General features: G+C 52.8%; 5 protein-coding genes across 5 annotated transcripts; all 5 read left to right on the top strand.

Moving 5' to 3' along the window:
• The first annotated feature begins 12,868 nt into the window (after positions 1-12,868).
• On the top strand, positions 12,869-13,853 carry LOC142819467 (olfactory receptor 52M1-like). Its single transcript, XM_075906943.1, has one exon. It carries the CDS (start codon positions 12,906-12,908, stop codon positions 13,851-13,853), a length of 948 nt encoding a protein of 315 aa, XP_075763058.1. The 5' UTR covers positions 12,869-12,905.
• A 15,748-nt stretch (positions 13,854-29,601) lies between these two features.
• LOC142827815 (olfactory receptor 52R1-like) lies at positions 29,602-30,715 on the top strand. The gene has a single exon (XM_075923781.1). It carries the CDS (start codon positions 29,602-29,604, stop codon positions 30,547-30,549), a length of 948 nt encoding a protein of 315 aa, XP_075779896.1. The 3' UTR covers positions 30,550-30,715.
• Positions 30,716-38,921: 8,206 nt separating this feature from the next.
• On the top strand, positions 38,922-39,869 carry LOC142819449 (olfactory receptor 52E4-like). Its single transcript, XM_075906844.1, has one exon. The coding sequence runs from the start codon at positions 38,922-38,924 to the stop codon at positions 39,867-39,869; it is 948 nt and encodes a 315-aa protein (XP_075762959.1).
• Positions 39,870-58,141: 18,272 nt separating this feature from the next.
• On the top strand, positions 58,142-59,089 carry LOC102463230 (olfactory receptor 52R1-like). The gene has a single exon (XM_025182505.2). The coding sequence runs from the start codon at positions 58,142-58,144 to the stop codon at positions 59,087-59,089; it is 948 nt and encodes a 315-aa protein (XP_025038290.2).
• A 9,579-nt stretch (positions 59,090-68,668) lies between these two features.
• LOC102462986 (olfactory receptor 52R1-like) lies at positions 68,669-69,619 on the top strand. Its single transcript, XM_075906726.1, has one exon. It carries the CDS (start codon positions 68,669-68,671, stop codon positions 69,617-69,619), a length of 951 nt encoding a protein of 316 aa, XP_075762841.1.
• The last annotated feature ends 681 nt before the right edge of the window (positions 69,620-70,300 follow it).

Here is a 70,300-nt window from a genome sequence, read left to right as displayed (position 1 = left end):
CTCAGGGCCATCTTCAAACTCCCCACAAAGGACGCCCGGCTCAAGACATTTGGAACCTGCAGCTCCCACCTGTGCTCCGTCCTCACCTTTTACATCTCTAATCTTTTCATCATGCTCATAGCCCGGCTTGGCCAGATTTTGCCCCTGCACTTTCACATTCTTTTTGCCAACTTGTGCATTTTGATGTCTCCCACGCTCAACCCCATCATCTACGGGGTGAGGACCAAACGGATCCGGGCCAGGCTGTTCTCCCTCTTTACTCAAAAAGGGGTCTAATGTTTTTCCCGGTGCTCTGGTTTGGAGACTCAGCTCAGTGAAGGGCTGGTTGGTGACACAGGGCTGGGGCCTCATCCCCTAGTTACTGACTGCACAGAGAAATCACCAGTAAACTCATTCCTGGCCTCATTGGACTGTGTCAGCAGAAGAAACTGAAGTCTCAGTCTGTGTAGAACTCATATACCCCCAGTAGCTTGGGAGAGAGGCAAAGCCCTGTCCCTAGGACTCCTCCTGGAGTAAGAAGACGGGTTTAAAGAATAGCCAGAGGCCTGGTGTGAGGCTCATGATATAGGGAATAATGCTCAAGACTTTGTTAAAACTGGGAGGAAGAGGCAGGCCTTGATCACAGCACGTTGCTAGAACAGGGCTGGTTTTCAGAAATGCTTGTGCCCCAGAGGCACTAGGCAGAGGCTGTGAGCACACTGCAGAGGGCTGGTACCAGAGCAGCTCGATAGGGGACTGTCCGGTAGCTTCACACTCCCCACAGGTAATAGGGACAGGCCATCCGACGGCCAGGGTAAGGTCTGACATGACAACGTGTGTGAGAGCGATGATTTGAATGAACCCCCAAACCACCAGATGGGCATGTCTACACTACGGTGCTATTTCGATTTAACTGAATTCAAAATAGTTAATTTGAATTAAGCTAATTCGAAGTAACGCATCTACACACAAAAACTATTTTGAAATAATGTTTTGCTATTTCTAAATAGCGCGTCCACACTGATTGGATGCTGGATCACATTTTAGGGCAGCTGAAACTGGTTCCAGCAGGGCATCAGGTCAGCAGTTGCATTGTGTGGCTGCTGTCTGAGGCTATCTGAGGCTCGTGTTTAAAGGGACCCCCCTAGACAGCTGGTTCTCAGCTTTCCCGCTTGCTTGCCTACTTCACTGAGGGACAGCAAAGAATTTTCCTCTGTCTCGGTCGCTCTCGTTTGGGACACCGCAGCAGTCGGCACCATGGAGCCAGAACCGCCCCTGGGCACACTGGTGCTCATGTTGAACGTCTTGCTGCAAGCCTGGCAGCAATTGCTGAAGGCTGCCTGGCACCTTCTGCTGCAGGCCAGCCCCCTGGCCCTCACCCTACCCCCCCTCGGGGCTGTGGAGGAGCGACGCCCGAATGCCAGCATGCCCCGTGTCACATTACCGAATTGGAGGGAAGCAGCCAGATCGCTGCTGCACCCCTAGGTGGGGGTGTTGGCCCCAGAAATTGGTATAAAAGGGAGCCATGTGGGGTATTGAATGGGAGCTTGTTGTTTTCTGATCCTGTGTACACTGTTTATGTGAGTGTATAATGTCTGTGTGTGTAGGTAGGAATCTGTAATCTGTGTGGAAGCTGAATAGTTCTCTGAATGTGGGTAAGCATGGCTATGGACAGGCTGAGTAGTGAAGCCCGGTAGAACAATGGCACTTGATGGCCCAAAGACACACCTAAAGCAGGAGGGCGGAGACCCAAGAGAGGCCAGCAGAGAGAGGCCTCTGACCAGGTGACCTGCTGCATACCAGAAGAGGCCAGGAAGGGGGTATAAAGAGGCCATGTGGTCGATGCCATTTTGTTCTCAGCTCAGCACTTCATCCCAGAGGCAGCACTGCAGGGATTGAAGAGCCCGGAAGACCTGTGAACCCATCCTGATCGTAGGATGTGCAATAAGAACTTTTAAACCAGCAGCTGCAACATCTCTGCTAGAACCTGCATCGAGAACTGGGAGATTCGGTGCATGTAACGTACTGTACTTTAATAACCTGACTCTCAGGCTTTTCTTTCTTGTAATAATAAACCTTTAGTTTTAGATTCTAAAGGATTGGCCCAGCGTGATTTGTGGGTAAGGTCCAGAGGGTAAATTGACCAGGGATCTGTGGCTGGTTTCTTGGAACCGGACAGAACTTGTTCAGGGTAGGTGGGATTGGGTGCCAGGACCCCCCACCTGTGTATAGGCCCGGGGCCATCTGGGGCACGGATATTGCTGGGGTGTGGGAGGGGTTTTGCTCGTGAGGCTTCAGGCAGGCTGCTGAAGCGCTCTGTGAGACTGGTTTGTGGCCTGTGTGGAGAGGTCACCAGTCTAGATCCCTTTCTGCCGTACATATGAATGGCTCTACAGGGGTCTGACGAAAGACCCATCTAGTCCACACAGACTGGTTCCCAGAGGAGAGGAACAGGGAAAACATCATCCACTGAGCCACCACAACAGAGCAGGGGATCAGCAAGTGACCAGAGAGGGTTTGTGTTTCCCTTTTCTATTCTTTTCTAGATCTCTCAGTGTATCTTTATTAATGACTGGCTGAGGGGATGGGTTGCACCCTTGGCAAGTTCGCAGATGACACTTAGCTGGGGGGAGAGGTAGATACGCTGGAGGGCAGGGATAGGGTCAAGAGTGACCTGGACAGATTAGAGGATTGGGCCAAAAGAAAGCAGATGAGGTTCATAGTCCTGCCCTTGGAAGGGAAGAATCCCAACCATTGTTCCAGGCTGGGGACCGACTGGCTGAGTAGCAGTTCTGCAGAAAAGGACCTGGGGATTCCAGTGGATGAGAAGCTGGAGATGAACTTGTGTCTTTTGATGTCACCTACGCTCAACCCCATCATCTACGGGGTGAGGACCAAACGGATCCGGGCCAGGCTGCTCTCCCTCTTTACTCAAAAAGGGATCTAAGGATTTCCCCGGTGTTCTGGCTCAGAGAGTCAGCTCAGTGAAGGTCTGGTTGGTGACACAGTGCCGAGTTCTCCTCCCGGAGTCACTGACTGGACAAAGAAATCACCAGTAACCTCCTTCCTGGCCTCCCTGGGCTGTGTCAGCAGAAGAAACTGAAGAATCAGTCTGTGTACAACTCATTTACCCAAAGAGCTTCCATCTTTCTAATTACTGGTAACTGGACCCATGAGGCCCTTTCCCCTGCCCCATATATTCCTGCAAGGTGCAACTCCCTTCATCACCTCTTCCACCAAAGTTTGTGCCGTTTTTCTACCTCTAGCCCCTGAGCCCAATCCTCTCCTCAGAATCAGAGTCTCACAGAATCGGAAGGGATCTCAGGAGGACACTGAGTTTGCTGAAGTTTAGCTTCAGGAAATCTGTTGTCTACGTTTTGCTGTTTTCCCTGGTTTCATTCCTTAGAATCAGGAATATTATCGCTTCGTCATCATTTTAACCAAGCTGCCCTGCATTCTGACTCTCTCAAGCAGTTTCTCCCTCTTTGTGCAAATTCAACCTAGTACAGCTCCACCCCCGCAGCTTTGGGGGGCAGGCAAAGCCTTTGTCCCTAGGGCCAGTCCCTGAAACATCAGCCACAGCCTGGTGGGAGGCTAGAGCAATAGGCAAGAATGTTCAAGATGCTGTTGAAGCTGGGAGGAAGAGGCAGGCCCTGCTCACAGCACTTGGCCGGGACGGGGCTGGTGTTGCAGAAACGCTTGTACCCCAGAGGCACTAGGCACAGGTCGTGAGCACTTTGCAGAGGGCTGGTAACACCTCCTTAGACAGCTCAGTATCAACACACTCCCCACAGGTAACAGGGCCCGAATGACCCAGGCCCAGGGCAGGGTCTGACATGACAACACGAGGGACAGTGACGAGGTGACTGAACCACCATCTAGCTAGACTAGATCGGGGGTGACAACCGGATACATCGGGAGTGAGGTGTCACGTCTTTGTATCTGGATGTAACAATGTACCCTGAGGGGGCTGCCCTTGTCTGGCCTCGCAATCAGCGAAAAATCCCCAAGTTGGGGGAGCCGGATCATTGCAATGGGCACACGTGTGCCAGTGGTCTGGTAGAGTCAGTGCAGCACACGGGGGAGTGCGCAGACCCAGCCAACGGTTATCATCATTGGACATAGCAAGGCACACACCTCACTGGTGGCTTCTGAGCGCGACTCCTGGCTGCCTCCATCCCCAGGCATGTTGCTTGGTTCTCCTTGGACTGAGTCTTTTCCCCCAAAGTGTCCCACGAGACTGGGCTGCCGTGGCGAGTTCTGAGTGGGAGCGGAAGTGGAGTCCTGGAGCTCACTCCTCACAGCAGTGGGCAGCTCCCAAACCCTCAGATTCACCAGGAGAGGATGGGGAAGGCTCCGGCTCCCTCGTCCAGCCTTCCCTCTGCCTCCACCCAACACGCAGCCCTTGCCGCAGCGGGAGTCTGTTTCCCTCTTGGCAGGGTGGAGAGACCCTGGTTAGAGCAGGGAATCAGGGCTCCTGGGTTCTACTCGACACTCTGCCTGTGTGTGACCTTGGCCAATCCATGCCGTCCCTTGCCTCAGTTTGCCTCCATGTATAATGGGGTTCTGCTCACAGAGACTCTCCATTGCTGGGGGGTGTGAGGCTCTTTCAGGGGAAGGTGGTGCACAGGGTGCAATTACTGATGAGATTCCCTGACTCCCGCATGAGAGCCTAGGGGCCCATCAGGGGCATGCAGGGCAAGTCACACACATGGGCCCAGGGCCCCAGCAGGCCCTGATCCGGATGTGAGAGTGCGGTAAGCAGGAGCCAGCAGGCTGGGGTTCTTGGCAACAGCTGCTCTGAGCTGGGCTCTTGGGGCACACCTGGCATTGCTTTGCTAAGTGGCAGGCAGGTGAAAGAGGCCGGCTTGGGGTCATGCCTCCCCCCCAGGGCAACTCCAGCCCCTAAACCTTCTTGCGCCCTTTACGCAGGGTGGGGAGGCTGCAGCTGCATGTGTCCTCAACTCTGCTGCTCGTCCTGTTCCCCTGAGTAGCAGTGAACCGGTAAGTGTGGCTGCAGCCTCCTCCCCTCCTCCCAAAATAGTGCCTGTGCCCCTCACACTGCTCAGCACCCTGCCCTGCCCCTCTCCCATCCCACTGCTCTGATTCCTGCACCTGCCCTGAACCTCCAGCTCTGCCATCATTCCTGCACCTCCATGTCCCTGCCCTGAGCCTTCCCAGCTGTCACGTTATTGGATTTTAAGGGGAGCAGCGAGATCACTGCTGCACCCACAGGGGGGAGGGGAGGGTGTTTGCCCCAAAGTCTGTACAAAGGAGCCACGTGAGGTGTCAAATGGAAGCTTCTGTTCTACTGATTCTATGTGTGCTGCTCGTGTGCTGGTGTGACGTCTGCATGTGGAGTTATGACTATGGGCTCTGTGGTGATACTGTGAACGTTCTCTGCCTGAGACAGAGCAAGGGCCTAGACTGCCTGGCGTAAAGAACAATTGCTCGGTCAATGACTATGCTCCTTAGCACGGCTCCAAGGACAATGGCTCTCAGAGAGGCCAATGCACACCTGAGGAATGCGTCTGGGAACCTGCAAACCAGCCAGGGCAAAATGGCTGCTGGCAGGCGGAACAGAGACAGGTCACTTGACCATGTGACCTGCTCCACTGGGGAGACACCAGGAATGGATCTAAAATGCCATGAGGTGTCTCCATCTGGTCTTCAATTCTGCTACTGATCCCAGATGCAGCCTTGCGAGGGACAGGGAGCCGGGAAGGGTTGTTGGTCTGTCCTGACGTAGGATGTGCACCAGAGACTTCTAAGCTGGCCATTTGTAACATCTCTGCTGGAAGCCTGCATCGTGAACTGGGAGACTGGTGCGTGTGACGTGTTCTCCTTAACCTCACTCGCCGCCTTTTCTTTCTTCTCTTAATAAACCTTTAGATTTTAGATGCTAAAGGATTGGCCCAGAGTGATCTTGTGGATAAGATCCAAAGTGTAAACTGACCGGGGATCTGGGGCTGGTTCTCTGGGACCGGGAGAACCCATTTAGGGTAGGTGAGATCAGGTTCTATAACCCCTCACCTGTGTGCAGGCCCGGGGCTGATTGGGGCACAGGAGAGCTGGGGTGTCGGAGGGGTTTTGCTCATGAGGTTCCTGCTGGCCGGATTGGCAGCTGAAGTGCTCGGTGTGACTGGTGTGTGGCCTGTTTGGGAAAGGTCTCTGGTCTGGAGCTGTAAAGAGTCCTGGTTTTGAGCAATTCGCCCTGAGCAGATGCCCTCAGCAGTGCCCAGACCTGGCCCGGTCCGTCACACCAGCCCCAAACCCCTGTCCTTATTCCTGAACCCCAAAACCCTCCTGCCCTAACCTTCCATGCTCTAAACCTCTGCCCACCCTCCACCTCACCCTTACATTTGTTACAGGTACTAACGCAGTGCACCCCCCAAGCGCACAGCCCTGAGCGCCCACTGGGATAAGATACAGCAGTACCCACAAGAAATGTAAGTGACTTTCATCCCTGCTCAAAGCAAGAGGCGATTGCTCTCAGATTTACATTACAGGACATTAGATTTTATTCATGCCGTGGGAAGTGCTGGTTTGTGACTTGCATAATGTCTCTGTGTTTGTTGTTCTTTAAATGAAATACTAGGAGCAATTCAAGCCACACCAATGTATTGAATCCCTCGCTAATACACTGCAGTGATGGGTTACAATCATTAACATTGGCCTAGCGGTAACTCTGAAGAGGTGAGCAGTGAGAGGAGAGGGCCCAGAAACACACATCACATATGTCCCACCCATCCCGAACAGCTAGTTGTGCCCCTGGGAGACTCCATATATCCACAGAACATAAGCTCATTCGATGGGCCATACGGCGCACCACCCACGGTCCATCTAGCCCGGTGTCCCCTCTCCACACAGAGCCAGTGCCCAGAGGAGAGGAACACGGAACGTAGCATCCAGTGAGCAAACTCAACAGAGCCAGGAATGATCAAGTGACTGGAAAGGGTTTGCATTTCCCTTGTCTCCTCTTCCTGTAGCTCTCTCTGGCCCTTGCCCATCCCTCCTGGGCATGTCCAGACTATCAGCCCCTATCGACCTAGGCATCGTCCCCAATTACTTTACTGCAATATAGACACAAATACACAGAGCGGCCAATTCCTTCCTGACTCACCCAGAGCCCAGGAGTTCTCCTCTCCCTGTGGGAAAGGTCCTTAACTGCTGTTTAGTCCTCAGCATGGATGAAGAATTCAGTCTCCTAGACAGGCTTGTCCCAGTCTGGTTATACTGAGAGGGTCACTTACTCCCTAGTGGCTGAGTGAAGCCTCTGGAGATTACTCTGAGCTGTGTTATAGATGGGGCAGAGCCCTGTGCCGGCTCTCGGCGTGGGACGCTGCTGCAGGCGCTGGGCTGAGAGAGGCGGGGACGCGGCTGCCTGAGGGGGCTTCCAGGGAAGACACGTCCCTCTCAGCACTCACAGGTACCAGCTCTGGTGTGCGTGATGGGATAGTGAATAGGTCTGGGGCCCTCTCTGCCCTACCCAGCCATTCCACAGCCCTGGGCCCTTGTCACAGAGGATGAGTTCACCAGATGCAGACCAGTTTCAATCCCACTTTTAGGCTTCTGAACATTGTGTTTGTTTTGGCCAGTGCAGTGAATCAGCAGGTGTCTCCATTGACCTGCAATCAATGCCACCCCGGGGTTGTCCCTCAGGGCGTCCTACAGGGGTTTGTCACTGGGCACAAGTCTTTGGTTTTCCCACTCCCCGATTCTGAGCAAAGGACCAGGTGCTCCACACCAGAGAAATACCCCTGAAAAGCTACACGAGCAGGCAGAGAGTTAAGGAATCCGAGGGGCCTGTAGCTGGGGCTGTCCTGGACAGTCTGACTCAGCCTAGGACATTACATTTTAATTCCATTCAGGAGACATCGTCAGGAAATGAACCAAACGGGAGAGAACCAATCCCAATGCCAATGTAACCTTGGGTGGGTGAGACGTCTCTTCACTGCCCTTCTCCAAAGCCTGAAAAAATCCAACTCCCAAAGAAAAGTCCCCAGAGTCGGACCCAACAACAGACATGAGGGCAGGGGACTGGACTCAATGACTCTCGAGGTCCCTTCCAGTCCCCGTGTTCTATGATTCTATGAGAACACTTGGAGCAGACCCCAAACTACCCCCCACCAGTTCCTGACGCTTCTGGGTGTGAAGTGCTCAATCTTCACATCAGCAAAGAAATGGAAGAAATATCTTTCATCGCAGACATTGATAAAATATCGCAGTGAACACAGCGCCGATGTTTCACAACGTAACAGGGCTGTTTTAGAGCCAAGTCTCAGTGACTGTGATCTCCCAGTCTGCACAACGTGCTGCGTCTGACCCCTCTTCCCTCCGCTCACTGGTAAGACTCCTCAGCAGGGACCCAGGCAGGCGCTGCCTCGGCTGCAGATCCGGGCTGCCAGCTCCCTGGGGAGCCCCGCAGCTAAGGCCCAGATGCGCAGACATCCCCAAACCTGCCCTCTCGATGCTACGCAGACAGAGCGTGAGAGAACAGCCCCCCTTGCTGTGGGTCCAGAGCGGCTCTGGACTCGCACCGGGAGGGAAAGCCGCTGGAACTGTTGGGTAAACCCCGATCCGCACGGCAAGCCCAGAGCTGAGCTGGAGGAGGGGAGTTTCCCTCCCACCCCCCGGTGACAATGGGGACCAGCTGTAGCACTGACTGGCTGCAGGGCGAGGGCCAGCTCCCAGCTCTCTGCTCCCGGCCCCGCGGCTCCCAGCTCACTCAGGGCACCAGGCCCTTAGCAAAGCAGCTGCCTGGCTGGTTGGCTCCTGAGGTCTGACCCAGCCACAGAGACACACCCGGCTGGAGCAGCCCCAAACTACCCCTTAGCTCCAGAAAGTTCTGGGTGTGGAGGCTAAATCTGCCCAGGCACAGCTCACTCCTATCTCCCCTGCTCCATGGGGCTCTTAAAGAGACAGCTCCCTGTGGGGCACATGGGCTACCCAACCACTGATCCAGCCGGCAGCCTGCCTGTAGGGCCCCCTCCAGTTCCAGGGCAGTGTGCGGGGAGGGCAAAGCCGCTGTCCCCAGGACAGGTCCCTGGAGTAGGGAGAGAGGCTAAATGAGCAGCCACAGGCTGGGTGTGAGGCCTGAGGCCTAGAAAAGATGGGTCAAGACTTTGCTCATTCAAAGCAGAGAGAAGCTGCGAGGAGGAGGCAGGCCCTGCTCACACCAGTTGGCAGGGACAGGGCAGATGTTGCAGAAACACTCGTACCCCAGAGCCACCAGGCCCCGGCCGTGAGCACATTGCAGAGGGCTGGTACCATCTTGTTAGCAGTCAGCTCAGTCCACACAGGGAACAGGGCAGAGTGGCCCAGGGTGAGGGCAGGTCTGACGGGACAACATGAGGGACAGCGACGATTGGATCGAACCCCCAGGTGTCCAGGCGATGTCCGAGGGCGGCAGCCTGACACGTCAGGAGTGAAGTGTGACGTGTACCTGTGTGTAACAAGGTGCCTAAGGAGGCTGCCCTGGTCTGGCCGAGGGGGCTGAGGAGAAGCCCGTTGTTGAGAGTGCCGACCCTGGCAACAGGCACACGTGTGCGCAAGGGGTCTGGTAGATCAGCTGGGCACTAGCGCTAGGCTTTGTTGCACTAAAGCTGGCAGGTGCCTTCGCTGCTTATCTGGTCCTGCGGGTGCTGGGGGTTCTCTTGGCATCTGCTGGGATTTTCAGTGCCTGTAATTGTTAAACACACACAAATGCACAGAACGGCCCATTCCCTTCCCACTCGCTCCTAGAGCCCAGGAGATCTCCCTGCCCTGTGGGAAGGGCCCTTAATTGCTGTTTGCTCCTCCATGTGGATACAGAATTCAGCAGCCCACACAGGCTAGTCTCCAGCCACTTTATATTGAAATAGTCACTTATACACAAGAGGCCCAGCTAACCCCACTGGGGTTGCTCTGAGCTACATTATACACCATGCACACCCTGTGCCGGCTCTCAGCGCGGGACGCTGCTGCAGACACTGGGCTGAGAGAGGTGGGGACGCGGCTGCCGGAGGGGGATTCCAGGGAAGACACGTCCCTCTCAGCACTCACAGGTACCAGCTCTGGCTGAGGGCTCCCCTGCCCCACAGCCCCAGGGCAGTGGAGGGCATGCTGGGATGGTGGAACCAGTCTGGGGTTCTTTCTGCTCTGCCCAGCCATTAAACATGCCAGGGCCCTTGCTACAGGGATGAGTTTGTTTCATAACCATGACCCAAAAGGTCTGTCTTTTCTGTGCACCCTCACCCGCCCCAAGGGCCTCTAGGCCAGAGCTGGCTGCATTCCAGCGGCGCGGGGATCTTTAGGACATAAGGTGTTAGTGGCACTTCACAAGGCCTAGTTCTGAGGCTGTGGCCTGTACTCCGGCGTCACTTAGCAGACTCCCCTTGCAGTAAGAGCCGAGTGAAGAGCTCAGGAGCCAGCGGTGTGTGACTGCCCAGACACTGCCCCTCCTCCTGCATCGCAGGGGTCCGGCTGTTCACAGAGGGGCCGTTACCTGACGTGACTGTGGCAGACAGCATGAGGATGCTCTCAGGAACAATGGTCAGTATTCTTCAGCACGAGAAAGGCATCTTCTCTCCTAGCTTTGCGTGAGAAGCCATCTGAGCCGTTGCGCCCAAGACTTTCTAAATAATGGTGGCCGGCAGCAGACTCCCAGAGTGGGAAATGTCCCTCCGCGTGGTTACCTACAGTTTGGCAAATTGATAAGCAACTGGAAATGGTGCTGTCTAGTTGAAGGTGCCAGACCCCCTGAATAAAGGGGAGGCCGGCAGCACCAGCGACAGTGCCCAATTCATCTGTGGGTCCGAGTCCGCCGGCCCCTCTGCTCCAGAGATCTTTTACCCCGGTGGGGATTCCAGCAGTTGTGTTTCCCCGAGGCCTGTCCCACAAAAGCACTGTACTGCACAGAACCATAGAGCCACAGAGGGAGGAGGGATGGCAGGGACCAGCTAGTCTCGCCGCTGCCACAGCGCAGGACCCGTCTCTGCATCCCTACGGTCTGTTTCTTTTTCTTTCATTTCACGCTCTTCAGAAGTGAGCTGCAACTCACGCAAGCACCTGCCGTACTAACTTGGCCGTTTTTAGGGGGCCAGCTCACTGGTTTTGCTTGAACAGCCTAACACGGCTACCTCTCTGAAAACAATCTCACTTGTGTTATTCCTAGCTCGGCCACGCATGGGTGTTCCCTGATGTCTTTAAATTCCCATGTCAATTTCCATAACTCCCTTTCTATTGCTTGCTCTCGGTTTTCCCTTTCCCCGTCTGTCATGTATTCCTCCCCCAGCCTCGCTGCTGCCTTCACTTTGCAATCAAGTGGCTTTTTTGTCCAGTTTTCTACCCTGTCACTGGGGAATAGCGGCCTTTTTAGCTATCCACTCACCTCTTCTTACAGAACTCCCCGGAGGCACTGCCATTCTTCTGCCTCATTTTCCTGCCTAGTTGTGCTGATCACTTTCCTCAGCTCTGGGCAATCAGCCATGTCCTTCAGAGACCCTGGGTGACCAAACTGAGCATATGCCGGGCAGTTCAATCTCAGCCCATTCCTTCGGCATCTGAGCACTGAGTTTGTTTTGGCCACTCCAGTGAAGCAGCAGGTGTAAGCAATGATGGCAAGGGCCTTCCCTGAGGGGGATCCTATCTGGGGTGTTTTAACTAGGCACAAGTGTCATAACCATGAGGGATGGGCAGCAGCCTGGGGACTAAGGGGTTAACTATGTCCCTGTACCTAGCCTGGTATCTGCTCAGCCAATCGAAATGCAGATAGGGATTTCAAACTGAGACAAAGGAATTTGGGGCTTTTCCCTCCTTTGTCTCCGACCCAGTTGGCTCTCCAGATACTGAGCGGGACAGAGGACATGTCTCTCTCCAAGAAAAGACTCTTCACCATCCGTAAGTAGGGCACAGCTTAGATAAATCCATCTGCTCTTATTGCTTTCTGGTTTGAGAATTTGGATCTAAGGTCTGTGTGTTAGAAATAGAGTTTCCTCCCTTCTGTAACTAAGTCCTGAGCCTGTGGGAACCCCCCATGAGTTTATTAATTTATTAAGCCAGTCACTTTAATCATGTTTGCAACCGTAATCTTGTTTTCGTAATAAAAGGTTATTTTCTTTTTCTAAGTAACCATATTGGTTCATTTTTGTGCCTTGGAAGGTCTGTGTGTCCCCTGGAAGGTGGATCTACCTGCCTGACAAGGAGGCAGCCACAACAGACTGCAGTTTGTATTTTCTCCTTTCTTTTCAAGCTCTTTGGGGAAAAGAGCTTGGGGTGCCCTGGGGTTGGTTTCAAGTGTCCACCCCTGTTTGTGGGTTCAAAAGCACTTGACGGTGGGCAGTGGATTTTTATCCCCAAATCTAGGTTTTAAAGATGTTGGGGGGAAGTTTTATAGCCTGGAAAGATCAGATTTGGGGGTTGCTTTTGCAGGCCCTCACTTCTGCTTTCAACATGCCAGAGTGGGGGATCAGCCTTGACAACAAGTCTTGGCAAAGCTTTGGTTTTTCCCATGCTCAGATTTTGAGCAATGAGGGGAACGGGGAACGTCATTCGGCATGGACTCCCGAGCCTAGGTTTTCCTGCAGTATGGAGCAAACCCGCATCCGCACTTGTGTTTGCTCCGGGCGCAATGAAGGTTTCCCACAGCACAACATGTAGGGATTGAGGACAGAGGAGCACCATTAGATATGGACTGGCATTAGTGGGCTCAGGGTTCAATATTTGTTTTTTTGAATAATCAAATAATTTCCTGTGTGTGGGGAGACCAATCTGCTTTGCCCAAGAGAACAGCCTCTAAGTGCATGGTGTGTCTCATATTGACCTTGCCTCTCCCTCCAGGCTTTTGCACTGTGACCATCACCCAAGAACCCAGGCACATCCAGGGGGACATCCAATACACTCAGGAGACACTGTTCTGCCTCACAGTTGGTCACCTCCCCTGTTCCATGTCAGATTCCAACACAACCAACTTCACCAGCCCCTCCATCTTCATCCTGCAGGGCGTTCCTGGCCTGGAGTGGGCCCATGTCTGGATCTCCAACCCCTTCTGTGCCATGTACGTCGTAACCATCTTGGGGAACCTCACCATCCTGTTCATTGTGAAGACAGAGCCGAGCCTCCATGAGCCCATGTACTATTTCCTCTGCATGCTGGCCGTCACTGATCTCATCCTAACTACGTCTGTCCTGCCGAAAATGCTGAGCATCTTCTGGTTCAATGCCAGGGAGATCGGTTTCAATGGCTGCCTCACCCAGATGTTCTTCATTCACTGCTTCTCCACAGTAGAGTCTGGGATTTTCGTGGCCATGGCTTTTGATCGCTACGTGGCCGTTTGTGATCCCCTGAGACATTCCACCATCCTGACAAAGCCTGTGGTGGCCAAGATTGGCCTGGCCGTGGTGCTGCGCAGTGGCCTGCTCATACTGCCCCAACCCCTCCTGGCGAGGCAGTGGCCATATTGCAGAACCAACATCATCCCTGACCTGTACTGTGTGCACATCGCTGTGGTGAACCTGGCCTGCAGTGACATACGTGTCAGTAGCTACTACGGCCTTGCTTTGCTATTCTGTCTGACTGGGCTGGATATGATTTTCATCACCATGTCCTATACCCAGATCCTCACGGCCATCTTCCGCCTCCCCACCACGCATGCCCGGCTGAAGACTCTTGGGACCTGTGTTTCTCACTTCTCCACCATCCTAGCCTTTTACATCCCTTGTATTTTTATCGTCCTCACATACCGATTTGGCCAGAATGTGCCCCTGCACTTCCGCGTTCTCATTGCCAACCTGTACATCCTGTTAACTCCCACGCTAAACCCCATCATCTACGGAGTGAGGACCAAACGGATCCGGGCCAGGTTGTTCTCTCTCTTTACTCAAAAAGGGATCTAAAATGTTCCCCAGTGCTCTGGCATAGAGACTGTGCTCCATGAAGGGCTGGCAGGTTACATGGTGCTGCACCCTGTTACTCAAATCACTGACTGGACAGAGAAAGTGCCAGTAAACTCTCCCCTGTCCTCACTGGGCCGTGTCAGCTGAAGAAATCGAAGAATCAGTCTGTGTACAACTCACTAACCCAAAGGGCTTCCACCTTTCTAATTGCTGGTAACTGGGCCCATGAGGCCCCTTCCCCTGCCCCATATAAACCCCCTTCACCAACTCTTCCCCTGAGGTTTCTGCCTTTGTTTTAGCAATACACACAAAGCCCGAACCACTGCATAGAATCCCAGACTAATGAAATTGAAGGAACCTCCAGAGGTAATTTCATCAGTCCCCTGCCCTCGCAGCAGGACCAAGCACTGTCTAGACCATCCCTGACAGGCGTCTGTCCAACCTGCTCCTCAATATCTCCAGGGATGGCGATTCCACAACCCCCGAGGCAATTTACTTCAGTGTCCAACCATGCTGACAAATAGGAAGTTTTTCTTCATGTCTTATTGCAATTAAAGCCCATTGCTTCTTGTCCCATCCTCAGAGTAGGATACATTTTTCCCTCCTCCTTGTAACACCCTTTTAGGTACTTGAAAGCTGCGATCACATCCCCTCTCAGTCTTCTCCTTTCCAAACTAAAGAAGCCCAATTCCTTCAGCCTTCCCTCCTAGCTCATGTTCTCTGGACCTTTCATCATTTTTGTTGCTCTTCTCTGGACCTTCTCCAATTTCTCCTCCTTTTCTTTGAAATGCAGCATTCAGAACTGGACACAATATTCCAGTTGAGGATTGATCAGCACATTGCAGAGAGGAAGAATTACTCCTTGGCTACGTCTACATTGTGCTCTCTTGCACAAGAACATATGCAAATGAGGCACGGTGATGAATATCGTCATGCCTCATTTGCATATATTCTTGCATAAGAGAGTGCAGTGTAGACATAGCCTTCATGCCTTTTTTATTTACAACACTTCTGTTGATACATCCCAGAAGGATGTTTGCCTTTTTGCAATAGTGTCACACTGCTGTTGACTCATATTTAGCTTGTGGTCCACTATGACCCTTAGATCCTTTTCTGCAGTACTCCTTCCTAGACAGTCACTTCCCATTTTGTGTGTGTGCAACTGATTGTACCTAACTATGTAGATTACTTTGCATTTGCCCTTATTGTACTTCATCCTATTTTTCTTAGGCCATTTGTCCAGTTTGTCCAGATTATTTAGAATTATAACTCTATCCTCCAAAGCACTTGCAACCCCTCTTAGTTTAGTATTTACAAAACTGAAAAGCATACTCTCTATGAGTATGTCTACACTACCACCCTAGTTCGAACTAGGGTGGTAATGTAGGCAACCGGAGTTGCAAATGAAGCCCGGGATTTGAATTTCCTGGGCTTCATTTGCATCTCGCCGGGCGCCGCCATTTTTAAATGTCTGCTAGTGCGGACTCCGTGCCACACGGCTACACGCGGCACGGACTAGATAGTTCGGACTAGGTTTAATGAGGAGTAACGGTAGTTTGGAATAGGAAGCCTAGTCTGAACTACCTAGTCCGTGCCGCGTGTAGCCGCGTGGCACGGAGTCCGCACTAGCGGACATTTAAAAATTCAAATCCCGGGCTTCATTTGCAACTCTGGTTGCCTATATTACCACCCTAGTTCGAACTAGGGTGGTAGTGTAGACATACCCTATGCTATTAGCTAAATCATTGATTTAGATATTGAAAAGAACTGCTCCCAAAACGGATCCCTGTGGAACCCCAGCATGAGTGTGACCCACTTGTAACTAGTTTCTGAGAATGGTTATCCAAACAGTTATGTACCCACCTTATAGTAGCCCCATCTACATTGCATTATCCTAGGTTATTAATGGGAAATTCATGCACAATTGTACCAAATGCTTGACTAAAATCCAAGTATAGCACATCTACCACTTGCCCCCATGCACAAGGCTTGTTATCCTATCAAAGAAAGCTATTTGGTTTGCCATGATTTGCTCTTTACCAATCAACGCAGACTGTTACTTATCAACTTCTTATCTTCCAAATGTTTGCAAATGGATTCCTTACTTATTTGTTCCATTATCTTTCCTGGCACAGAAGTTTATCTGACTGTTGTATAGTTTCCTGGTTTGTCCTTAGGTTTGCCCTTTTCCAGTCTTCTGGAATCTCTCCCATTTCCCATGACTTTTCAAAGATGATAGCTAAAGGCTCGGCTATCTCTTCAATCTGTTCCTTGAGTATTCTCGGATTCATTTCATCAGTCCCTGGGGAGGTGAAGACATACAACTTGGCTAAATTATCTTTAACTTGTTCTTTTGCTACTTTAACTTCTGAACTTACCTCATTTCCCCCAAAATTCATCATGTTAGGAGTCCAATCACCACCAACCTTCTTGATAATAGAGGCCCAACTTAAATGTCACGTCCTTTGCCTCCCACTGTGGCACTTGGCTGACTTCTGTGCTGCTAAGCCAGGCCGCTGCAGAAGAGCAAGTGGTGCAAGTGGCTGTTTGGGTGCCGGGGTCCCCATGCAGCACTGGGGGAGCGCAGGCCCCAAACAGCTGCTTGCGCCACTTGCTCCCCCGTGGTGGCCTGGCTGAGCGGCACAGAAGTCAGCCAAGCACCACGGTGGGAGGCGAAGGGGGGTGGTGTGGTGACATACACAGCCTGGGGGCAGGGCCTGGCCATGAACATCACCACCCTGCCCCCCTTCACCTCCCGCCATGGCACTCAGCTGACTTCTGCGCCACTCACCTGGGCCGCCATAGGGGAGCCCAAACAGCTGCTTGTGCTCCTTGCTCTCCCGCGGTGGTCCGGCTGAGCAGCGCAGAAGTCAGCAGAGCGCTACGGTGGGAGGTGAAGGGGGGTGGGGTGGTGATGTGCAGCGTGACAGCGGCTCCAGGCCCCACCCCCTGGCTGTGAACATCACTGCCCTGCCTCCATTCACCTCCCGCTGTGACGCTCAGCTGACTTCTGCACTGCTCAGCTGTACTACCTCACGGAAGCAGACGATCGTTTGTGCCCCGTGCCCACCATGCAGTACGGGGAGCACAGAGTCCAAACAGCTGCTTGGGCTCTGCATTCCCCCGAGTGAGAGGCAGGAGGGGGAAGAGAAGAGAAAGAGAGAGATGGAGAGAGAGGCAGGAGGCAGAGGAGAGGTGGGGGGGGAGGCAGGAGGAGGAGAGACAGACGTGGAGGAGAGACCCGAAAATCCCGTCTTATGATGGGCTATTGGCTAGTTTTAACATATAAGGCAACAATTTCTCCCCTTTTCCCCTGCCTGTCCTTCCTGAGTGTGATGCCAACTGTTTCATACTTGTGGTCATTTACTAGCATTTTAAGTTCTTCCTTCATAAGAACATAAGAACGGCCGAACTGGGTAGGACCAAAGGTCCATCTAGCCCAGTAGCCTGTCTGCCCATAGTGGCCAGCACCAGGTGCCCCAGAGAGGGTGGACCAAAGACAATGATCAAGCGAATTGTCTCCTGCCATCCCTCTCCAGCCTCTGACAAACAGAGGCCAAGGACACCATTTTATCCCCTGGCTAATAGCCTTTTATGGACCTAACCTCCATGAATTTATCCAGCTTCTCTTTAAACTCTATTATAGTCCTAGCCTTCACAGCCTCCTCTGGCAAGGAGTTCCACAGGTTGACAACACGCTGTGTGAAGAACTTTCTTTTATTAGTTTTAAACCTGCTACCCATTAACTTCATTTGGTGTCCTCTAGTTCTTCTATTATGGGAACTAATAAATAACTTTTCTTTATCAGCCCTCTCCACACCACTCATGATTTTATAGACCTCTATCATATCCCCCCTCAGTCTCCTCTTTTCTAAACTGAAAAGTCCCAGTCGCTTTAACCTCTCCTCATATGGGACCCGTTCCAAACCCCTAATCATTCATATGCCCCAAACTTATCACACAAAGGGAACATCTAGACTACACACTTCTTTCAAACGAGATCATCCTGACAGCCACAACCTTTTCGAAAAAGGGATCCGCTTTTTCGAAAGAAAGCACCCAGGCAATATGGATGCTCTCTTTCGAAAAAGCCCCGTTTACGGTCAAGAATGCCTTTTTTCAAAAGACCCGTTTTGAAAAAAGGTGTTGTTCCTCATAAAATGAGGCTTACCGTGGTCAAAAAAACGCCGCATTCTATCGATTTAATTTCAAAAGAACGCAGCGGCAGTCTAGATGCAGGTGAAGCCGTTTTTCGAAACCCCTTCCCTGCAGTCTAGACATAGTCTAATATACAGACAATTGCAACACAGATTTGATTTTGCCCCAGAGTTGTGTCTTGTCTCTCGGTTACCCTTGCAATTACAGCCAACGATTTTGCCTCCCACCCCCAGTTTTTTACCTCTCTCCCAGGTCACCATTTTTATGATTTACCTGTGGCCTTTATGACTTACATGTGCCCCCTGCTCCCATCAAATCTAGCCAAAAGCCCTCCTCCTCTTGCCCACTCCTCTCCTCCCCTCCCGAACCCTCCTCATTCCCTGGATCCTCTCCACCCCTCCCCCTCTAGCCCCAACTGGGCCCCATCTGCTGTGGGGTGGAGCTAGGAGCTGCTACTGCCGGACAAGGAAGGGCCGTGAGGATGCAGCACTGGGGCTGGCAGGCCAGGCAGGAGCCGAGACAGAAGCCAGGATGCACATACAAAGCAGGTGAGGGTCAGGAGCCCAACGCTCTGCTATGAAGCCTTGAAAGAAGAGCTCCTGGTGCGATTTTCTCTCTTATCTGTCAGCTCCCTTCGGTCTCTCTCTGCTTTGGGCCAGTAGCCTTCAGGGTCCCTGTGGTGGGTTTGAGGAGGGACCCCTTTGCCCTGAGACAGGCCTGCAGGGCATGTCCCAGGATCAGCACTGAAGCTGGGAGGACAACAGCTGAGGCAGATGGTTAAATCCTTGGGTCAGGCGGGATGCTGGGCAGCTCGTGGAGCTGATGTGGAGGGAGATCCATGGCACGGCCCCCATGAGTCGGCTAGTCACACAGGGTATGTCTACACTACCACCCTCGTTCGAACTAGGGTGGTAATGTAGGCAACCGGAGTTGCAAATGAAGCCCGGGATTTGAATTTCCCGGGCTTCATTTGCATATTGCCGGGCGCCGCCATTTTTAAATGTCCGCTAGTGCGGACTCTGTGCCACGTGGCTACACGCGGCACGGACGAGGTAGTTCGGACTAGGAGTAACGAGGAACGAGGAGTAACGGTAGTTAGGAATAGGAAGCCTAATCTGAACTACCTCGTCCGTGCCACGTGTAGCCACGTGGCACGGAGTCCGCACTAGCGGACATTTAAAAATGGCAGCGCCTGGCAATATGCAAATGAAGCCCAGGAAATTCAAATCCTGGGCTTCATTTGCAACTCTGGTTGCCTACATTACCACCCTAGTTCGAACTAGGGTGGTAGTGTAGACATACCCACACATACATGGCACCTTCCCTGGGACTGCAGGGCCCCTAGAGCCCCATGGCTGGAGCTGAACAGGGAGCCGGAGTCTCACATAAGCTCTGCATGTGGCTTCGCTGGGATCCTGGCAGCACTATGCAGAGAGGTTAACAAGCGTACACAGGTCCGGCTCCTGGCCAGGGCAAGAGGGCAGAAGTCTGGGGTATCCCTGCCTGTGAAGGTGTATTTGAGTGTAGGACTTGCCTGGGGTTTGCGCACAGTGCAAGAGGGAGGCCAGGTGCTTATGTCAGGGCTCTCAGCTGTACTCTTGCTGTCTATCCCTGCGGTCTCTGTGCTTCCCTTGGCACTGGGGCTGTCCTGTCCTTTCCATCTGCAGGACTGGTCTCTGCGGTGTTCTCTGATGCCCCACTGGCTCTCGCTATCATGTTGTGAGTGGCAGCGGAGCTGTTCCTTGCACTGCAAAGCACAGGGTGGCAGTGGCCAGTGCTGACTCTGCCATGCACACACGCATGCTAGGATGCAAGATTCCTTGGGGCACTTGGGAGGGGGCTGGCCAGAGATGAAAGTACTTTTAGGCTTGGGAGGCCCCCTCTGCACAGAGGGATCAGTGTCCCACCCCGGTGGGGCAGCGAGCTGTGGCCACAGAACTTTTGGGTGAGGAACAGCGCTTTCGTGGGCCTGTGTGATGGGCCGCCCCAGGCCTGAGGCACATGGACTAGAGGATATATACTAATGGAGATTGCCTATCTCCTAGAACTGGAAGGGACCTTGAAAGGTCATCGAGTCCAGTCTCCTGCCTTCACAGCAGGACCAAGTACCATCCCTGACACATTTTTGCCCCAAATCCCTAAATGGCCTCCTCAAGGATTGAGCTCACAACCCTAGGTTTAGCAGGTCAATGCTCGAACCACTGAGCTGTCCCTCTCCCCATAAGAACTACCCGCACTGTGTGATAACTCTGGACGCTGGCCACGCCAGACATCGGTCGCTACTCAGTTCAATGTGGGGAGGTGACCTTTGGGACTGCGTCAATGCAAAGGTGAAGGGCCATTGATTGCCTCTGGATGTGAAAGACCATGGCTCCAGGCAATGCGTGTGACACTGTTCCGGGCTTGGTTGAAACGGAAAAGAGGACATGCAGATGCCAATCCTGCAACAGGGCTGGGACAGGGAGGCTGGAAAATACAAGAGTGAGGCTGCAAATGAAAGGTTAACACCGTCATACATGTTCCTATGCAAAGCCGAACTGACTTTGGGAATTAGTTGTTAAACTTCCAGGCCAGTTAAGTCTGACTGTCCTCTCTCTCAGGCCACTGCCCAGAGAAGAGTCAGGGAATCACCCTTCACTCACTCCACTCCATGATCCCAAACCTTTTCCAAATCCACCTCATTGTTTCCCACCCATCGAGTCCAATCCCTGCCCTCACGATAGGACCAAGCACCATCTGGATCAGCTCTGTCTACAAACTGCTCAATGGATAACAGCCGTATCTGACTCTGGGGAGTTCATGTTTCTTCCACAGATCTTGGGCATCAGCAGAAGCTTGACTCACAAAGTTGCCATCTCCAGATATACCCACCACCACCCTAATATTGAACATTTTGAGACTGAAATGGAGTCTATGCACCAGTTCTGAGAGAATTCCGCAATGCCGAAGCTCACTGCCTCTTTGAAATCAGACTTAGAAACTCCATTTACCTCCCTGTGTAGAATGAGTGTTTAACCAACACGCTCCCTCCCTTTTCTTTTTACACAAATCTTGGTTTAGTTAATAAGAGTTGGCTGCAACCAGGTGTTTGCACAAGATCCAACATCTTCACTGAAGTGTCCGCGCCTTTGAGGTTGTTAGAACTTTTCTATGTGATGAACAAGATTTTCAGACATCATCCTCATCCTCATCTCTGACTTGTAATTTGGGTGGAAACCAGGGCTGGATTGCTTGAAAGGAAATGGGTGTTGGTTTCTAACTGAGCACTCTCAGTGTTTCTCCCTCCCCATCCTGGAAAATAATTTCTCTACTTTAGACTGTGCAAGAAATGTATGTAAACGCAATACAACACCTGTACACCATTCCCTGACTCAGTGAACATATTAACGACCAAACGACCAAAGGCCCATCCAGCCCAGTGTCCTGTTTGCCCACAGTGGCCAATGCTAGTTGCCCCGGAAGGAGTGAACACAACAGGGAATCATCATGTGATTCCTCCCTCTGCAGAACGGTGGGCATGGAAGGGATGAAATCTGCCCAGAAGAGGAGGGTTGGTTCAGACCTTCCAAAACACAAAGACTGGAAGGACCAGAAGAAGCTGGGGTAGGAGAGAGGCCCAAGGGGGGCAGAGGGGACTCTTTGGGTGTGTCTAGACTACAGGGTTTTGTCGACAAAAGTGGACTTTTGTCGACAAAACTATACCTGCGTCCACACTACCGCTGAGTTCTGTCGACATAACGTCAACAGAACTCAGCAGTTTTGTCGACGCTGGTAAACCTCATTTTACGAGGCATAACACCTTCTGTCGACAGAGTTCTGTCGACAGAAGGTGTTATTGCATGTAAACTGTCCTTTGCATCTACACTACCATGTCGACAAAGCGGCTTGCTTTGTCGACAGAACTGAATGTAGTGTAGACGCTCTTTGACGACAGAAGTTTTGTCGACGGTATCTGTCGACAAAACTTCTGTCGACAAAAGCCTGTAGTCTAGACGTACCCTTTGTGTGCAGGGCTGTGATTGCAGCAGAGACACACTCCAGCTGAAGGAGAAGCCAGGAGCTGCAGGAGATGGCTACAGGATACCTTAGGGGGCTCTGATGCAATCCCAAAGGGTGCAGCCGTTTGGTGTGGACAAAGCGATGCACCTTGGAAAAATTAACCCAAACCATAAAAACGAGGGGGTCTCAATTAGCTGTCGCCATTCAAGACAGAGATCTTGGCGGCACGGTGCAGACTTCAATGGAAACTTCTGCTCAGTGTGCAGAGGCAACTGGAGAAGCTAACAGAATGTGGGAGTCAATAGGAGAGGGATAAACAAGAAGACAGAAACTATCGTATTGCCGCTGTATGCATCCAGGGCCTGTCCACAAACCGATCACTGCCTGTACGTCTAGCTACACCCTCTAGAAAACCTAAACAAATATTTTGTCGCAATCGTCCTGTGGAACTTGTTGCTAGTGGTTGCTCTGAAGACCCAGACCATAACACATTGCCCGAAAGAGCTAGATAAGTTCATAAAGGATGGCTCAGTCTATGGCTATTGGCCAGGATGAGTAGGGTTGGTGTCCCGTGCCTCTGTTTACCAGAAGCTGGGATCTGGTGACAGGGCAGGCATCCCTGGGCGGTTGTTTGTTGTGTATATTCCCTTTGAACCACACAGCATTGGCCACTGTCACCAGACAGGATACTGGGTTTGATGGATGATTGGTCTTACCCACTCTGGCTATTCTGATGTAGATAGCCTGATATAGACCCCAGATGTTTCCCCCAATGGTAACCTGCTAAAATCCACTCTCATTCTAGACCCCAGGAGTCCTTGCAGGTCTCTCTCTCTCTGTGGAGTGAGCAGCAGATTGAGAATAGACACTAAAATGTTAACCCTAACCAGTGTCCCTGGAGTGACTTTGCACAAGATGGCAGAGAATATCAGCACAGTGCTGCTGCCAGGTGATTGTCAAGATATCTACTAAGAAATTAGAGTTTAAGAGACTAAGTGGCCGTTGGACTCACGGTTTAAGTTGCCACCCCTCCCAAATCTGACATGGTTCCTTCCAGCTGGGGGTAGGAAGAGGGAGGTGGAAATGATCCCGTGGGATGGGAAGGGAGGGGCAAGCAACAGGGCAGGCCTGTGGGGGGAAGGGACAAAGCCTTGGAGAAGATGTGGGACAGAGGCAGACTATGGGTGGAAGAGATGAGACAAGGGGCAGGTTTTGGGGGGTTCAGTTCTGAGCAATTGAAAAGGAGGCCCCCCCAGGGAGTCGTGCACAGACCCATTTCCCCGGTTTGTCATGCTGACCCAGTACATTAAGGTCAGGAGAGCGCTGATTGCTTCATGGGAGTCCTACGGTTACTGTGTTCAATCCATGAAACTCACGTGTTTCAAACCAATCTGTATTCCAGTACACGCAAGCAAGCAAACATTGAGAAACATTCGGCTGCGTGCGTGTTCGTAGGCTCCCTCAGTATATCATTCCAGCTCTGTGCAGAGAGCTAGCACAATAGACTTCAAGGGAGCTCCCAAAGACCACAGACTCAGATAAGATACGAAGGCACCAAGTCAGGTTTCCTGTCGAGCAAGGTGCAGCAATAGTTGTCGGTAGCCAGACACCCCCGAGACACTACGCATATGTGCCTGTGACAATGGACCTAGCTCAGTCACTAGTCTGGATTCCACTAGTGCCTGCTAGGCTGGACAAAGAGTAAAGTCGAGGTGCCCCGACATTTATAGATGGAGACAATCTCTGAGACAATCAGTAATGACTTGCTTGGTACCTCCCCTTCGACTTTGCTCCTGACATTTCAGACACCCAATCGTATTCCCCACCTGTTACGGTACTGGATTTTAAGGGGATAAGACAGAGAGATTTGGGTCTGTTTAGTCTACAGAAGCAAAGAGTGAGAGGGGATTTGATAGAAACCTTCAACTTCCTGAAGGGAGGTTCCAGAGAGGATGGAGAGAGTCTGTTCACAGTAGTGACAGGTGGCAGAACAAGGAGCAATGGGCTCAAGTTGCACTGGGGGAGGTCTAGGTTGTACATTAGGAAAAACTATTTCCATAGGTGGGTGGGGAAGCACTGGGATGGGTTCCCTAGGGAGGGGGTGGAGTCTCCATCCCTAGAGGTGTTTAAGTCTCGGCTTGACAAAGCCCTGGCCGGGTTGATTTAGTTGGGATTGGTCCTGCCTAGAGCAGGGGGCTGCACTTGATGACCTTTTGAGGTCTCTTCCAGCTCTATGATTCTATGAAACCCAAACTCTTGGAGTGAGGAAGAGGTGGTGGTTCTGATGGGAAGCCAGGGCCGATGACGACGCCCCCGTCAGCCCCAGTACTCCACAGGGTTGCGAGGAGTAAGGGAAGTCGATGGGAGAGCTCTCCAGCAGCGGGGACACCACCGAAGAGGACTCCAGCTACGCTAGTCACAGAGCTGGAGTTGTGGGTCCTAGTTTGACTTCTTGGCATAGTGTAGGCCTGGCCTCAGTGGCAGACTCGTGCCTCTGCAGAAAGTGTTCAGACCTCAGTCATTTTCCCATCAGTCTACTAACTCCACATCCACCCTGGATGTTTACATGGTATCAGACCCTATGGAGATCTGGCATTATCCCTAATCAGCTATAATTTATAAATATACACAAATGCACAGAACAGCCAAATCCCCTCTGATGCACCCCAGACCCAGGAGTTCTCCTCTCTCATTGGGACATTAAATTAAGGGCCCTTAATTGTGGTTTACTCCCTAACGCTGGATAATGAGCACAGAAGCCCAGACAGGCTTCTCTCCAGCCTATTTATATCGAGATGTCACTTGTCCCCTAGAAGCTGAGGGAACCCCCCTGGGACGGCCCAGAGCTGGGTTATAACCAGTGCCCAGCCCTGTGCCGGCTCTCGGCGCGGGACGCTACTGCAGACGCTGGGCTGAGAGAGGTAGGGATGCGGCTGCCTGAGGGGGGGTTCCCAGGGAAGACACGTCCCTCTCAGCGCTCACAGGTACCAGCTTTGGCCGAGGGCTCCGCTACCCCACAGCCCCAGTCACTGCGAGTCATCGGATACAGAGTAAGTCTGGGGTCCTTTCTCCTCTGCCCAGGGATTTAATGTCCCACAGCCTGTTATCACTGACCAAAGGACCCTCTTTTCTGTGCACACCCCCTGCCTTGGCTGGTGGCTGCCAGCCCCACGCTGACTGCACTCCAGAGGCTCAGCAGACCCACCCGGATGAAAGGTGTTCGTAGAGGTGCAATAGAAGGATAAATCCTGCAGCCCTGGCCCGTAAGTTGCTCAGGCTCCACTGGGGAAACTCCCCCTGCAGTAAGAGCTCAGGAGCCAGCGGGGGTGACTGTCCAGACTCTGTCCCTCCTGCATCGCAAGGGGGGTTGGGGCTGTTACATGAATTCTGTCTGCAGAAAGAAGGGAGGTGCAGGGCACCCCACTGGACCAATTCTAAGAATTTTTCAAAATGGGCAAGACGGCTTCTCTCCTCGCCTCATTCGGGACGTCGCCTAAGCCGTGTGGGAGGTGCCTCTCGCTGTGCTCTGCAGCGTAATCCCTCCCATTCCTTAGCTGATTCTCGTATTCTGCTTCCCTGCCTTGTCTCAGTCAGTCCATACAGGGCAGCCTCCCCCATTCTCTCAGCCAGCCATAGAGCCCCCTTTTTTATTTGCTGTGTCCTCCACAGAGCCAGACGGAGCCCAGTCCAGAGCAGATTACTCTCCATTCCCTTCCATGGGCATTCAAACGTTACCGCTTTCTGGCCACGGGAGCAAACAGAGATGGATTGTTCCTTCCTAAGAGGACCACTTTGTATTTGTTCTTATTACACTTCATCCTAATGACCTCAGACCATTTCTCCAGTTTGTCCAGGTCAGTTTGAATTATGACCCATCCTCCAAAGCACTTGTAACCCCTCCCAGCTTGGGATCCTCTGCAAACTTCAGAAGCATCCTCGCTCTGCTAATATCTCAATCATTGAATATAAGAACATAAGAACGGCCGTACTGGGTCAGACCAAAGGTCCATCCAGCCCAGTAGCCTGTCTGCCGACAGTGGCCAGCACCAGGTGCCCCAGAGGGGGTGGACTGAAGACAATGATCAAGTGATTTGTCTCCTGCCATCCTTCTCCAGCCTCTGACAAACAGAGGCCAGGGACACCATTTTATCCCCTGGCTAATAGCCTTTTATGGACCTAACCTCCATGAATTTATCCAGCTTCTCTAGATAATTCCACCCTCCCCCTCCCTATGGAACCCCTCCAAGTGTTTCAAGCATCCCAGTGCTTCCCCACCCTCCTAGGGAAATAGTTTTTCCTAATATCCAACCCAGACCTCCCCCACTGCACCTTTAGATCATTGCTTCTCAATCTGTCATCTGTCACTACTGAGAACAGCCTCTCTCCAGCCTCTTTGGAACCTCCCTTCAGGAAGTTGCAGGCTGCTCTCAAATCCCCCCTCACTCTTTGCTTCTGCAGACTAAACAGACCCAAATCGCTCAGCCTCTCCTCGTAGATCTTGCGTTCCAGCCCCCGAATCATTTCGGTCACCCTCCGCTGAACCGTCTCCAATGTGTCCACATCCTTTCTATAGTGGGGCCCCAGAACTGGACACAATACTCCAGATGTGGCCTCACCAGAGCTCAATAAAGGGGAATAATCACTTCTCTGGATCTGCTGGCAATGCTCCTCCTAATGCCCCCTAATATGCCATTAGCCTTCTTGGCTACAAGGGCACATGTTGACTCATCTCCAGCTTCTCATCCACTGGAATCCCTAGGTCTTTTTCTGCCAAACAGCTATTTAGCCAGTCGGTGCCCAGCCTGTACCAATGCTTGGGACTCTTCTGTCCCAAGTGCAGGACTCTACACTTGTCCTTGTTGAACCTCATCAGATTTCTTTGGCCCAATCCTCTAATTTGTCCAGGTCACTCTGGACCTTATCTCTGCCCTCAAGCGTATCTACCTCTCCCCCTAGCTTAGTGTCATCCGCAAACTTGCTGAGGGTGCAATCCATCCCCTCAGCCAGGTCATTAATAAATATGTTGAACAAAACTGGCCCTAGAACTGATCCTTGGGGCACTCTGCTAGAAATCGACTGTCAACCTGACATTGAGCCGTTGATCACAACCCATAAGGCTCGACAGTCTATCCAGCTTTCTATCCATCCTACAGTCCATGTATCCAATCCACATTCCCTTAACTTGCTGGCAAGAATATTGTGGGAGATCGTATCAAAAGCCTTGCTAAAGTCAAGGTCTATCACATCCACTGACTTTACCAAACTGTTTAGGATAGTCAAGACAGAAGCAGACTGTGAGGGACTCCGAGAAGATCTCACCAAACTGAGTGATTGGGCAACAAAATGGCAAATGAAATTTAATGTGGATAAGTGTAAAGTAATGCACATCGGGAGAAATAACCCCAAGGATACGTACAGTATGATGGGGGCTAATTTGGCTATGAGAAATCAGGAAAGAGATCTTGGAGTTATCGTGGACAGTTTTCTGAAAACTTCCACACAGAGTGCAGCGGCGGTCAAAAAGGCAAATAGGATGCTAGGAATTATTAGGAAAGGGATAGAAAATAAGACCCAGAACATCTTACTGCTCCTGTATAAAACTATGGTACGCCCACATCTTGAATACTATGTGCAGATGTGGTCTCCTCACCTCAAAAAAGATATTTTGGCCTTGGAAAGGGTTCAGAAAAGGGCAACTAAAATGATTAGGGGTTTGGAACGGGTCCCATATGAGGAGAGGCTAAAGAGACTGGGACTTTTCAGTTTAGAAAAGAGGAGACTGAGGGGGGATATGATAGAGGTCTATAAAATCATGAGTGGTGTGGAGAGGGCTGATAAAGAAAAGTTCTTCATTAGTTCCCATAATAGAAGGACTAGAGGACACCAAATGAAATGAATGGGTAGCAGGCTTCAAACTAATAACAGAAAGTTGTTCTTCACAAAGCAAATAGTCAACCTGTGGAACTCCTTGCTGAAGGAGGCTGTGAAGGCTAGAACTAGAACAGAGTTTAAAGAGAAGTTAGATAAATTCATGGAGGTTGGGTCCATGGAGTGCTATTATCCAGGGGGTAGAAATGGTGTCCCTGGCCTCTGTTTGTGGAAGGCTGGAGATGGATGGCACGAGACAAATGGCTTGGTCATTGTCTTCGGTCCATCCCCTCCAGGGTATCCACTGTTGGCCGCTGTCGGCAGACAGGCTACTGGGCTAGATGGACCTTTGGTCTGACTCAGGGCTCAGGGTCGGGGGTCTCAGTTGACCACCTTGATATTCATGCACACCTGCTCCTGGGTGGCCAGGCTGGCAGCTATCCTGCCCTAGATGGCCACTTTCCTGTGCCTGGTGCGGAGGTTGTGGACGAGGTCCACGACGTCCGCACTAGACCAGGTGGGTGCCTGTCTCTTGCGGCCCTGGGCAGGCTCCCGGGAGCCGCAAGCCTGGTCCTGGGAAGAGGGGGAGGGCTGGGTGGCTGGCTTGTGCTGTGCCAGGTGCAGGATCTGCTGGCTGGGTGCTGGCAGGCTTGCACCTGGCATGGGCACTGTAGCCAGCCCGTGCCCCTTTAAGGGTCCGGGGCCGGGAGGAGGGCAGAAGAGTTTCCCTGGTGGTGCCCAGAGTGGCCACCAGGGAAAGCTGGGGAGGGCTAGCCTCCCACTAGTTCGAATTAAGGGGCTACACAGCCCTTAATTTGAACTAGTTAATTCGAATTAGGCGTTAGTCCTCGTAGAATGAGGTTTACCTAGTTCGAATTAAGCGCTCTGCTAGTTCCAATTAAGTTCAAACTAGCGGTTTGCCTGTGTAGCGCCTATCAAAGTTAATTCGAACTAACTTCTGTTAGTTCAAATTAACTTTGTAGTGTAGACATACCCAGGGTGATTAAAGTCCCCCATGAGAACCAGGGCCCGTGATCTGGAAGCTTCTCTCAGTTGTCCGAAGAAAGCCTCGTCTACCTCATCCACCTGATCCGGTCTAGAGCAGACACCGACCACAATGTCACCCCTAGTGCACCCATCTCTACACTTAACCGATAGGCTCTCAACAGGCTTTTCTCCCTCTATATACTGGAGTTCTGAGCAATGTCTTGGAAACACTTTTTGTTTTTTTCATTCTCAGATTTGTGCAACCGTGTGACTGGGGACCCCCTCCAGCCCAGACCCTCCAGCGTGTGAATGGGGAGCCCCCATCAGCCCGGACTCTCCAGCATGGGCCCCATTCAGTTAAGGAGCCGTTCTGGATAACAAGAATCTTCACAGGGGTTTCCCATCTGGGGCCTATTAAGGTTCCCAGGCCACGTCGTGGGGGACTTTCCACCCACCAGAGGTGGAATTGGCATTAGCAGGGTCAGATGCTCACAGTTCATTTCTCTGAGTGAAGAGGATGGCATTTTTCGGGGTATGAAGAGCGACCAAGCTGCTTCACCCTGAGAGGATCCTCCAGCCGTGTGTGTGATCTCTCACGTTGAAATCGCCTCTCCATCCAGGCACTGTTATTGTGACTGTCACCTTCAACCCTGGACACACACAGGAAGTTGGGGAATGAATGGTGCATGCAGCAGCCATCTCTCTGCCTCCGAGTTGGACACCTTCCGCCTGCTCTATGTCACATTCTAACACAACCCACTTCACCAACCCCTCCGCCTTCATCCTGCAGGGAGTTCCTGGCCTGGAGGCCGCCCATGGCTGGATCTCCATCCCCTTCTGCGCCATGTACGCTGTAGCCGTTCTGGGGAACATCACCATCGTGTTCATCGTGAAGGCAGAGCCGAGCCTCCATGAGCCCATGTACTATTTCCTCTGCATGCTGGCCATCACTGATCTTTTCCTGTCCACAACCACCCTTCCCAAAACACTGAGCCTCTTCTGGTTCAACTCCGGGGAGATCGACTTCAATGCCTGCCTCACCCAGATGTACTTCATTCACTCCTTCTCCGCAATGGAGTCTGGGATCCTCATGGTCATGGCGTTTGATCGCTACGTGGCCATCTGTGATCCCCTGAGACATTCCACCATCCTGACAAACCCGGTGGTGTTGAAGATTGGCCTGGCCGTGGTGCTACGCGCTGTCATGTTTATGCTGCCTCACCCCTTCCTGGCCAGGAAGTGGCCGTATTGTGGCAGCAACCTCATCCCTCACACGCACTGTGAGCACATCGCCGTGGTGAAGCTGGCCTGCGCCGACATCAGCGTCAGTAGCTACTACAGCCTCTCGGTGGCATTCCTGTTGACTGGTGTGGATTTGTCTTTTATCGTTGTGTCCTACACCCACATCCTCAGGGCCATCTTCCGCCTGCCCACCAATGACGCCCGGCTCAAGACTTTTGGGACCTGCAGCTCCCACCTCTGTGTTATTTTAGCCTTCTACATCCCAGGCCTCTTCTCCTTCCTCACGCAGCGCTTTGGCCACAGCGTGCCACAGCATTCCCACGTCCTCATTGCCAATATGTATGTTCTGGTGCCCCCCATGTTAAACCCCATCATCTATGGGGCGAGGACCACACAGATCAGGGACAGGCTGATGGGGATCCTTACTCCTAAATGGACGTAACATTTGCACCTGGTGCTCTGGCTCTCAGATCAAGTTGTGGTTGGTGTGTGGAGCTGGGACCACAGCCCTGAACCACATGTGGACAGTCAGAGAGGGATGAGTTCCTTTCCTGCCCCTATTGTGCAGGGTCAGTGCCACAAACCAGGAAGTCCACCTGTGTGCTCAAGTTTGCCCCTTTTCTCATTGCTTGGGCCTGGACCCCAAAAGGCCCGTGTCCTTCCCCACCTCTTCCCCCTCCTCCCCCGCCCTGCGCCACCTCTCCTAATGGATCATCTCTGCCACCCAAAGCACACCACACTTGCCATGGCAACGTAGTTATGGCATGTTTAATTGAAGAAAAGATGCCTTGTGAAGCATCCTTCTCAATATCTTGACCTGACAAACCTTAGGTTGTGGTTTTATTTTATTGCCTCCATAAACTGCTTTGATGTGTTTGCTGTCACTTAAATGTACTTCAGCTCTATGCTTCTGCATTTAATGGACCTATGTTGTATTTTCTTTCAGTGAAGTAAGTCTTTATGACTCTTAGCTTGGTGAACAAAAGCGGTTTCATATCCTCCCCATATCGAGGGAGGAGTTTACTGTTTATGAACTTGCACCCTGCAGATCACAATGCGATGGGGTGAGGTCAGAGACGACCCCTTGGGGGGCTTCCTGGGGTGCTGACACAGCCACTGCCATGAGCCTTCCCGCTCTTTGGGACTCCTCATCACACGGTCCTTGTGGGCCAGCTCCCTGGTCTCCCCCAGCCAAGGCCCTGAGCCGAGATCCCTGCCCCCCTGAGAAGCCAAGGAGAGTGCAGTTTAGGGCCCAGCTTCCCGGGATACCCCTCCCCAAAGGGGATCAGAACCCCCAGTGCATGACCTGGGTGAGCCCCTTTAGCAGTGAACGGGGGGATGTGCCCACTGGTTGCCCCCCACCCTCCGGTTACAATTATTTGCACTGGGCTTGATAGGAAATACAAGTGATTTTCTGAAGTACCAGCACTAGGACTGACGTGGTTATAAGTGAGAACAGGCCGAGCAAAGTAGGTTACAAACTGAAAAGTAACTGAAAACTTCACTAAGCCTGACACTAAACTCAGCACAAACTCATTATAAACTCAGGGAACCAGGGTCTGTCAGCCCTCCACATGTCAACGTGCTGCAGCCTAGAACATCAGGCGCAGGCACCTGAACCAAACTCTTCCACACCCCTGGACTGTCCTGCCTCTCATCCCCCACCCCCAGCCTGCAGGCCCCCCAGCCTCACTCACAGTGGAGTGTCTGCCTGTGCAGGGTCCGTGGGGCAGCCAAGCACCCGGGGAGCCCTGAGCTCTGAATGTGTCCGTTTCATTAAGTACAAACTGATGCAAAATCCGCCAGCAGAACTGGCAATTCCTGTAACAACCTGCTAATTAGCCCCATGTTCAGGCCTGGCCTCAGCTTTCCCTGGCCAGTGCTAATGAGCCCTACTGTGGCCTGGTGCTGTGTTTCCTGTCTGTCTCATTAGCGTTAATTGGACTCACATGCAGAGCAGCACCCCTGGGACGGGAGCTGCCTGGAAAAAAACAAAAACCCTTTGGATGCTTTTAACTTGAACTTGTTTGTGGGGCAGGCCAGAGGCCCCTCAATATATGGGTAGGGGCTCCCCTTCCTTCCTGGCTGGGCCCATGGGAGCCAAATTCTACCCACGGGGTGGGTGTGTCTCTCCCATCGAAGTCCCTGCTCTGGGCCCATCCATGGTGAGAGGTTTTCAGTCTAGGGGAGCAGGGCCGGGCCAGGCCAGGCCAGGCTGGGGGGCTGCATGTGACCCAAGTCAGCCCTGACCTCGCTCCACTCAATGGAGGACAGGGCTGGGGGGGGCTGTTTGCAACTCAGCCACGTCCAGAAGCGGGTCTCCAGCGGTGGCGAGCCGAGCGGGGGTGGGGGCCTGCCCGCCCACCCACGGAGCTGTGTGTGTGACTCCGGGGGGCAAGGGAGGAAGCAGGTGCCACGTTGGCAGAGCCCGTTGGGAGCAAGGCCTGTTGAGCTGACCCGTTAGTCTCTGCCCGTGGTCTCGGCGCCCCAGGCCCAGCCGGAGCGTGGGGCACACAGGGACCCAGGCCTCTGCTTGCGGCGGGGCAGCGGCACGGCGGTGAGCTGAGTTCTGTGGCCAGGAACTGCTGCAGGGATGTTCCCATCTCCACCCCCACCCGCCCCTCAGCATCTGTCACCCGCTTCCAGCCCTGCACACGCGGCTTCCGCCCGCAAAGGCCAGGCAGCTGCTGGGGCCGCCTGAGCAGCGTCAGTGCACTGAGGGGCGGTGGGACCCTATGGTCCACCAGCACTTCAGGGCAAAGCCCCAGGCAGCGCTGAGCCTGGCTGAGTGGGCTGGGGCTGCAGGGTCAACACTCCCCCCCCAGGCAAGGCCCTGCCCCGTCACACAGCTCCAAAAACACAGACCTATGCCCCCTACACAGCCCCGTAAGCCTCCAAACACACAGCCCTCTGAGCCCCCCCCCACACACACCCAGAGCCCACCTCCAAACACACGGCCCTCTGAGCCCCCCTACAGCCCTGAGCCCCCCCCACACCCAGAGCCCACCTCCAAACACAAAGCCCTCTGAGCCCCCCCCACAGACACCCAGAGCCCACCTCCAAACACACAGCCCTCTGAGCCCCCCCACACACACACCCAGAGCCCACCTCCAAACACACAGCCCTCTGAGCCCCCCTACAGCCCTGAGCCCCCCCACACCCAGAGCCCACCTCCAAACACAAAGCCCTCTGAGCCCCCCCCACAGACACCCAGAGCCCACCTCCAAACACACAGCCCTGAGCCCCCCCACAGCCCTGAGCACCCCCACCCAGAGCCCACCTCCAAACACATGGCCCTCTGAGCCCCCCACACACAGCCAGAGCTCCCTCCAAACACACGGCCCTCTGAGCCACTCCCCCCCCATCCTGAGGCACCCCATCCTGACAGGCCTCCAAAGACACAGGCCTCTAAGCCCCCCCCCCAAACCTTCTAGACCACATAGAGCTCAAGACACCATCCAGTGCCCCCCTATATCCCACCCATCTCAAAAGGTTCAGTCCTCTCCCCACTCCCAAACCCCCTGCAATGAGGGGTCTACCCCACCTGGCTCTTCAAAGTTAAAACCGGGCCCTGGAGAGGGCGGAGCATAAGACCCACAGCTGAGGCTGATACAGCCCATTAGGGCCCAGCTGGGGCTGTATAAATAAGGGCACTGGGGAGGAGGGGGGGGCAGACATAGACTCACTCTTGTTCCAGCTGGGGTTGGTCAGGGGAAGCCAAAGGCTTCTGGAGACTGTGTAGAGCTGGGGGCCTGAAGCAAGGCCTGATAATACCAGGGCTGTAGGCAGGGCTGGGGGCTCTGGCCAGACAAGCTCCCAGGCTGCAGGGCCTGAGGCTACTGCAGGGAGGCAGCCAGGGCAGGTGAAGGCAGCAGGTCTGCACCCCATGCCAGTGAGGAGGGGCCATGCCAGACTGTAGCTTGCCCTGAGGCAGGGCTAGATGAGGACTGGCCGTGGGTCACTGAGCTAAGGTGGGCACAGGGAGCTGGGGAGGACCCCAGAGTGGGGGAGTCCTGGGGCATGGCAGCACCCTGAGATGGAGGGAAAAACTAGGTAACTGGGGGGAGACACTGTCCAAAAGGGGGTGCTCCAGGGCCGACCGAGCTAATTCCTCGGTGCCCAGCTGGAGGTGCCCCTGATGCTGAGACAGCCAGGTTACACCTCCCAACACACTGTAACCCCTCATCCTCTGCCCCCAACGCACCGTAACTCACCCCTTGCCTGTAGCCCCCACACAGAAAGCCTCCGCTAACACACGCCTGAAGTACGCAGTTCTCCCTGGAAACCCCCAGCCCTGTGCACCTCACGGCACATGGTGCTTTACCAAGCTGATACCCCCTCCCCCCAGCTCTGGCAGGCCTCAAAACACACATTCCATTCCCCCCACACAGTGACCCCCATTGCCACTACATGCTGGAACACAGTCATCTCCCCCCACATAAGGACCCTACTCACCTCAAAACACACTGTCCCCTGCGTCCTCATGCTGACTCATCCCAAGCCCTACGTGTCTCCAATGCACAGTCCTCTGCTCCCCATCCTGCACCTGTCAAACTCAGGGCCCTCTGCCTCCCCATAGAGCTCGGCTCACAACTGGTGCTGAACCCCTCTGCGCGCATAGCCCTCGTCCACCAGCCCACGCTGACCGCCCAGACACAGATATGAAAACACCAGCCTCGGTCACACGCGCAATGACCCATCGCGAAAGACACAGTCCAAGGCTGCCAACAGATACTGACCCTCTCCTTCAACCAGAGGTCTCCAAGCGTGCAGTCCTTGCCTCCAACACGCACTCGGCCCCACACCACCTGCTGGCCTCACCACGAGGAATGTGTCTGAGTGAAAAACAAAGCCATGCCAGCGGAGAAGATGAGGGCTGGAAGAGACCCACGGAGGTCAGCTGGCCCCTTGCCCACGTTCACCACCCCACACTTACACGTCTAGTCACTGACTGGCATTAAACCCTTCCCTGGCTTTGCTGTGCGGTGGCCCCATGGCACACTGGGGACGGGACATACGGTTAGAGACTTGACAGCTGCCAATCAAGCCAAAGAGCCTCAAAAACAGGGCACGACAGGAAACTGCTGAGCTGCAATTTACATGCAGATTGGGTCTGGCTAGAGACTGGGAATGGCTCCTTCCCTACAGTAGTCATCTCCCCCTTTCGGTGTTCCCATCTTCCCTAGCATGGATGGAAGTTGGCCACAGCCACCCTGCCAGACTTCGCTCCCATCGGTTTCTTTCCCTCCCCGAATCTGATGAAGAGAGTTACACCTCACAAAAGCTTAAGAAGTAATAAAATGGTTAGTCTGTAAGGTGCCACCAGACTCCTTGTACCCTGGGAAGCCTGCCACAGGGATGCTGCACGTGGTGAGAAACCCACGCTTGTGGCTCAGCGTGAGAGAGAGTGAAATATCCTGTGGAATCTGAAGGAAAAAGAACAGTCGAGTGGGAAGGTGAGCAAAGGGGTCTCAAGCTGTGAAGAAGCTAGATGATGGACCTCCGGAGCAGCGATCTTCTCGTAAGAATAGATGTGCCTTCTGTGAGGAGAGGACAATGCACAGCCCCTGGCCCGTTACTCTTCCCACTACATAGCGTTTTAGGGAACAGAGCAATGTTCCGTGCCGGACAGCACAGAAAGGGGAAGAGGTGATCCGGCCTTGCAATGAAAGAGCAGGTTAATGTCTCTGGGCACACCAAAATCCATGGGCAGGAATTCAGGCACGGGAGGGTGCTGAGGAAGTTGGCTGGTGTGATTGCAGAGCCATTGTTCATTATCTTTACAAACTTGTGGTGGTCAGGGAACACCCTGGATGATTTGAAATGGCAAATTCTGTGCCCATCTTTAAAAGGGGGTAGAAGGACGATCCAGGGAACTACAAACCGGCCAGCCTCACCTCAGTCCCTGGAAATTCATGGAGCTCATCCCCAAGGAACTGAAGCACTTGGAAGAGAGGCAAGTGATCAGGAACAGTCAACATGGATTCACAAAGGGCAAGTCCTACATGGCCAATCTGCGAGGATACGGGGGAAGCTGTGGACGTGATATACCTTGACTTTAGAAAAGCTTCTGGAATGGTCTTCCTCAATATCCTGGCTAGCAAGTTAAGGGATTGTGGATTGGATAAATGGACGGTAAGATGGATAGAAAGAGGCTAGAAGGCCGGGCCCAGCGGGTAGTGATCAATGGCTCGATGTCAGGATGGCGGTCGGTTTCTAGCGGAGTGCCCCAAGGTTCAATTCTAGGACCGGTTTTGTTCAACATCTTTATTCATGACCTGGCTGAGGGGATGGATTGCACCCTCAGCAAGTTTGTGGATGACACTAAGCTAGGGGGAGAGGTAGATACGCTGGGGGGCAGGGAGAGGGTCCAGAGCGACCTGGACAGATTGGAGGATTGGGCCAAAAGACACTCAAGAAGCAGAAGTGCAGTTTACGAAGCCTGTTTGCCCAAAGTGCCCCCGTGGCGCAAATATTGGTGGGTGTCTGAGTGGGAGGGGAAGTTGAGTCCCAGAGTTCACAGCTCCCAGGAGCGGGGAGCCCCCACACTCCAGCTCATTCCCAAAACCTCAGATTCCCCTTGAGAGGATGGGGAAGGCTCCAGCTCGGGCTCCCTCTTCCAGCCTTTCCTCTGCCCCCTCCCTACGAACAGCCCTCCCGGAGCGGGACTCCCTGGTGGAGAGACCGTGGGCAGGGCAGGTGGAGTCAGGACTCCTTTGATCTCCCGGTCGTCCCACACTCAATCGCTGTCTGACCTTGGCCCAGTCGTGCCTGCCTGGCTGTGTTCAGTGTCAGGTGCTGCCCAGAACGGCGATAGGGACTGAGGAGAGGGACTTCTCCCTGATCCCCTCACCACAAGCCCTGTGCCTGCAGCAAGTGTTCATGTCTGCTTCTGCCATCCATCCCCGGACCTGGCTGGCTGCCTGGTTACCCATCCATCCGGGTCATCAGAGTATCAGGCCCTAGGAAGACAAGGCATCATCCCGAGATATTATTTTCCTAATCGACTACAATTATAAATTATACACAAACCCAGAGCAGCCAATTGCTCCCCGACACAGCCCAGCGCCCAGGAGTTCTCCTCCCCCTGTGGGAAGGGCCCTTCAAGACTGTTTCCTCCTATTGCAGGATAACGAGTAGAGACACACCGACAGGCTCGTCACCTGCCTGCCTGCAGACACTGCTGCTCCCCTAGGGAATGAGCGAGTCTCCCCGGGACGGCCCAGAGCTGGGTTATAACCAGTGCCCAGCCCTGTGCCGGGACTCGGCGTGGGACGCTGCTGCCGACTGGGCTGAGAGAGGTGCGGGACGCGGCTGCCTGAGGGGGGTTCCCAGGGAAGACACGTCCCTCTCAGCACTCACAGGTACCAGCTCTGGCTGAGGGCTCCCCTGCTCCACAGCCCCAGGGCAAGGTGAATTTGCCTCTGCTGACAAAAGGCTGCAGTATAGACGTAGCCTGGTGCTTTTAGCATTTCTTATCAAATTCCATAACTTCCCTTCTGTATGATCTGCCAAGTGCTGAGACTTTTCCTGATTTATACGAGATTGTTTTTCCCCACAAATTGCTGCCTCCACTTTGCAACTGAACCAGGGTTTTGTAGAAATGTGCGCAGCTTCCATTTGGAAATTGTGGTATTTTAGCTGTCTGAGACTCGCTTCTTAAGGATTTCCCTTGATTTATTTCCATTATTCAGGCTAATTTTTTCCTACCAATCAGTTTTGCTGATCCTTTCCCTCCACTCTGCGGAGCTAGTGCTTTTGAAACACCAGGTGTCTATGCACTTTAGTAGTTGGGAACTCTTCCCTGTCCACTTAAACCAGTTCCATTCTTATTTACCCCTCCTCTGTCCTACACCCTCATTGTCTCATCCCTAAGCTAACCAGCCCCAGATTTCTCAGTGTCCACACCTGGCAGCCTGTCCTGTCTCAGACACCCTCTTCCAACCTGCTCTCTTCCTTTAGAGACACTGGGTGACCACAAGAACATAGAGCCGCCAAACTGGGTCAGACCAAAGGTGCATCAATCCCGGGTCCTGGCTGCCGACAGTGGCCAATGCCAGGCACCCCAAAGGGAGGGAACAGAACAGGGAATCCTCACATGATCCCTCCCCTGTCGCCCATTCCCAGCCCCGACAAACAGAGGCCAGGAACACAATTCCTACCCATCCTGGCTAATAGCTATTGATGGACCCAACCTGGGAGCGTGTCCAGAGCAGGTTACTCCCCACCCCTTTCATTGGCTGTCTGAATATTATCTCGGCTTGGCCAACAAGCAGGCGTCTCACTGAGCTGTGTGAGCGATGGCCAGCTCTGTCGAGAGGGGCTCTAGTTGGGATGACTTCCATGGGCACACTCTGGGCAGAGGTTGGGTTTTTCCCCTCTGATTTTGAGCAAACCGGTGAATGGGGAAGTCCATAGAGAAAGGGCACTTTGGTCCGGTTTTCCTTGCATCAAGGAACAATGAGGGATAATCCATGTCCTGGCTGTTGCTTTCCCACACCACAGTGTACAGGGGTTGTGACACAGGCCATAAAAAATGAAATCGGTATTAGCAGAACCAATTGTTCACCATTCATTTCTTTGAATAATGACAATGTTGTTTTTCAGTGTGTGAAGAACCGCAAACCTGCTTCCCTCATGAAAACAGCCTCCAACCATTGATGTCATGTCTCCTATTAACATTGTCTCCTCATCCAGGAATTTGTACTGGGACCATCAGCCAACACGCTGGACACATACAGGAAGTTGGGGAATGTACGGCGCATGCAGGAGACACCGTTCTGCCTCAGAGTTAGTCACCTTCTGTCTTACACCATGTCAGAGACCAACACAACCCACTTCACCAACCCTTCCACCTTCATCCTGCAGGGCATCCCTGGCCTGGAGCCCTTCTATGTCTGGATCGCCATCCCCTTCTGCACCATGTACACCATAGCTATCTTGGGGAACCTCGCCATCCTCTTCATTGTGAAGACAGAGCGGAGTCTCCATGGGCCCATGTACTATTTCCTCTGCATGCTGGCCGTCACCGACCTAATCATGTATACGTCCACCCTGCCCAAAATGCTGAGCATCTTCTGGTTCAATGCCAGGGAGATCGATTTCAGTGCCTGCCTCACCCAGATGTTCTTCATTCACAGCGTTTCAGGGATGGAGTCTGGGATCTTGGTGGCCATGGCTTATGATCGCTACGTGGCCATCTGTGATCCTCTGAGATATTCCACCACCTTCAGAATCATAGTGCTGGCCCCAATTGCCCTGGCTGTGGTGTTGCGCGGTGCTATCCTCTCACTTCCCTATCCCTTCCTAACGAGGCAGTGGCCGTATTGCAGAACCAACATCATCCTCCAGCCATTCTGCATGCACATGGCCGTGGTGAGCCTGGCCTGTGCTGATATCAGCATCAGTAGCTACTACGGCCTCTTTATGCTGTTCTGTGTCATGGGTCTGGATGTAATTTTTATTGCCATATCCTATATGCAGATCCTCAGGGCCATCTTCAGTCTCCCTACCAAGGACACCCGGCTGAAAACTTTTGGGACTTGTAGCTCCCATCTGTGCGCCATCTTAACCTTTTACATCCCAGGGCTCTTCTCCTCCCTCACGTACCGGTTTGGACAGGATGTGCCTTTGCATATTCGTGTTCTTATTGGCAACCTAAATCTCCTGGTGCCCCCCATGCTCAACCCCGTCATCTACGGGGTGATGACCAAACAGATCCGGGAGAGGCTGCTCCGGCTCTTTACTCATAAGGGACCCTGACGTTCTCCCTGGTGCTCTGGCTCTGAGGTTCAGTGCAGTGAAGAGCTAACTGGAGACAGAGTGTTGGGCACACTTCCCACTGACCTGGTGTAAACTATAAGGTTAGATCAGATTTAGCTGTGTTGGGCCAGTTTTGTAATGAGTGAGTCTACACTGCCAACCCCCTTTTGCCCAGTGTAAGTGCTTTTAAAGTTGACTTTAATACTCCAACATGACTAGAGGAGGTGCAGTAAGTGTGACCTGCCAGGGTGGAGTTTGGGGTAGTGCAGACACAGAACTGTTCGAGTCAACCTTCCTGGACTCCAGGAGGTTTCCCCCCAACTGCCAAAGTAGCCGCTTTGGCCAGTACTTTAAAATTTGCTACTCTCCCAGGTAGAACAGAAAAGACCCAGGAACATTTGCATTTCATTTCCTGTTTGCCCAGCAGGGCGAGCCCAGCAACTCACCGTGAATTCCCAGGGCTGTAAATGAGCAGTGGCAAGGGGCATGCAGGAGATCCTGGACCTGATCGCCATGTGGGGAGAGGAATCTGAGCAGGCAGAGCTCTGACGCCGCAGAAGAAATGCTGATATCCACACCGGAGTCAGACGGGGCACAGTGGTGAAAGGATGCACCAGGGACACCCAGCCAGGCCGTGTGCAAATAGAAGGGCTGAGGCACGTGTACCTGAAGACAAAGGAGGCAAACAGTTGGTCCGGGACAGGGCCACAGACATGCCACTTTCATGGGATTTTAGAGGGAATCCAACCAGAGTCCCAACTAGGGGACAGTGCAGATGAGAAAGAGGAGGAGGAGGAGACTGCTGAACAGGCTGGTAAAGGATCCGATCTCTCCAAGAGCCAGGACCTTTCTCTAACTTTGAAGCCGATCCTCTCCCAGGACCTATCGCTGCTCAACTTCAGTGGCGGGGAGGGCACTGCTGGCGAGTTCTTGCTCAGAGGTGAAATGAGATTGGGCTGAACCTTTGCCTGCCCTGAGCAGTGGGGACGCAGCGGGAGCTCCCTGGAAAGGTTTGTTTCTGTGCCGGGAGATGGAGCAGGACTCCTCCCGGCACAGCTCCATGCAGGTCTCTGATAGGAGCTCTTTGATCAGATGCTTTCCAAGGTGGGCTGCCTTATGCCCTACAGTAGGACACGAGCAGTCAGGGATCAGGGACTGCAAGCTCCCTTCCCCCCACATTTTCAATCCAGTTGCTTCCTCTGGCTGCCTGCAAGCGGAGCCCAGCTGCCCGGTGCTCTGCCGTGGGCTGTTCCTTACGGGTAGGCGCTTTTGTGCAGCCCAGTGCTTTGCTCACGGTAGCAGAGTTAACCATCTGGTTTTTACTGTTTCTTCTCTGAAGAGACCCATCAGAGCCTGCACCTTGCAGCTCTGTGCTCCTGCGGAGGCAGGGCGTGGTACCCAGTCTGTCTAGCTCGCAAAGAACCTCCCCTCCCTTGGCTTGAACCAAAGCCCATCAGAAGACTCACCGAAAGCAGTGCACAGGCGGGTGAAGGCAGCACAGCTACACCTGTCCAGACAAGGGTGGCAGGACTAAGGAAATGCCTCTTGGCTCAATAGCATTGAGGACGGGCCACAGAGGCCTCTCCCTTACCATCCAGAATGGAGAGCAATGATTCCAAGGCAAGAACCTCTCTGAAATCTGGGATTGGGAAGCAGGAAAGCGCTGCCCAGCAGGGATCTCTGCTCCAGGACTGTGTCTAGACTGGCCAGTTTTTCCGGAAAATCAGCCGCTTTTCCAGAAAAACTTGCCAGCTGTCTACACTGGCCACTTGAATTTCCGCAAAAGCACTGACTTCCTACTGTAAGAAATCAGTGCTTCTTGCGGAAATACTATGCTGCTCCCGTTTAGGCAGAAACGCAAAACTTTTGCGCAAAAGGGCCAGTGTAGACAGCTGAGATTTGTTTTGCGCAAAAAAGCCCCAATGGCGAAAATGGCGATCGGGGCTTTTTTGCGGAAAAGTGCGTCTAGATTGGCCACAGACACTTTTCCGCAAAAAGTGCTTTTGCGGAAAAGCGTCCGTGCCAATCTAGACGCTCTTTTCCGAAAATGTTTTTAACGGAAAACTTTTCCGTTAAAGCATTTCCAGAAAATCATGCCAGTCTAGACGTAGCTCAGGTGTAAACGAACCTGCGCCTGCCACACCCAGCTCCATGGTTCCCTCACCACTTCTGGTAATCTACCCTCTCTTGGTGTCCACATTTCTGTCGTTGCCCAATGGCACTGGGAGCTCCCTCGGAGGAACACCACGCATGGCCAAGAACAGTCAGTTCCTATTGGCTAGCCTGAACAAACCAACTGTAGGATTCTCCCTTGAACCACATTTTACCCACCAACAAATCCAGTGTTCTTCCTGGAGCCATGGTTTGTCTCCCCACAGAAACCCCCACTCATGCTCAGGTACAGGGTTCTGATGCCTGGATCGAAACTGTGCCTCAGTTCTGTTGGGACATCACCTTTTCCTGTCTGATCCTGCTCAGGCTTTGCCCTGCCCGTCTTCAACGCTCCAGATCTCCTGCTACACTCCCCCCGCCCCCATGGTGATCTCTCTCTCCTTCTCAGTGGAGCCTTCTGACCCTGACGTGTGTGAGCAGTGACAGTTGGCTAAACTTGACTTCTGTAATCACATTTGTTTGATTTATTATTATAAGGGGTGTGCCTGTTTGGCTCCCCTTGTATGGTTACCACCTGGGAATAAATTCGTTTCTTGAACATGCTGTTTTTTCTCTTTCTCTCCTCACTTCATGGGCGTTTTTGACTTTCCCATTCTCTCGGCAGAAATGTTCCATGAACCTAACCTCAGGATCCCTGCAGAACCCAAGATTGCTGTGGGGTTTGCTCATCCAGTGGGTTAAAGTGAACTTGCATGGTAGTGGGGCTAGGGACATGGTGAAGCTGGGAATATATGAGTGGCAGTTTGGAAGTGCTGTTTGACTCGCCTGCTGAGTCCAGGGGCAGATAAGGGGCCATCTAGGCAAGGCTGATTAACCAGGCCTCTCAGACCACTCGGTGAATGTGTGTCTGCGTGTTCCTCTCATTCTAGGGGGGAAAACCCGGCTCTGGGGAACCGAGGTCCTGTAGGAGAGCTCCGTGGGGAGGGAACTGGCAGAAGGGAGAACACAAGTGACACAAGCAGCACATGGAGGGCTTGTTTACACTAAGTGGAAGATCGACACTGACACAGTTGATCTTCCAAGGTTTGGATTCGTGGGTGTAGTGAAGATCCTCTCATTCGAACGGAGAGGGCTCCCCCATCAGTGCCGGTACACCTGCTCTTCATGAGGACTAAGAGAGGTCAACAGGAAGTGTGTGCTCCTGTCAGTCTCCCACTGTGTGTAGGGCATGAACACACGATTTAGGATAAGTCAACTCCAGAGCTATGTCTACACTCGCGACTTCTTGCACGAGTAATATGCAAATGAGGCTAAGCATGGAATATCGCCGAGCATCATTTGCATACCTAATGAGCCACCATTTTTTTCAGAAGAGGCTCTTGCGCAAGGAGCGTCTACACTGCCCCTTCTTGCGCAAGAAAAACCATCTTGCGCAATGCCATTACTCCTATTACTTTTCAGGAAGAACAGCATTGCGCAAGAGGGTTTTTCTTGCGCAAGAAGTGGCAATGTAGACTCTCCTTGCTCAAGAGCTTCTTCTGAAAAAAATGGTGGCTCATTAGGTATGCAAATGAGGCTCAACGATATTCCATGCTTCGTCTCATTTGCATATTACTCGCGCAAGAAGCCGCGAGTGTAGACATAGTCCAGGTGTGTATTTATCATAGCCGGAGTTGCAGATCTTGTCAACGTTCCTCTTTCATGTAGCCCAGGCCTGGTAGGATGATCAGCTCCCCCCGCCTGAGCCAATGGAATGGCAAACACCAAAGTACCGCACAAGTCTGGTAACAGGAGCCGGAGCAGGCAAAGGCGGCTAGAGAAGAGGTTCTGCCCAGGGGAAATGAGGAACAGAATGAACAACAAACGAGGAGAAAGAGAGAGGGGAATCCCCACTGTCTCTTCCTAGTCAAAGTGGAACCAAAGTTGTCCTACTCCATGGACTCCCACCTCTCCAAACAGGAGCAATTGTGCCCTGCATACGAGGGCTCAGGTTATGTAGCTGAGCTCTTCACTGCCTTTTAGAAGCTGGGTGTTGTTCCTAACAGCCCTCGGAATGAAAAATGCCCATCTGAGTTGCAAAGCTGGCTGGCAAAGTTCCAGCGATAGTCAATACAACAGCAATTCATCGTCATTTAGATTATTCTGACTTGGAAGCCAGGGCTTGAAACCATGTCTGAGTGCCCCTGAAAAGCAGGGTGATGTTCAGGAGTCAAAAGAGGGGGGTTGGAACATGTGACAGCAAAGGAAGACCTGAGGGCAAGGAGAGTGAGGGGCAAGTGTGAAACATGCTTGGAGGAAGCGTTTGACCTGGGCTGCTCCCGGGGATTTCTGACACTCGTGCAAACATGATGTAAAATAACCGTTGGGGAGCAAACCATGACAACTCAGGACGAGATGGCTCCTTTCACTGGTCGCTGTCAGTGAAGCCGGGCGCAGGGTCTGAGCGCCCACATGGGGCCTCACCCACGCTCGGACCCCTTGGGGCGTACTGGCCTGTACCTGGTAGGGCCCCTGGAGAAGAGCAGCCCAGGCCACCGGTCTGTCCTGGCTGCATGTAGCTGGTTGATATGGTGCCACGAGGCTGCCCACTGCAGCTGGCCTGTGGCAGGCCTGGGCTACCTCGGAACATAACACTGGGGTAGGTGGTGCCAACAATACAGTCCCCTATGTGTGCGGGCCCCCAGGCATCCTCTAGTTATCTCCCAAATCTCTGCTGGGCCGGGGAGCAGGCAGTGAGCCCTGCCCAGAGGGTGGGCTAGCCCCAGCGCTTCTTCCTGGGACCCAGGATTGAGACCCACAAGGTTCCACACCCACAGGGGTCGGTTTTGGGACCGGTTCTGTTCAATGTCTTCATCAGATATTTTGGCCTTGGAAAGGGTTCAAAAAAGGGCAACTAAAATGATTAGGGGTTTGGAAAAGGTCCATACGAGAAGAGGTTAAAGCGACTAGGACTTTTCAGTTTAGAAAAGAGGAGACTGAGGGGGGATATGATAGAGGTCTATAAAATCATGAGTGGTGTGGAGAGGACGGATAAAGAAAAGTTCTTCATTAGTTCCCATAATAGAAGAACTAGAGGACACCAAGGCCGTGTCCACACTCAGGGGTTCTTTCGAAAAAAGTAGCCTTTTTTCGAAAGAACTTCCCCTGCGTCCAGACTCAAGCCGCGTTCTTTCGAAATTAAATCGAAAGAACGCGGCTTTTCTTTCGACGGCGGTAAACCTCGTTTCACGAGGAAGAACGCCTTTTTCGAGGGAGATCCGTCGAAAGAACGTGAGTCTGGACGGGGGGAGCCCTTTCTTTCGAAATTATTGGCCTCCAGGAACAAGCCCTGGTGGACAATCTGGGCCATGGGTTGCACGTCTGTGGTTCCTGGCTGCAGCCATTCCTTAAAGGGACAGGCGCACCCTCACAGCCACTTGTTGCAGACAAGGAGCCAGAGCACACGGCGACCTTGCTGCAGCATGTCACAGCCCCAAGAGCGTCCTGGCCCTTCCTCCGAGCCTTCTGGGGACCCAGACAAGGGCTCCAAGCGCCGGGCACCATCCTGGTCCGGCGCAGAGATCAAGAGCCTGCTGGAGCTGTGGGGAGAGGAGGAGGCCTTACAGGCCCTCAAAAGCCGGCGGCGAAACGCCGACATTTATGGCCGCATGGCTGAAGCCCTGGCCCAGAAGGGCCACTACCCCCGCACCCAGGACCAGGTGCACTCCAAAGTGAAGGAGCTGCGGCAGGGCTACGCCAAAGCCAGGGAGGAGAGCTCCCGTTCTGGGGCAGCCCCCCACTACTGCCCCTACTACCCCGAGCTGGACCAGATCCTGGGTGGCAGTGCAGAAGCACGCACACCACGGCGGTTCGTCCAGTCTGGATTGGCAGACCCGGTGGTGGACGCTCCCGAGCAGGACCCAGAGCAGTCTGGAGACGGGGACATGGGCCCAGAGGAGGAGGACACCGAGGAGACGGCGACCCTCACCCTGGAGCCAGTCACCCAGACCTCTGAGGCCTCCCAGGCGTCATCTGGCGCGGGAGAGGAAGCAGCAGGTGAGTACAGTGAGTTTGTGTCACACCCGGGGGGGGGGGGGAGGGGAAGGTAGGTGGGTGGGTGCACAGTGGGTGATGCACAAGGGAAACCTGTCATGCTCATGCTGATGCCCAGGTCTCTCACACACACACACACACACACACACACACACACACACACACACACACACACACACACACACACAGTGTGACCTTCAGAATGTCTGCTTCCCCTGTCTCAAGGGAGAGGGCATGCCCTTTTGGACAGCTGTTGCACACATGACTGATTGTGATAGAAATGTAGCCGTGTTACTCTGATCTGAGGAAGTGGGTCTGGCCCTGGAAAGCTCATCCCCTAATAAACCATCCTGTTAGTATTGTAAGTGCTACAGAGTCCAGTTTATAGGACTGATTGTGTCTTCTTCTTTTCCTCCACAGCCGGACCAGCCGTGGAAGAGGGCCGCAGCACCCCAGCCCCACCTCCATCTCCATCTCCACCTCGGAGACATGGGAGCCGCAGACACAGGCGTGTCTACGCCGACATCCTCCGGCAGCACGTCGAGGCTGTGCAGCAGCAGAACGCCATCCTGCTCCAGAGGGCGGAGGCAGAGGAGCGGTGGCGTGATCGGCTCATGAATGAGCTGGTCCTGCAGCGCACGATGCTGTACGCCACCCTGAGGGAGGTCAGCGGCTTGCCTGCTGCTGTGCCTGGTCCTGCTCCTCCAGCACCCCATGACCCCACCCCACCAAACCCCCCTTCCACAACAGCAGCCCTTTCCCCCCTTGGACCTCCCTCTCCCCCAGCCCCCCCAGCTCCCCAGCCCCTCTCTCCCCCTGGCCCTCCTCTCCCCCAGGCTTCCATGTCCCAAGAGCCCCCCAGCAGCCAGCCAACCGACAGGTGCATCACCCGATCCCGTAGCCGGGGAGCACCCCAAACACGAGGCCCAGCCAGGAAAGGGAAATCTGCCAAGCCCCGTTCAACCTGATCCCCTTCCCCCCTCCAGGTTTCAATCACCCCCATCACCCCAGTTAAAGCACAAACAAAGGGTTAAAGGCACTGTTTGTTTATTGTATATAGTTTGGCAACAACAAAAATGAAGAAAATTTTTGTTATTTTGCCACATTGTTTGATAATATGTACAAAATTATAAATAAGTAAAGAGAACATTTTATTTTGAAACACACCCTGGTGTAAGTGATGTGTCCAAACTGGGTCAGGAGATGGGTTGTGGAGGGAAGCTTCTATTGGGGGCCGGGGCCCAGTCCCCAGGCAGAAGCCCCTCAGTGCACTCAGTGGCCTCCACTGGAGAATTGCTCCCGGAGGGCCTCCCGGATGCCAACTGCAGACCGGTGAGCCTGGCGGATGGCAGCTGTCCGGGGCTGGGCAAAGAGCCTCTCCTGGGCATCAGCAGCTCTCCCCCACCCTGGTAGGAAGGCCTCCCCTTTCCTCTCCACGAGGTTATGGAGGACGCAACACGCGGCCACCACCTCGGGGATGTTGGTCTCCCCCATGTCGAGGCGTGTGAGCAAGCACCGGAATCTGCCCTTTAAACGGCCAAACGCACATTCAACCTGGTTGCGAGCCCGGTTAAGGTGAGCATTAAACTGCTCCTTGCTCACATCCAGCTGGCCGGTGTAGGGCTTCATCAGCCACGGCATCAGGGGATAGGCGGCATCAGCCACTATGCACACCGGCATGTGCACATCCCCAACCGCAAACTGGCGATGGGGGAAAAAAGTTCCTGCCTGAAGCCTCCGGTACAGGTACGAGTTCCTGAAGATGCGGGCATCGTGTTCCCGCCCTGACCACCCAACACAAATGTCCGAAAACTGTCCACGATGGTCGACCAGGGCCTGGAGGACCATAGAAAAGTAGCCCTTTCTATTGATGAATTGGGCTGCTCTATGGGGCGGTGCACGGATGGCAATGTGTGTCCCATCGAGCGCTCCTCCGCAATTGGGGAAGCCGAGGGCAGCAAAGCCGGCCATGACGCTGTCCAGATCCGGTAGACAGATGAGCCTGTTGAGCAGCTCCGAATTGATGGCCCTCACCACCTGCAGAACGAGACAGACAACAAAGTGTTAGAAGGGGTGCCTTATGTCTTAGGAGGAGAACCCACCGCCCACCTTCCCTCTCAAACAAACAGCCCGGGAATCCCCTCCTCAGAACCCCCCCCCCCGCCCCCCAATTCAGGGTGAGTGGAGGAGCTCCCTCCCACTCCCACTCCCACTCCCACTCCACTTGGCCCTTCCTGACAGTCTCCCTTCCCCCCACCCCAAACTGTGACTGTCCCCAGACAATGACTTACCTCCATCAAGACGGCCCCGACAGTAGATCTCCCCACGCCAAATTGGTGTCCCACGGAGCGGTAGCTGTCGGGGGTTGCCAGCTTCCAGAGGGCAATGGCGACCCTCTTTTCCAGGGGGATGGCAGGCCGCAGGTGGGTGTCTTGCCGTTGCAGAGCAGGGGCGAGCCAGGTACACAACTCCTGGAAAGTGGTCTTTCTCATGCGGAAGTTCCGTAGCCAGTCTTGGTCATCCCAGATCTCCATCACGATCCGGTCCCACCATTCAGAGCTGGTGTCAAACCTCCAAACACGCCTGTCCACGAAAAAGTTCGGAGGCAAGGGCAGTGTGGCTGCCGGACGGGGGAACCCCTCGTCCCTCTGGTCTGGGTCCAGCTCGGGAAGGAGCCTCATGATTGTCTCACGAAGATGCAGCAACAGCTGCAGTATGGTGGTGTGGGGCCCTCGCCTGCCCAGGGGCAGCTCTGGCTCCATGCCACAAATAAGGGTCTGCAAGCAGAAAAACCTCAAAAGAAAAAAGCTGCTGGGGTGTCCCAGGAAGCTGAGCACTCCAAAGCAGCACTGCAATGCCTTGCAAAATTCCTCGAGGGACAGCAAAGGCAGCTGCAGGAGCAGAGCAACGGGTGTTCAGGAGTGTCCCTCTCACCACGCGTCTCTGCAAAGGGAAGGCAGGCAGCACCCGGAAGGAAATGCTGCCCCCATGCCCTGGCAGAAGCAGTTCCGGGTGGCTTTCAATTTCGAAAGAGCGTCCGGCAGTCTGGACGCTCTTTTTCGAAATAGCGGATCGATCTTTCGATCCGCGCATTGTAGTCTAGACGCGCTCTTTCGAAAGAGCCTCTTTCGAAAGATGCTTTCGAAAGAGGCTCTTTCGAAAGAAGCCTGCAGTCTAGACACACCCTAAATGAAATTAATGGAGAGCAGGTTTAAAACTAATAAAAGAAAGTTCTTCTTCACACAGTGTGTAGTCAACCTGTGGAACTCCTTGCCAGAGGAGGCTGGGAAGGCTAGGACTACAATAGAGTTTAAAGAGAAGCTAGATATTTTCATGGAGGTTAGGTCCTTAAAAGGCTATTAGCCAGGGGATAAAATGGTGTCCCTGGCCTCTGTTTGTCAGAGGCTGGAGAGGGATGGCAGGAGACAAATCACTTGATCATTGTCTTCGGTCCACCCTCTCTAGGGCACCTGGTTCTGGCCACTGTCGGCAGACAGGCTACTGGGCTAGATGGACCTTTGGTCTGACCCAGTACGGCCGTTCTTATGTTCAATGATTGAGATATTGGCAGAGCGAGGATGCTTCTGAAGTTTGCAGAGGATCCCAAGCTGGGAGGGGTTACAAGTGCTTTGGAGGATGGGTCATAATTCAAACTGACCTGGACAAACTGGAGAAATGGTCTGAGGTCATTAGGATGAAGTGTAATAAGAACAAATACAAAGTTGTCCTCTTAGGAAGGAACAATCCATGTCACACACACAGAATGGGAAGCGACTGTCCAGGAAGGAGTCCTGCAGAAAGGGATCTAGGGGTCACACAAGCTAAATATGAGTAAACGGCATAACACTGTTGCAACAAAAGCCAACATGATTCTGGGATGCATGAACAGGTGTGTTGTGAGCAAGACACGAGAAGTCATTCTTCCGCTCTACTCTGCGCTGGTTAGCCCTCAATTGGAGTATTGTGTCCAGTTCTGGGCACCGCATTTCAAGGAAGATGTGGAGAAATTGGAGAAGGTCCAGAGAAGAGCAACAAAATGATGAAAGGTCTAGAGCACATGAGCTAGGAGGGCTGACTGAAAGAACCCGACTTGTTTAGTTTAGAAAAGAGAAGACTGAGAGGGGACATGAGAGCTGTTTTCAGGTATCTAAAAGGATGTTACAAGGAGAAGGGAGAAAAATTGTTCTCCTTGGCCTCTGAGTATAGGACAAGGAGCAATGGGCTTAAACCTCAGCAAGGGAGGTTCAGGGCTGATCTAGATGGTGCTTGGTCCTGCCGTGAGGACAGGGGACTGCACTCGATGATTTTCAAAGTCCCCTCCAGTCCTAGCGTTCTACGATTCTAAAATAGGAAAATACACAAATATTCAGGGAAGACTTTTTTTTTCTGATTCATCCAGGGCACAGGAGTTCTCATCTCCCTTTGGGAAGGCCCTTAATTGCTGTTTACTCCTGATGTTGGATAAATAGCCCAGACAGGCTGGTATTCAGCCTCTTCACATCCAGCTGTCGCTTCAACCTCAGAGGCTGAGCAAACCCCCCTGGGACGCACAGAGCTGGGTTATAACCAGTGCCCAGCCCTGTGCCGGCTTACAGCATAGGAGGCTGCTGCAGACGCTGGGCTGAGAGAGGTGCGGGACGCGGCTGCCTGAGGGGGTTCCAGGGAAGACACGTCCCGCTCAGCACTCACAGGTACTAGCTGAGGGGCTCCCCTGCTCTGCATGCCCAGGGCAAGGTGAATTTGTCTGCCTTCAGCTTCCACCCACTGGTCCGTGTTCGGCTTTTCTGCACCAGGTCACAGAGCATCATGATGACCTAAGGTAAATCAATGAAGTTCCCTACGTCCCTGTCTGTCCCGCATTGTCTCCCGCTGCCAATCGCTTCTGAGGCTATTTTGGCTCCATCTCCAATGTAGCAATATCCCTTTGGAACATGACCCTGAGACTGGACACACCCGGGTTCCCCGATGCCAGTGCAGCGGTAAAATCCTTCCCCTGCGCTGGCACCATGCCCCTGCCTCTGCATCCACAAGAGCATCAGCCCCTTCAGACCCAGCGTCCGAATGGGACCTCACCAGGAGTTCCTTCTCCACCATGGCTCCCAACTCCTTGGCAGAGCCTTGCGTAACCCAGTGCCTGGCCGGGGGGTCGGGCCCACATTCCCTCTGGGGAGGAGGACTTTGCATTGGCTGCACTACAACCCTGGGTTTTCATGGGCCCAGCTCTCCCCTCTGCCCATCTCTGGCCCGGAGTCAAGTGTTACGGGCAGGGATTGTCTGTTTCCAGATCACGGATGAAATTTCACATAGAATCAGGCCTTGAGCCGATCCCTGAAGAGCCCCCGTAGAAACAGCCCCATTCACCGAGCATCGCCCATTGACAGAGTCATCAGCCAGTGTCTAGTCATGACGGCATCCGAACGGCTTCCTGGGCCAGCCCAGCGGTCCCTCCGGCCCAGTGTCCGTGAATTCAGCTAGTTCTTTGCTGAGCCCTGTTATAGTCTGAGCCTTCACAGCATCCTCCCACAAGACGTCCCGCGGGTTGTTGTGCTTTGTGCAGACATACCTCCTCTTACTGCCTTTGGTTTGCTTGTAACCCTGTTCCCCGTTTTACATGTGCTCTGCTGATAGTGTAGAGTTGTTATGTTCTGGGGGATTTTGTCTCACTACATTCAGTGCCCCAGAGAAACAGCGCTCTGTTGCCTCGCCTCCAAACATCATTCACTGACATTAATTCTAGTCCTGCAATTTGGAAGGGCCCCAACACCAGGGTTACTCTGGTTTCTAACCTGTGTCAAATCTTTTAAAAAGCAGTCTCTTCATTTCTCACACGTTTCCTTTAAGAACGCGCGGCCCTGCATCTGCTGTTTCTCTTTGGTTTGGTTCTGCTGACTCGATTGCCAACTTCTGGTGCCCAGTCAGATGTGTCTGAGCTGTCAGCTTGTAACCCTGCCACTCTCCTGCACGACCTTTAGCATCCTCTGAGAGTGCAAGCGGCTCAATAGTATTTCCGCACCTCCACTGACACGAGTAAGCCCTTTGCTGCTTTCCAAAGCTATTCCTTCCACATACCTACGATTTCTGCAACACCGAGGGATTTCCTTTCTCCCCCTAAGATTTGCCAACTCCTTCTCCAGGATTTCTTTTATTAAAACACGAAATAACATCCATATTTGCATCCTAAGCCCTCCAGGCTTGGGTTTCACCCTCACGTTTTTAACATCTCATCAATTTCCATATTTCCCCTCTCTGTTATATGCTATGAAATTTCTCTTTTCCCAATTTATTAGAGATTGTTTAACTAACAAATTGTTGCCCTCACTTTGGAAATGAACCTGTTTTTTGTCCAAATTAGTGGAACTGTGGCCTTTTAGTTTTGTGTGAATGGCTTCTTAAAGAATTCTCAAGTTTATTCCTTTTTTCCTGTATATTTTGTTCCTCCCAATCAGTTTTGCTGATTATTTCCCTCAGATTGGGTAATTAACCCTTTATAAACATTGCGTATCTATGCACATTAGGGCTGTGTCTAGACTGGCCAGTTTTTCCGCAAAATCAGATAATTTTGCGGAAAAATTGGCCAGCTGTCTATACTGGCCGCTTGAATTTCTGCAAGAACACTGACACTCTCATGTAAGATCATCAGTGTTCTTGTGGAAATACTGTGCTGCTCCTGTTCGGGCAAAAGCCCTCTTGTGCAAAAGCCCTCTTGTGCAAATCATTTGCACAAGAGGGCCAGTGTAAACAGCACAGGACTGTTTTCCGCAAAAACACCCCGATTGCGAAAATGGCGATTGGGGCTTTTTTGCGGAAAACCGCATCTAGATTGGCCACGGACGCTTTTCCGCAGAAAGTGCTTTTGTGGAAAAGCATCCTGCCAATTTAGACGTGATTTTTCAAAAAATGCTTTTAACGGAAAAGTTTTCCGTTAAAAGCATTTCCGGAAAATCATGCCAGTGTAGACGTAGCCTAGGAGTTGGGAACTCTTCTCTGTCCTTTTGAATGTAGAATCATAGAATTACAGAATCCCAGGGCTGGCAGAGACCTCAGGGCTGTGTCTACATTGGCACCCCGTTCCGGAAAAGGGATGCTAATGAGACGAGTCGCAATTGCAAATCCGCGGGGGATTTAAATATCCCCCGCAGCATTTGCATTTACATGGCTGCCGCTTTTTTCCAGCTTGGGGATAAGCCGGAGAAAAGCACCAGTCTAGACGCGATTCTCCGGAAAATAAGCCCTTTTCCGGAGGATTTCTTATTCCTACTTGACTGCCACTTTTCTCCAGCTTATCCCCAAGCCGGAAAAAAGCGGCAGCCATGTTAATGCAAATGCTGCGGGGGATATTTAAATCCCCCACGGATTTGCAATTGCGACTCGTCTCATTAGCATCTCTTTTCCGGAAAGGGATGCCAATGTAGACGTAGCCCAGGAGTCATGGAGTCCAGCCCCCTGCCCAAAGCAGGACCAACCCAACTCGATCATCCCAGCCAGGGAATTGTCCAGCCGGAACATAAAAACCTCTAGGGATGGAGATTCCACCCCCTCCCTAGGGACCCAGCCCAGTGCTTCCCCGCCCGCCTAGGGAAATAGTTTTTCCTAATATCCAACCTAGACCTCCCCCAGTGTAACTTGAGATCATTGCTCCTTGCTCTCCCATCTGCCCCCACTGAGAACAGCCTCTCTCCAGCCTCTTTGGAACCTCCTTTCAGGAAGTTTCAGGCTGCTCTCAAATCCCCCCTCACTCTTCTCTTCTGCAGACACAACAAGCCCCAATCCCTCAGCCTCTCTTGGTAGGTTCTGTGCTCCAGCCCCCTCATCATTTCAGTTGTCCTCTGCTAGACCCTCTCCAATGCATCTACATCCTTCCTGTAGTGGGGGCCCCAGAACTGGACACAATAGTCCAGATGTGGCCTCACCAGTGCCGAATAAAGTGCTATAATCACTTCCTTAGATCTGCTGGCCGTGCTCCTCCTAATGAAACCAAATATGCAACTTGCCTTCTTGGCTACAAGGGCCCCTTGTTGACTCATACCCAGCTTCTCATCCACTGGAATCCCCATGTTGTCTTCTGCAGAACTGCTACTTAGCCAGTCGGTCTCCAGCCTGTATCAATGTTTGGGACTCTTCCATCCCAAGTGCGGGACTCTGCTGTTGTCCTTGTTGAACTGCATCAGATTTCTTTTGGCCCAATCCTCTAATCTGGCCAGGTCGCTCTGTTGCCTCTCCCCCTAGCTCAGTGTCATCTGCAAACTTGCTGAGGGTGCAACCCATCCCCTCATCCAGGTCCTCAATGAAGATGTTGACTAAAACTGGCCCTAAAACCAATCGTTGGGGCACTCTGCTAGCAACCGACCGCCAACCAGACTTCAAGCTGTTGATCACGACCCATTGGGCCCGACAATCTAACCAGCTTTCTATCCACCTTACAGTCCAGTTATCCAATCCAGACTGTCTTAGCTCGCTGGCAAGAATCCCGTGGGAGACCGTATCAAAAGCTTTGCTGTAGTCAAGGTATATCACATCCACTGACTTCCCCATGTCCACAGAGCCAGTTACCTCCTCATAGAAGCTAATAGGGTTGGTCAGATATGACTTGTCCTTGGCGAATCCATGTTGACTGTTCCTGATCACACTTTCCTCTTCCAATGTATTCAATCCCATTCTTTATTGCCCTCTCTTCTGTCCTACACCCTCTGCTTTGTCTTTTCTCTAAATTAGCCAGTCCCAGACTACTCAGCATCCATACCCAGCAGCCTGCCCCATTCTCAGAGCCTGAGTCAGAAACCCCCTTCCTATCCACTCTCTTCCTTTAGTGACCAAGCCCCAGGTGGGTGCCCAGAGCAGGTTACTCTCCATCGTGTTAATTGACTATCTGACTATTGTCTCCGTTTGGCCAATGAGTGGGTGTTTTATTGAGATGTGTGAGTGATGGCCAGTTCTTCCATCTAGGTGGCTCAGTTGGGATAATTCCAACACAGTCTGGGCAGAGATGTGTTTGTTTTTTTCAACTCTGATTTTGAGCAACCTGGTGAATGGGTGTGGAGGAGTCCGTACGGCTCTGCCCTTACTGTAATGTGGCTCTGTAGGCCCTGGCCCTGCTAAAGCCTGGTGCAAACATGTACCCAGGCAGGGTCTCGAGGAGGCCAATGTGAGGAAATGTAACCTCTTGCACTAAAGCAGCAGATTAAGACCAGACCCCAGTGCATTCATTACGAGCAAAGCTGAAACATTCAAGAACCTCGCTGAAACTTGCAAGAAGAGGGAGCAAAATAATGGACACACCTTGCATTTACCAGAAATGCCTGCCGCAAATGGGTAAACAACTTCCAATAACTGTGCATGTTAGGGTCTGAAAAGACGAGAGAGGAAAAAAAGTCAAGTATCAGAGGGGTAGCCGTGTTAGTCTGAATCTGCAAAAGCGGCGAGGAGTCCTGTGGCACCTTAGAGACTAACTGAAGTGTAGGAACATAAGCTTTCATCGACAAAGACCCACTTCGTCAGATGAATGTCATCTGACAAAGTGGGTCTTTGCCCACAAAAGCTTATGCTCCTACACTTCAGTTAGTCTCTAAGGTGCCACAGGACTCCTCGTCGCTTTTGAAAAAAGTCAGCATCATTAAGCTTTAAGGAATAGGGATCTAATCTAAACAAGTAATGAAGGTGGCAATTATGGCAGTAGGTGACCAAGTCTAGCTTTGCTATAAAAATAGGCATCACAAAAGCTTCGATGGGCGAGAGTGAGGAGGGTAAGTGCACGTATCCCGCTTGTTGGAACTAGAAGTAGAAACTGTTCATCCCGACCTCCTGTCTGGCATTTTAAACCGCGTTACGGGTGACCTGGAAGTGAACTAAGTCTAGAGATTGTCATGATTGGCTCTCAATAAGAAATATGCTTTATATTAAACTTTATATTAAACTTTGCATTAATTGCTTTTATTTTGTTTTGTGTTGTACTAATTGTTTTTAGAATCATAGGAATTAAGTGAAAAACTGTATTAACTACGTTTAAGGATTGATAATCGTAAAAACTGCTTTAAAGCTTGCAATAAATACGGAAAAGGTTAAGTATCAGAGGGGGAGCCGTGTTAGTCTGAATCTGCAAAAGCGGTGAGGAGTCCTGTGGCACCTTATAGACTAACTGGAGTGTAGGAGCATAAGCTTTCGTGGGCAAAGACCAACTTTGTCAGATGCATGTCTTTGCCCACGAAAGCTTATGTTCCTACACTTCAGTTAGTCTCTAAGGTGCCACAGGACTCCTCGCCGCTTTTGAAAAAAAGTCAGCATCATTAAGCTTTGAGGAATAGAGAACTAACCTAAACAAGTAAAGAAGGTAGCAATTATGTCAGTAGGTGACCAAGCTTTGCTATAAAAGTAGGCGTCACAAAAGCTTTCGTGGGCAAAGACATGCATCTGATGAAGTGGGTCTTTGCCCACGAAAGCTTATGCTCCTACACTTCAGTTAGTCTATAAGGTGCCACAGGACTCCTCGCTGCTTTTGGAAAAGGTTAAGTCTCTCTGGTGTATCCTGAAACCTCTCGCATCTACATAAATTGAACCACGTGACAATGGGGAAGTCCAGAGAGCAGGACACTGTGGTCTGGTTGTCATTTTATTAAGGAACAATGAGAATCATAGAATACTAGGACTGGAAGAGACCTCGAGAGGACATCGAGTCCAGTCCCCTGCCCCCATGGCAGGACCAAATACTGTCTAGACCATCCCTGATAGACATTTATCTAACCTACTCTTAAATATCTCCAGAGATGGAGATACCACAACCTCTCTGGGCAATTTATTCCAGTGTTTGACCACCCTGACAGTTATGAACTTTTTCCTAATGTCCAACCTAAACCTCTCTTGCTGCAGTTTAAGCCCATTGCTTCTTGTTCTATCCTCAGAGACCAAGATGAACAAGTTTTCTCCCTCCTCCTTATGACACCCTTTTAGATATCTGAAAACGGCTATCATGTCCCCCCTCAATCTTCTCTTTTCTATACTAAACAAACACAATTCCTTCAGCATTCCCTCATAGGTCATGTTCTCTAGACCTTTCATCATTCTCGTTGCTCTTTGGACCTTCTCCAATTTCTCCACATCTTTCTTGAAATGCGGTGCCCAGAACTGGACACAAGACTCCAACTGAGACCTAACCAGCGCAGAGTAGAGCGGAAGAATGACTTCTTGTGTCTTGCTCACAACACACCTGTTAATACATCCCAGAATCATTTTTACTTTGTTTGCAACAGCATCACACTGCTGACTCATATTCAGCTTGTGGTCCACTATAACCCCTAGATCCCTTTCTGCCATGCTCCTTCCTAGACAGTCGCTTCCCATTCTGCATGTGTGAAACTGATTGTTCCTTCCTAGGTGGAGCACTTTGCATTTGTCCTTATTAAACTTCATCCTGTTTATCTCAGACCATTTCTCCAATTTCTCCAGGTCATTTTGAATTATGACCGTATCCTCCAGAGCAGTCGCAATCCCTCCCAGCTTGGTATCATCTGCAAATTTATTAAGCGTACTTTTTATGCCAATATATAAACTGTTGATGAAGATATTTAACAGAGCTGGTCCCAAAGTCCAGGTATACCACATCCACCACTTCTCCCTTATCCACAAGACTCGTTATCCTATCAAAGAAAGCTATCAGATTGCTTTGACATGATTTATTCTTTACTAATCCATGCTGGCTGTTTCCCATCACCTTGCCTCCTTCCAAGAGTTTACAGATGATTTCCTTCATTCCTTGCTTCATTATCTTCCCTGAGGGATCATTAATACCCACATTCATGTTCCCATCTGGGCTTTCCCACCCCACAGTGTGCCAGAGTTATTGACACAGGCCATAAAATAGGAAACCGGCATTAGCGGGTCCAGTTGTTGATCATTCTTTTCTGTGAATAATGAAATTGTAATTTTTCAGTGTGTGAAGAACCACAAATGTGCTTCCCCCATGAAAACAGCCTCCAATGGTTTATTTCGTGTCTCCTATTAACATTGTCTTTCCATCCAGGTGTTTGTAGTGGAACCATCACCCAACACCCTGGGCACATACACGAAGTCAGGGGAACGCACGGCGCATGCAGGAGACATTGTTCTGCCTCTGGTTTGGACATCTCCTTCCTTACGCCATGTCAGAGTCCAACACAACCCACTTCACCAACCCCTCCACCTTCATCCTGCAGGGCTTTCCTGGCCTAGAGGTGGCCCATGTCTGGATCTCCATTCCCTTGTGCGCCATGTATACCACAGCCATGTTGGGGAACTTCACCATCCTGTGCATAGTGAAGATGGAATTGAGCCTCCATGAGCCCATGTACTATTTCCTCTGCATGCTGGCCGCCACCGACCTGGTCCTGTCGACATCCACCACGCCCAAAATGCTGAGCATCTTCTGGTTCAATTCCAGGGAGATCGATTTCAATGCCTGCCTCACCCAGATGTTCTTCATTCGCTGCTTTTCAAGGATTGAGTCTGGGATTTTGGTGGCCATGGCGTTGGATCGCTACGTGGCCATCTGCCATCCCCTGAGACATTCCACCATCCTGACAAACTCTGTGGTGGCCAAACTTGCTCTGGCTGTGGTGTTGCGCGGTGCTATCCTCTCACTGCCCTACCCCTTGCTGGCGAGGCAGTGGCCGTATTGCAGGACCAACCTCATCCCCCAGCCATTCTGCACGCACATGGCCGTGGTGAGCCTCGCTTGCGCCGACACCAGCGTCAGTAGCTCCTACGGCCTTTTTGTGCTACTCTGTGTGACTGGTCTGGATGTGATTTTTATTGCTCTGTCCTATATGCAGATCCTCAGGGCCATCTTCAGACTCCCCACGAAGGACGCCCGGCTCAAGACTTTTGGGACTTGCGTCTCCCACCTCTGCGCCATCTTAGTCTTTTACATCCCAGGTCTCTTCTCCTCCCTCACGTACCGCTTTGGACAGAACGTGCCTCTGCATTTCCACATTCTCATTGGCAACCTGCAACTCCTGGTGCCCCCCATGCTCAACCCCATCATCTACGGGGTGATGACCAAACAGATCCGGGAGAGGCTGATCAGGCTCTTTAGTCATAAAGAGACCTAACATTTCCCTGGACACTCTGGCTCTGAGATACAGTTCCGTCATGAGCTGGTTGATGACATGAGTCTACACCAATAATCACGTTCAATTAACTTTATGGGCTTTGAAAGTCAACTGCAGTATTCCACCTTGATTAGCGCACGTTCATGAGAACATAAGATCGGCCATACTAGGCCAGAACAAAGGTCCATCAAGTCCAATATCCTGTCTGCCTACAGTGGCCAATTCCAGATGCTCAGTGGGAGGGGACTAACCGGTAATCATCACGTGATCCCTCCCCTGTCACCCATTTCCAGAGAAACAGAGGCTAGGGTCACCATTCCTACGCATCTTGGCTAAGAGCCATTGATGGACCTAACCTCCATGAATTTATCTAACTCTTTTTTGAACCCTTTTAAAGTCCAGGTCTTCACAACATCTTCTGGCAAGGAGTTCCACAAGTTGACTGTGCGGAGTGAAGAAAAACTTCCTTTTCTTTGTTCGAAACCTGCTGCCTATTCATTTCATGTGGTGAACCCTAGTTTTTATACTGTGAGAATAAGTAAATAACTTTTCCTTATTCACCCTTTTCACACCAGTCATGATTTTATAGACCTCTATCATATCCCCCTTAGTCTCCTCTTTTCTAAGATGAAAAATCCAAGTCTATTTAATCTCCCTTCACATGGGACCCATTCCAAACCTCTCATCATTTTTGTTGCCCTTTTCTGAACCTTTTCCAATGCCAATGTGTCTTTTTTGAGATGAGGCGACCACATCTGTAGACGGGATTCAGATGTAGACATCTGTGGGCGTCCCATGGTTTTATATAGAGGCAATAAGATATTTTCTGTTTTATTCTCTGTCCCTTTTTTAATGACTCCTACCATTCTATTTGCTTTTTTGACTGCTGCGGCACACTGAGTGGATGTTTTCGGAGAACTATACACAGTGACTCCAAGATTTCTCTCTTGAGTAGTTGTAGCCAAATTAGTCCTCATCATTTTGTACGTATAGTTGGGATTATTTTTCCAATGGGCATTACTTGACATTTATCAGCATGAAATTTCATTTGCTATTTTGTTGCCCAATCACCTAGTGTGGTGAGATCTTTTGAAAACATGATCCCATCGACAGGCTGTACCTTCCTGGTGGGCGCTGAGTTTAAAATGAGAAATGTGGCCTTGTGCATCACGTGTCGTTTGTGCGGCACAGAGCTTCATTCATGGTGCGAGGTGACCTTCTGTGTGTCTAAACGCAGCTGCTGCAAAAGCACCCCCAGGACCTCGCTCTGCTGTGAAGGACGGGAGCGTAACTGTCCCTGTAACTATATTGGCAGAGCTGTGGGCAGAGGAAGGGGGAGATTTCTGTGTGCTGGGTGGTCACGGCTTGAATTGACACTTCACTAATACTTATCAAACAGCCTAGACCACGTCCGATGAATGTCTGTGTGGTCCCCCCACCTGCTCCGACTCTGCCTTTGGAGCAGGCAGCAGAGGTGACTCCCAATAGGATGTGCCTGGAATCCGATTGTTTTCCACACACAGAAAGGGAGGGGCTGAGAGCAGGGACAGTTTGCCGTGTAGTGACCACAGGGGTCACCTCCTGCCCTGAGCCCCCACCCCCTGCCCTGAGCCCCAATGCCTACCTTGACTCCTGCACCCCCACCCTGCCCTGAGCCCCCACCCCCTGCCCTGAGCCCCAATGCCTACCTTGACTCCTGCACCCCCACCCTGCCCTGAGCCCCCATCCCCTACCCTGAGCCCCAATGCCTACCTTGACTCCTGCACCCCCACCCTGCCCTGAGCCCCCATCCCCTGCCCTGAGCCCCAATGCCTACCTTGACTCCTGCACCCCCACCCTGCCCTGAGCCCCCATCCCCTACCCTGAGCCCCAATGCCTACCTTGACTCCTGCACCCCCACCCTGCCCTGAGCCCCCATCCCCTACCCTGAGCCCCAATGCCTACCTTGACTCCTGCACCCCCACCCTGCCCTGAGCCCCCATCCCCTACCCTGAGCCCCAATGCCTACCTTGACTCCTGCACCCCCACCCTGCCCTGAGCCCCCATCCCCTACCCTGAGCCCCAATGCCTACCTTGACTCCTGCACCCCCACCCTGCCCTGAGCCCCCCCTCCCTGCCCTGAGCCCCAATGCCTACCTTGACTGCTGCACCCCCACCCTGCCCTGAGCCCCCCCTCCCTGCCCTGAGCCCCAATGCCTACCTTGACTGCTGCACCCCCACCCTGCCCTGAGCCCCCATCCCCTACCCTGAGCCCCAATGCCTACCTTGACTCCTGCACCCCCACCCTGCCCTGAGCCCCCACCCCCTGCCATGAGCCCCAATGCCTACCTTGACTCCTGCACCCCCACCCTGCCCTGAGCCCCCACCCCCTGCCCTGAGCCCCAATGCCTACCTTGACTCCTGCACCCCCACCCTGCCCTGAGCCCCCACCCCCTGCCATGAGCACCGCTCACCTCCCAGGCTCCTGCTGTCACTTCTGCTCTCCCACCCTCTTCTGCCAGCCCCCAACACCTAACCTGATTTCTCCACCCCAGCCCCTTGCTCTGAGCTCCTCTTCGCCCCAAGCCCTCATTCCTGCCCCCCACTCTCTGTGCCCTGCCCATAGCCATTCTCCTCATCCCAATCCCTCACTCCAGCCCCCCCACTAACCCCCTGCCCTGAGCCCCTTATCGCCCCGAACCCTGACTCCTGCACCCCCAAAGCACCAGCATCCTGCCCTGACCCAATCCCACACTCCAGCCCCCCACGGCAACTCTCTGCCATGATTACTGCATCCTGGAAAAGGGGTGAGGGTCTCTGCTAATACATAGACGGGGCAGGCCAGAGCAGTACAGGAGACTGGTCCGATTGGGGCTCGGCCTCCCTCCATCTAAAGGACCCCCTCCCCCACCTACAGGGAGCATCTACAGACTCCAGGGCACCCTTTAAGGGCTCCGAGGCCGGGAGGGGGGCAGACGAGTTTCTCTGGTGGTGCCCAGAGTGGCCACCAGGGCAAGCTGGGGAGGGCTAGCCTCCCACTAGTTCGAATTAAGGGGCTACACACCCCTTAATTCGAACTAGCTAATTCGAACTAGGCTTAGTCCTCATAAAATGAGGTTTCCCTAGTTCAAATTAAGCGCTCCGCTAGTTCGAATTAAGTTCGAACTAGCAGTTTGCATGTGTAGCGCCTATCAAAGTTAATTCGAACTAACGTCTGTTAGTTCGAATTAACTTTGTAGTGTAGACATACCCTAAGTCCTAATCTGATGCCCTGCCGGCACTGGTTCTGGCCAGCCTTAACCTCGGTTCAGGGTCCACTCGGTGTGGACATGCTAGTTCGAATTAGCAAAACGCTAATTCGAACTAGTTTTTAGGTCTAGATGCACTGGTTCGAATTAGTGCTGTAGTGTAGACATACCCTGAAAGCCTCACGCTGTGAGAGGGCACAGGCCAGCGAGAGGGCTACACAGGGCCCGGTTCCAGGCTGCACCTGGGGAAAGTCCAACACGCCCGGCATATGTCCTCCCAGCGGGGGGTGTATGGTGGAGAACCCAACTGGTGCTCTAAGGAGGCCTGCAGGTGCTCTGAGTCCATCTCCCTCCTCCCATGGGCTCAGTTAGTGTCAGGGCATCTGGCCTCTGTCCAGCCTTGCCCAAGTCACATTGCCTCATGCCTCAGTTTACCACTGTGGTCACAGTGATGTCTTCATAGGGACTGTCCTTTGCTTTCTGTCACAGAGAGTATGACGGTTACTGATGAGAATTACTGAGCTCTGGCCTGTCGGTGACAGTCCCTTGTGCCTGCAGAAAGTGATCACAGGGCACCCGGACCTGGGGAGACCTAGGAATGGTCCCTAGTTTCCTTCCTAATCGACTATGATTGTTAAATACACAGAGCAGCCGATTTCTCCCTGACTCAGCCCAAAGCCCAGGAGTTCTCCTCCCTTTGGGAAGGGCCCTTAATGGCTGTTTACACCGAAAGCTGGATAACGAGCACAGAAGCCCAGACGGGCTTTTCTCCAGCATATTCATCCAGATCCCTCTTCTCCCCCAGAGGCTGAAGGATCCTCCCGGGACGGCCCAGAGCTGGGTTATAACCAGTGCCCAGCCCTGTGCCGGCTCTCGGCGCCGGACGCTGCTGCAGACGCTGGGCTGAGAGAGGTGCGGGACGCGGCTGCCTGAGGGGGGTTCCAGGGAAGACACGTCCCTCTCAGCACTCACAGGTACCAGCTCTGGCCAAGGGCTCCCCTGCCCCACAGCCCCAGGGCAGTGTGGGTGCGAGGGGCAGAGTTGGTCTTGGCCCTTTGCGGGCTTCAGAGCCACGAAACATCCCAGGGCCCTGCCCCCGCTGGGGACGAGTTTGCTCCTTTATCACTGGCCAAAACGTTGCTCTTTGCTGTGTCCGCAGGATGATAGCGCCAGGTCCAAGGGGGCTGCACGTCACTGGCACGGGGGACCCATCGGGATAAAAGCTCTTAGTGGATGTACAGTGTAAGGCCCAATGTTGCTGCCATGGCCCCTACTTTGAAAACTCCCCTGCAGTAAGGGCTGAGAAAAGCCCTTGGCAGGCAGCAGGGTGTGAATGCCCAGACCCCGCCCCTTCCCATCCCCTGCCTCCCAGGGCTCAGTGTTAGGGAGGCAGCGGAGATCTGACTTGTGTCTGCTCAGGGCAGGCAGGCGCGAGGACGCCTCGCTGGAGGAACCATGGCCACATTTCAAGGGCAGTGAGAGGCACTTCCCGGCTTCGTAGCTCGGCTGGCCGACCCGCCCTGCCCCAAACTCACAAACCCGATTCCAGCGGCCGAGCAGCTCCAGTGCGGGAAATCGCAGCACAAAGGCGAGTTGGGCCAAGGCGTCAGCTCCGGATGAGGAGCTCTGCCAAGGGAGCGTGTCAGACCCATCACGCACGGCCGGGCCCAGCCCCCGTGGCAACAGCCCCACTGATCCCACTGAGATCTGAGCGCCAACACCGCACAGAGCCCCAGGCCAAGCAGGGTTTGCGAGGATCCATTTCCTGGACCAGTGTCACATTGGAGACGTCCAATGGAATTGACTGTTCCCTTTCCCGCGAGTCGTGAGACCCAGGCAATGCAAACCCGGCTCTGCCTCCTGTGTCTACACTGGGCCACTTATTCTGGAAAAGCAGCTGCTTTTCTGGAATAAGCTGCGAGCTGTCTACACTGGCCCCTTGAATTTCTGGAAAAGCAGTGACGATTTACTGTAAGAAATCAGCTGCTTTTCCGGAAAAACTATGCTGCTCCCGCTCGGGCAAAAGTCCTTTTTCCGGAAAACTGTTCCAGAAAAGGGCCAGTGTAGGCAGCACAGTAGTCTTTTCCGCAAAAAAGCCCCGATCGCGAAAATGACGATGGGGGCTTTTTTCCGGAAAAGCATGTCTACATTGGCCATGGACGCTTTCCAGAAAAGCATCCTGCCAATGTAGACGCTCTTTTTCCGGAAATACTTATAACGGAAAACTGTTCTGTTTTAAGCATTTCCGGAAAAAGGTGCCAGTGTAGACGTAGCCGTAGGGTTTAAGAGTCTCCGCCTGTTCTTACAGTTTCACCTTCTAAGTCTGTGCTGCTGCCGTGTGAAGCCCAGCCCCTTGTCCTGCACGCTGGGGCAGGAGAGAACTTCCCCGTCTTTCTAGTGACAGAACGACTTTTCTCCTACTTCCATGGCAGCTTTTCATAGAGTTGCAGTCGGCTCCCATGTCCCCTCAACCTCCTCCCTCCCAAAGTAACCGAAACCTCCTGCCTCAGCTTGCTCAGAGTTCTTGGAACCCACCTGCCTGTGGATCCTTTCCAGTTTCTCTGCATCCTCCCTATAGAGCCGTGAGCCAAATTCAACTCAGACCCCCCCTGAGGTCTAGCCCACGCTGAGTAGAGCATATGATGACTCCCCCCAAATGCTCTCTGAAATTGACTCCCGAATGCCAACATGCATCACTTGAAGATACTTTGGACAAAACCCCTCATGTAACCTGTCAATTTTCCTGTCTCAGTCGGCTGGATCTGCACAGATTATGGTGGTAAATGTGACTCTCCTCTGTGTACAGTTAGAGAGATGCAGGGTAGAACAGTGTATGGTTTCAAATATGTCCCTCGACGTCTGTAAACAGCCTCTTTTGTCCTTTAAGTCTTAACAGTGGTTGGTCTTAGGAAGTCATGTGAAACTGGTAGGGTCTGACCAGTAAGGGTATGTCTACACGACCCTCCTAATTCGAAGTAGGAGGGTAATGTAGGCATACCGCACTTGAAAATGAAGCCCGGAATTTGAATTTCCCGGGCTTCATTTGCATGAAGCTGGCCGGCGCCATTTTAAAATCCCGGCTAGTTTGAACCCCGTGCCGCGCGGCTACACGTGTCATGGAGTAGCTAGTTCGGATTAGGTTTCCTAATCGTGGAATGAGGAGTACAGCTAGTTCGGATTAGGAAACCTAATCCGAACTAGCTACTCCGTGCCACGTGTAGCCGCGCGGCACGGGGTTCGAACTGCCGGCATTTAAAAATGGCGCCGGCCGGCTTCATGCAAATGAAGCCCGGGAAATTCAAATTCCGGGCTTCATTTGCAAGTGCGGTATGCCTACATTACCCTCTTAGTTCGAATTAGGAGGGTACTGTAGACATACCCTAACTTCCCATGGAAGGGCGGGATAATCTACAGACCCCAAACTGGTCGGGTCTGACCAGTAACTTCCCATGGAAGGGCGGGATAATCTACAGACCCCAAACTAGTAAGGTCTGACCAGTAACGTCCCATGGAAGGGCAGGATAGTCTACAGACCCCAAACTAGTAAGGTCTGACCAGTAACATCCCATGGAAGGGCAGGATAATCTACAGACCCCAAACTAGTAAGGTCTGACCAGTAACGTCCCATGGAAGGGCAGGATAGTCTACAGACCCCAAACTAGTAAGGTCTGACCAGTAACATCCCATGGAAGGGCGGGATAATCTACAGACCCCAAACTAGTAAGGTCTGACCAGTAACGTCCCATGGAAGGGCAGGATAATCTACAGACCCCAAACTAGTAAGGTCTGACCAGTAACGTCCCATGGAAGGGCAGGATAGTCTACAGACCCCAAACTAGTAAGGTCTGACCAGTAACGTCCCATGGAAGGGCGGGATAATCTACAGGACAAGGGGAAAGCAGTAGTTGCTTCGCCTTTGGCTGGTGTGGCCCTCCTCAGAGGAGAGTTAAAGACCGCAGAGAGAGAAGGAAGTCCCTTCTTTGGAGGCTTGGCTGGAACGAGAGCCGTTTCCAGATGGGTTCATGATAAGGGGTAGATCTAGTTCTGCCTATTTTGTTATTTTAAATTTGTAACCTACTTTGCTCTGCCCGCTTTTGCTGGCATCCTTTTAAATCCTACTGCTTGTGCTAAGTGCAATACCTTTTACTTTGCATCAGGGGGCTTGCCTGAATAATTCATTGGGGGGCTGACCCCCTTTGGGGAGGGGTATCCCTGGAAACTTGGCCCAAAATTGCACTTTCCTCGCACCCGAAGAGGGTCAGTATCTGTATCTCGTTTTGGAGCGGGGGGTGGTGGTGGTGGAAGGGAGTGATCTCAGCTCTGTGCCTTGGACGGAGGAGACCAGGAGATCTGACCCAGCAGGACAGGGTGGTGGGAAGCCGCAGCGAGTGGGAGGTGAGTGTTAGGGTGTCAGCACACCAGGAAGCACCCCAAGGGGCCTTCTGTGACTGTCCCCCGTCACAGAGCGGTGTTACCTACCACGACCTGCAAACTCCCACAACCTAACATCCTTGAATACCTTCTGACAATAGAATAAGAAGCAAGGGGTAGCAAGGGAGGTTTAGGTTGGACATCAGAAAAACTTCCTACCTGTCAGGGTGGTAGACACTGGAATAAATTGCCTGGGGAGGTTGTGGAATCTCCATCACTGGTGATTTTCAAGGGCAGGTTGGACAGACCCCTGTCAAGGCTGGGGTAGATAATATTTAGCTCTGCAGTGAGTGTAGAGGACCGGACTAGATGACCGCTCAAGGACTCTCCCACTCCTGTGATTCTATGGTTTGACTTTTTTGCAACAGCTGAGAGATGTAGCGTGAGGTCAACATGCACATTTCTCCATTGGCCCAGCCACCATCTGTCTGGGACCTGGATTGCCGGCTCTGAGAGGGGACCCCTGCTGTCTCGGTGAGCAACGTCTGCTCTGAAGAACGAAAGCAGAGCCTCTGTAGCCTCTGATGTGTCGCCAAGCCCTCCCACTGATCTGCCAGAAAAGCATCCAGTCTGGGTCTGAAGCTGTGGGGAGTTGGAGAATCCGCCAGATCCCTTCACAGGTTGTCCCAAGGGTCGATCACCTCCATGTTGAACGTTCGGGCCTCATTTCCAGATGTAATGTGTCTGGCTTCAACCTCACCGGGACGTGCCCTGCCTTTCCCTACTAGACTAGAGACCGTTATTACAGTCTGGCCCTCCCCAGTCCCATGTGAGGGAGGTTGCTGGACCAGGCGAGGTTAATTTGCAACCCTCTGCTGATGGGTTCTGGGCTTTCCTGGGTTCCATCAGCCAACCCAGCCAGGCTGCTCTCTGGGCTTCGCACCCCCACCCAGCACCACTGCCGGCCCTGGCCCCCGTCCGGCTCCCTCATGGACACCGGGCTCCACAACTGGGATGGGTACCACTGCTGCTCTGGCCCTGGCTGCAGGCTCTGCTCCCCGGGCTGCTACAGCTGCCGGTCCGACCCCGGGTGCCAGGCTTCCGGCTCCTCTGCAAGACGCCAGCCCCCTTGTCCCACTCCCAGCCACTGGACCCCAGACCAGAGCTGTCAGGGCCAGGGGCTCTCTGGGGCCTGACTCTCCTCTGTACAGTTCTCCCTTCCTTACTGCCTCTCCCAGCTACTCAGCCCCGGACTTTTCCCTCTGCCCTCATGGAGGAGTCACCCCATTCCCAGAACTTGTCTTGGAAACCCCCTTTCAGTCCACTCCATCCCCTCTGGAGACCTGGTAACCAGACAGCGCCCCTGCCCAGAGCAGGTGATTCACCCCCTTCCTCAGGCACCCAGACATCGCTGTGAGTCGGGCGCTGTTCAAAGGCGCAGGTGTTGCTGTTGAGCTTCTGTGCGTGGTGCTCGGGTCTTTCTCCTGAGATGAGGTCTAGTCTGGATGTTTCTCCCAGCACATGTCTTCTCCACAGCTTTGGGGTTTCCTCTCAGATTTCAAGCAGCTTGGTGAATGGGAAAGTCGCTGCCATGTGGGCCGCCTGGCCTGGGCTGCAGGAAGGTGGCTGGTGTTCACCCAATAGATTGGGAGCTTCCCCACATCACACCATGGCATGTCATTGACACGGGGGGCACGGTGGGGTGTGGAATTGGCATTAGCAGGGTCAGTGTTTCCTAATTCATTTCTCTGATTAATGCACAAGCCATTGGTCACAGCGTGAGGCGCGAGCAACCTGCTTCGGTCAGAGAACAGCCTGCGCTCTGTCATGTCGTGTCTCACATGAACGTTGTCTCTCCATCCAGGCATTGGGTCTGTGACCATCTCCCTGCACCCTCGGCACATGGTATAACTCAGGGATCGCACGGCACATGCTGAAGTCCCCGTTCTGCCTCCGAGTTGGACACCTTCTCCTCTACTCCATGCCAGATTCCAACACAACCCACTTCACCGGCAACCCCTCCACCTTCATCCTGCAGGGCATCCCTGGCCTGGAGGCTGCCCATGTCTGGATCGCCATCCCCTTCTGCATCATGTACGCCATAGCCATCTTGGGGAACGTCGCCATCCTCTTCATTGTCAAGAAGGAGCCAACACTCCATGAGCCCATGTACTATTTCCTCTGCATGCTGGCTGTAGCTGACCTGATCCTGTGTACATCCACCGTTCCCAAAATGCTGAGCCTCTTCTGGTTCAATTCCAGGGAGATCGATTTCAATGCTTGTCTCACCCAAATGTACTTCATTACTTGCTTCTCTAGCATGGAGTCTGGGATCTTCGTGGCCATGGCCTATGATCGCTATGTGGCCATCTGTGATCCCCTGAGACATTCCACCATCTTGACGAACACAGTAGTGGCCAAGATTGGCCTGGCTGTGGTGCTGCGTGGTACCATAGTCTCACTGCCCTACCCCTTGCTGGCGAGGCAGTGGCCGTATTGCAGAACCAACCTCGTCCCTGAGCCAGTCTGCGCTCACATCGCCGTGGTGAAACTGGCCTGTGCTGACACCAGCATCAGTAGCTACTACGGCCTCTTTGGGTTTTTTGGTGTGTTGGGTTTGGATGTGATTTTCATTGCCATGTCCTACACCCACATCCTCAGGGCCATCTTCCGCCTCCCTACCAAGGATGCCCAGCTTAAAACGTTTTGGACCTGCAGCTCCCATCTCTGTGTGATCATTATCTTTTACATCCCGGGCCTCTCCTCCTCCCTCACCAGCCGATTTGCACAGAACGTGCCCAAGTACTTCCAGCCTCTTATTGGCAAGATGTACCTGCTTGTCCCCCCCATGCTACACCCCATCATCTATGGGGTGCGGACCAAGCAGATCCGGGAGAGCCTGCTCCGCCTCTTTACTCCTAAAGGGCCCTAACATTTTCTCCTAGGGCCCTGGCTCTCAAACAGCTCTGTGCTGAGCTGGCTGATAACAGGGTGCTGGGCCCCTTTCCCTGAACCACTTACTGGGGAGGCAAAAAGACATTTCCCCCAGACCCCACTTATTTTTCTAAGCCCCTCCCTCCATTCCACCTACTCCAATGGGGCCCAGCCCCCATCTCCATTGCTTCCACCATCACTCTGCCCTTGTCCCTGCCTTTTATGCATCCCCCCCCATCGTTCTATGGACCTTCTCACTCTGTTCAGCCGTAGCCGCAGCCATGGTGGCACAACCCGCAGCCCTAAATTCACCAGCAGAACAGGCTACACAGTCAGCGTACCCTCTGATTTCCCCCCCCCCCGACCCGCCATAGATATATATTTAGTTACCATGGGGACAATTTCTCCAGACAGGGCAGGTTGGGTGCTTCAGACCTAGCTGCCCAAACCATTCCATTTACGCATGAGGGAGCAATCATGTTTTTAAAGGCTCAGTGCTGTCAAAGAAAATGTCGGCCCTGGGAGATCAAAGCCCGACAGAGCACATGTATGTGCCTAGCAGGGCGTCTGAAGAAGTGAGAGTAGCAACCATAACACAAATCATTTCTGAGCTCTGCCCCTTCTCCTGCACTCTTCAGAGAAGGGGCATGTGGATGGGGGAAGAGGGGAGGAGAGAGAC

Source organism: Pelodiscus sinensis, chromosome 1 (genome assembly GCF_049634645.1).
Source record: "Pelodiscus sinensis isolate JC-2024 chromosome 1, ASM4963464v1, whole genome shotgun sequence".
Lineage (NCBI taxonomy): Eukaryota > Metazoa > Chordata > Testudines > Trionychidae > Pelodiscus > Pelodiscus sinensis.
Note: the sequence above shows the minus strand (reverse complement) of the source record. Positions and strands in the feature narration are given on the sequence as shown.

Bases quoted from the DNA above. Each gene is read 5' to 3' on its own strand.
- LOC142819467 (XM_075906943.1), top strand. From the start codon at position 12,906: ATGTCAGATTCCAACACAACCAACTTCACCAGCCCCTCCATCTTCATC.
- LOC142827815 (XM_075923781.1), top strand. From the start codon at position 29,602: ATGTCACATTCTAACACAACCCACTTCACCAACCCCTCCGCCTTCATC.
- LOC142819449 (XM_075906844.1), top strand. From the start codon at position 38,922: ATGTCAGAGACCAACACAACCCACTTCACCAACCCTTCCACCTTCATC.
- LOC102463230 (XM_025182505.2), top strand. From the start codon at position 58,142: ATGTCAGAGTCCAACACAACCCACTTCACCAACCCCTCCACCTTCATC.
- LOC102462986 (XM_075906726.1), top strand. From the start codon at position 68,669: ATGCCAGATTCCAACACAACCCACTTCACCGGCAACCCCTCCACCTTC.